The 72089-nt window shown below is 38.7% G+C and overlaps 2 protein-coding genes across 2 annotated transcripts; both read right to left on the reverse strand.

The window, feature by feature from the left end:
• Nucleotides 1–20965: 20965 nt before the first annotated feature.
• On the reverse strand, nucleotides 20966–23388 carry LOC104101851 (probable serine/threonine-protein kinase At1g01540). Its single transcript, XM_070198765.1, has 7 exons — nucleotides 22853–23388; nucleotides 22548–22649; nucleotides 22332–22454; nucleotides 22069–22242; nucleotides 21732–21861; nucleotides 21420–21629; nucleotides 20966–21197 (listed from the first exon to the last, which is right to left on the reverse strand). The coding sequence occupies exons 1-7, from the start codon at nucleotides 23386–23388 to the stop codon at nucleotides 21126–21128; spliced, it is 1347 nt and encodes a 448-aa protein (XP_070054866.1). The 3' UTR covers nucleotides 20966–21125.
• Nucleotides 23389–24487: 1099 nt separating this feature from the next.
• Nucleotides 24488–31823, reverse strand: LOC104101847 (glutaminyl-peptide cyclotransferase-like). The gene is made up of 11 exons (XM_009609375.4): nucleotides 31366–31823; nucleotides 30215–30271; nucleotides 30070–30105; nucleotides 29580–29644; nucleotides 28640–28703; nucleotides 27584–27701; nucleotides 27388–27485; nucleotides 25802–25872; nucleotides 25669–25693; nucleotides 25523–25577; nucleotides 24488–24860 (listed from the first exon to the last, which is right to left on the reverse strand). The coding sequence occupies exons 1-11, from the start codon at nucleotides 31633–31635 to the stop codon at nucleotides 24748–24750; spliced, it is 972 nt and encodes a 323-aa protein (XP_009607670.1). The 5' UTR covers nucleotides 31636–31823; the 3' UTR covers nucleotides 24488–24747.
• Nucleotides 31824–72089: the final 40266 nt, after the last annotated feature.

A 72089-nucleotide genomic window follows, 5' to 3' on the forward strand; every position in this document is an offset into this window, starting at 1 on the left:
CACTAGGTGTCACCTTTGTGTGTAAGAAATTAAATTATCCCTGGTACAGAAGGATTACTGCAAAGCAAGTAAGAGTCCGTGAAGATATGAAAAGACACCAAATATAAAGAGGTGAAACATTTATAGGTAAATCCTCATAGCAATAAATGTTAGTACTCCCCTAAAGGGGGAAGATGGTGTGATATGGTATTAAGTCGGAGTTATGTGGTGCAGGTAACTATGGAATAGTAAGGGAAGAATGTGGTAGAAAGGTGAAAGGAATGACATTGCATTTATTTAGATCATACGGATATGATACGACTCCAGAACATTATGTAAGCATGACGACGGGGAGAGGCAGTAAGGGTTCCATCACTAGATGTTATTGATAAATAAGTGCAAATGAACACTGGATACATAAGGAGCCAGTATGCGGGATAAGTTAAGACAAAGGATATAACCCAAGAGAGATTACGCAGAATATAGATATGAGAATGGACTAACGTGTAGTTAGTAGTTGATTCAGGAAGAGCCTAGCCATGGCTAAACAAGAGGATACCAACAAATCAGTAGGTTGTGCAAGATAAACATAGTGAAACCCAACATAGGAAATTCAGTCTCGCAAATATGATGACATCGTAATCCTTGAGAAATATTCATATATGAGTTGGGGTTGTTAAAGGTACCGTATAAGTGTTACGAAAAATAAAAATGGTGCCACTAAGAAGACAGTCAAAAAATTCAGTTCAGAATTAACCTTATGGGCACAAGGGCGCGGAAGTAAGTAATTAAGGATAATTATAGGTGAGTAAGAACATCAAAAATTCTTTCGGGTATACAATATAATAAGCTCGCAGCTTTACAGGAGTCAAAAGGTCTCTCTTAAGTACTACAAAGAAAGACTAGCTGAGGGAATAAGTAAGAAGGCTTCAACTTAAGCATAGTGACATAAGAAAGAAATGGTCTTGTAACAACAGTCTTACAACAACATTGTATGTACTCCATAAGAAAGTGGCACCTATCGTGGCTAATGAACGGGAAGAAAAAAAAATCAAAAGATGATATTTGAGATCATATGAGTTATAGGAAATTCCAGTATTTGTGGGCAATGAGATAAGCCGTGTATTCATGCAACAAGTGGCAGAACGACCATGAAAAGTAATTGCTTATGTTTAGAGACAACTAAGAAAGAACGAGAAGAATTATCCGACCTACAATTTAGAGTTAGCCGCGGTGATTCATGCACTAAAAATGTGGAGGCACTATTTGTATGGCATTCATGTTGATATCTATACGAACCATAAGAGCCTTCAGTATATATTCAAGAAAAAGGAATTGAATTTACGCCAGAGGTGATGGTTGGAGCTACTAAAAGACTATGATGTTGATATTTTATACCATCCAGGAAAGGCGAATGTAGTACCCGACGCCCTCAGCCGTAGATCTATGGGTAGCTTATCATATTTATAGCCAGAGAAGTGTGGGATAGCCCATGAGATTCATCAGCTAGCTAGTCTTGGAGTTCGATTACTGGACTCAAGTGATACCGGAGTTACTATTCAGGACACGACAACACCCTCTTTAGTAACTTAAGTGAAGGAACGCTAGTATGAGGATCATGTGCTAGCTCATTACAGAGATACATCCCCTCAAAAGGAGAATACACCATTCGAGATTACAGGAGATGGAGTCCTCAGATATCGAGGTCTATTATATGTTCTAATGTGGCAGGGTTGCGCCAGTAGGTTATGGGAGAAGCTCACTATTCTCGTTATTCTATTTATCCAGGATCGACGAAGATGTATCATGATATTAGGGGAACATACTGGTGTGATGAAATGAAGAAGGATATAGCAGAGTTTGTTGCTCAGTGCCCTAATTGTCAACAGGTTAAAATTGAGCATCAGAAACCCTGTGGATTGTTATAGGCTATAGAGATTCCGAAATGGAAATGGGAAGTGATTAATATATATTTCATCATAGGCTTACCTCGTACCCAGCGTAAGTTCGATTCTATATGGGTTATTATTGATAGACTTACAAAATCAGCCCATTTTCTGCATGTCAAGACTACGTATTCAGCAGAGGATTATGCAAGGATTTACATTAAGGAGATAGTACAACTTCATGGTGTCCCTATATCTATTATATCAGATAGAGGTGCTCAGTTTACAACTAATTTCTGGAGATCCTTCCAAAAAGGATTGGGGACTCAGGTAAGTCTTAGTATAACATTTCATCCCCAGACAGATGGTCAGGCTGAACGTACTATTCAGACACTGGAGGATATGCTACAGGCTTGTGTGATAGACTTCAGGGTTAACTGGGATGATCATCTTGCACTTATTGAGTTCGCATATAATAATAGTTATCATTCCAGCATTAAGATGGCTCCATAAGAAGCTCTTTACGGACGAAAGTGTAGGTCACCTATCAAATAGTTCGAGCTTGGGGAAACTAAGTTAGTAGGACCAGAGTTAGTACAACAGGCAGTTGAGAAGATTAAGCTTATACGGGAAAGGCTATTAGCATCTCAGAGTCATCAGTAGTCCTATGCAGATAATCGACGACGAGACTTGGAGTTTCAGGTAGATGACTGGGTATTCCTAAAGGTATCACCGATGAAAGGTGCTATGAGATTCGGCAAGAAAGGAAAGCTTAGCCCTCGGTGCATTGGACCTTATAAGATTATACGCAGAGTAGGCCAAGTAGCATATGAGTTAGACTTGCCTTCCAACTTAGAGTCAGTACATCCAGTTTTTCACGTGTCTATGCTCCACAAGTGTTGGATATCCTTCTAGAGTCGTTCCAGTTGATGATGTTCAGGTCACAGAGCAGCTATCATATGAGGAAGCTCCCATTGCTATACTAGATAAACAGGTTCGTAGATTGAGAACTAAAGACGTATCTTCGGTTAAAGTACTTTGGAGGAATAATAATGTGGAGGAGATGACTTGGGAAGCTGAAGAAGATATGAAGTCTAGGTATCCTCACTTGTTTCCGCTTCTGGAGAAGGATCGGACTGAGGCCATTGGTGTTATTGATGATTGTGGCCCTGTGTGGCTTTGTATTGTTAGGTTTGCTGTGTGACAGATTGGTAGTAGTACCATTACAGAGGAGATTCTGCCAAAATTTCTATAGATTTCTGGGAGTTTAACATTCGAGGATGAATGTTTCTAAGAGGAGAAGATTGTTACACTCTGTGCGTCCCAAGGTGACGTAATGCATATGAGACTTTTTAATCATGATTTAAATGATTTTAAATTCATAATATGGCTATATATGATGTTTGGATAGAAAATATGAAGCTTGGGAAAAATCGGATTAAAGTTGCGGAACATATTATATACCAAATTCAAGGTCTTGGAATATAGTTTCCAATGCACTTAACCGTTTGTTCATACAACATCCGGATAAAAGGATATAAGCGTCGGAAGATGGGTGAACGAGAGGGTGCCAAGCTAGCACCTTTTGACTTTTCAAAAGTTGATATATATATGTCTTAACTCGTCTCTCTCTTCATTTATACATAGAACCTGACCAGAGAACACCATAAAACCTGTCCTTGAGCTCTCTAATAGTGCTTCAAATAATACTAACATCCCGGGTACGAAATTGAGAAGCGATAACATCAGAACGATCCCTATGACGTAAGTATCGCTATATCGCCTCTCTTTTTCTTTGTAGTTTGAGTTTTGGAATGTATTTCATAGTTAATAAAATTCCTAATTTCTTTATTTAAGTGCTTAAATATCAAGTAAAGTTGATAAATTCATTTTCTAATTGTTAGAACTCACGGGACGGTGATCGGAAGTCGTGAGTTCGAGTTATTTGACTTGTAGTGGACTGTTTTGTGGGCTGTTTCGTGTTGCCTTTGGGCTGTCTATTTTTATACTGTTTAATGGAGTTTTGGAGGACAAATGGTGTGGAGAAACACCACACAATGACAGAATGGTGGGTTGGTCATTCGTCGTTACATATTTTAGGTTGTTTGACACTACTTTGGTTGTCGTTTTATGTATGAAGTGATTAGGGTGTGTGGGCTATTTTGTGGTATATTGTGATAGAGATAAGGTTGGAAAATAATTCTTAGATGTTGTTATTGTTGTTTTCTTGTTGTTGTTGCTACATGGTATTGGAGGAGGGCCTAGTTACAGGGGAGATGCTGCCCAAATTTATTTAAACGGGCTACTAGTTTAAGTTGCGGACTTAGGCTTTACTCAACACTGATTTTAAATCTCCTTATTCTATGGTAGATTGAGTTGAGATGTTTGAAGAATTGCTTGTAAGGTATTAAGTACTCAATGTAGTTAAGGTATGTTAAGGTTATCCCTTCTTTCTTTTTGGTATGATCCAGATGATACAAACGAAACGAGCAAAATACGCAACTTTCATAAATGACTCTATTCATAGAAATACTAGAGGTGTCTATATTCTTGATTCTCCTTGTGAATTATTATTATATCCTCTGTTCATGGATCTCAGAAAAATACGTATTTGATAAAGTTTGTCCGAAAGACATATTGATTTTATAATATTCGAGAAATCTTATTAACGTATTTCTTATGCATTTCATACATTTATACATGTACATTGACCCATGACCAGAAAGCGTTATATACGCGTATATTATATGTATATGGGATATGGAAAAAGGTTACGACGTTATATACGCACCGCCACCTGATCAGCTAGTATACGTTGATGATTTGCCCACAGTGGCCGAGATAATATGAAGGGATGCCCTCAAAGGCTTGATGATGTTATGAATACATATACGTAAGCATGGTATGATATTTATACGCATATGCATGACATTGTAAATATTAATGATTCACAGAGTTTTTCAGATTTACATGTTGAGTCTTTTACTCCATGTTTCTCTCATGTCTATTATTTACTGATTTTCATTCCTTACATACTTGGTACATTATTTGTGCTGATGTCTCTTTTACCTGGGGACGCTGCATTTTATGCCCGCAGGTCTCGATAGACAGGTCGAGAGTCCTCCAAGTAGGCTATCAGCTCAGCGGAAGATATTGGTGCGCTCCATTTGCTCCGAAGTTACTTATTTGGTCAGTATGATTCGGACGTGTATTGTTTAGTATGGTGGGGCCCTGTCCCAACCTTTATGATATTTATCTACTCTTAGAGGCGTGTAGACATGTGCCATGTACGTAAAAAATTGTATGGCCTTGTCGGCCTATGTTTAGTGTACGAGTGATCATTTTGGTCTTATAGGCCAAGTTAGTATTACATGTTTTATTCTAGTTATCCTACGGCAGCCTTTCCATCTCATTTACCCATGACAGCATGATACAAAAAGATATTTTACGTTGGTACTCGATTGTATAAGGTACCGGGTGCCTATCGCGGCCCATCGGTTTGGGTCGTGACAAGAAGTTCCGCCCGTACTTGATGGGTGCAAAGGTTATTTTTCATATGGATCATGCGGAACTTCACTATCTTATGAGAAAGAAAGATTCCTAAGCTCGGTTTATGAGAAGGGTGCTATTGTTGCAAGAGTTTGATATTGACATCCAAGATTGAAAAAGGAGTTAAAATCAAGTGGCGGACCACTTGTCTCATTTGGAGGAGGAGAGGAAGCCGCATGATGGCCTTGAAATCAATGACTCTTTCCCCGATGAGCAACTCTTGGCTATTTCAATGAAGGAGGTGCTATGGTTCGTGGACCTAGAAAAATTCCTTGTGTGTGGAATCATCCCGAATGAGTTCTCTTCAAATCAAAGGAAGAAGCTCAAACAGGATTGTCAAGATTATTATTGGGACGAGCCATCCCTTTTTTGGATTTGCACGGATGAGGTAGTTAGAAGATGCATACCGGACGAAGAATAAAGTGATATTCTTGAGGCTTTCCATTCTTCGCCTTATGGTGGTCACCATGGCAGAGTAAGAACGGACGCCAAAGTACTAAGTTGCGATTTCTATTGGCCCACTCTTTACAAAGATGCAAGCGATGTGGTGAAAAGATGTGATGAATCTCAATGTGCCGGTAGAATCTCAAAGAAGAATGAAATGCCTCTCACTACCATTTTGAAGATTGATATCTTTGATGTGTGGGGTATTGACTTCATTGGTCATTTTGTGAGTTCTTGTGAAAACACCTACATTTTGGTCGCGGTTGATTATGTATCTAAATGCATTGAGGCCATTGATCTACCCGATAATGAAGCGAGAAGTGTGGTGGCGTTCTTGAAGAAGAATATTTTCACAAGATTTGGTACTCCGCGGGTTATCATAAGCGATGAGGTGTCATATTTTTGCAACAAGGCTTTTGACAATTTGCTTAGCAAGTATGGTGTCACTCATAAAGTCACGACTCCCTATCATCCACAAGCTAGCAGTCAAGTGGAGGTCTCTAACCGGGAGATAAAGAATATCTTGTCCAAAACAGTGAATGCTAACCGGACGGATTGGTCAAAGAAGCTTGATGATGCAATATGGGATTACCATACTGCTTTCAAAACTCCTATCGAAATGTCTCCATACCGGTTGGTGTTCGGCAAAGCTTGTCATCTTCTGGAGGAACTTGAGCACAAAGCCATGTGGGCTTTGAAGAAATTGAATCTTGATTGGGATGCAACTGCTAACTTGCGGGTTACACATTTGAATGAGTTGGATGATTTACGGTACCATGCATACACAAGTTCGTCCTTATACAAAGAGAAGATAAAATATCTTCATGACAAGTACATTTGGAACAAAGAGTTCAAAAAGGGTGATCTTGTGTTGTTGTTCAACTCACGGTTAAGGATGTTTCCTAGGAAGTTAAAGTCTAAATGGAGTGACCTGTTTGAAGTCGTGGGGGTGTCCCCCTTTGGTGCATTGGACTTGAAGAACAGAAATGATGAGGTATTTCGAATCAATGGTCACCGGGTGAAGCACTATCTGGGAAAATTTGGTGATAGCCACGTTGTGGTGGTGATTCATTTCAAATGATGGTAATCTGCGTCGTGTCGCGATGTTAAATCAGGCGCTGCTTGGGAGGCAACCCATGTTTCTTTTTCTTTTCTTTTCTTCTTTTGTAGTTAGGTGTTATTTTTGTGCTAACTGGAATTAAAGTGTGTTGCAGAGTTGAGTGTGCTTTACAGGAAATATGTCTAGAAATTTGGCTAAGTGTGGAAAGAATTATGGACCGCAATTGTATTGTGCGCACCACACACTTATGGTTGCGGCAACAAAAGATCCTCTGCGGCCGTACAATTACATTGCGGACCGCACAAATTGAAGGGGAAAAATGACAACTCTCCGAAGTTGGTTGTCAGAGAAATGGCCAAATTGCGGCCGCAAGACAAAATCTGCGGTCCGCAACAAATTATGCGTCCGCACAGCAAATTTTGCGGTCCGCAACACGAAAGGGCTTTTGAGCCCCACGTAACAGAGTGCGGACCGCAATGGGAATTCTACGGCGGCACTCAACTCTCTTTCCCTCAGTCAGAACCGTACAATATAAATAGAGGGCCTAGGGCTACTGTTAATTTTTTTCCCCTCTCTGAGCATTCACAAGTCTAAAACATTGAATTCATCTGGTAAATCATCTGCCACACACACTCAACATCTGTGATCACTCATTTTCACTACTTCATATCTGGTACGCCTCAATTATTTGTAGAATTTTTATATTTTTAGTTTAATTTACAACTTGTTAATTAGTTTTAGGCCATTTGTCAGTAGAATTCAATTATACAACCATGTGGGGTTAAAACTGTAGTGGGTCAACTAGTACTTGCTCTATGGGGAATGGGTAAATAGATTTTCATGATTATACACTGCCACTACATCAAATTTGTGCAAAAATTGCAAACCCTAGAACTCTAATCGTAATTATTTTTGAAATATGCGACCGCACAAGAAATTGTACGGTCCGCAAAAGTTGAAATTAGGGTACTTTAGTCAAGCATGATTCTGCGGCCGCAATGAAAAATGTGCAAACCACAGAAATCCCATTGCGGCTGCAGAACAACTATTTATCTATTATTAGAGAGTTGTCAATTTGATGACTCATATGTGCGGCCACAATAGAAAATGTGCGGACCGCAGAAAACTGATTGCGGCAGCAAAACAACCTATACTCTGTTATCAGAGAGTTGGCATATTGGTGGTGTCTGAGTTACGGCCGCAATGGAAATTGTGCAGACCACAATCCAATTCTGCAGCCGCAATGATAAATTGTGCGGTCCGCAATGCCCATTCTGCTGCCGCAGTGACAATTCTGCGGATCGCACTCCCCTACCATGTAAGCATGTTTTATATTGTGTTGTTCATTGTATCTCTGGTGTGTTCTTGTATGTTTGCACTTGAATTACAACTGACACCTGCTTTTTTTTGGTACAGAAAATAGTTAGATCTCAAGGCAGAGGTGATACTTCAAAGGGGGGGATGAACCTTCCAAGTGTCGAGGCAAAAGTGCTTTACCCCTCCCTCATAAAGATAATCACAAAGAAGGATACAACCGGCCAAGGGATAAATGCAGAGCCCTCCGAATCCAGTTCTTATGTCCCATCTAGGGAAACATTGGAGGACAACTCGGTTCAAGAGCAGCCGGCTGTCCAATCAAAGCCACCAAAAAGGTATCAACTCCGGGACTAGCCTTCCACATCTCAGAGCACTTCTAAGGATTCGAAAAGTGCTAGTCAGGCTTCCGAGCCCTCCTCTACACATGTACCTGAGGCACCAGTGACTACAGTTGATAACATCCTCGATGATGGCAGAGGGGGAGATGCTACGGTTTCCAGCCTTGAGTGCTCGAAGAAGAAAGAGAAGTGAGAGGACAAATTCGTCAGTTTGGCTCCCTTCTCTAGTTTCCGTGAGTGGTGGCCAGTGAGATCGCTCACTCTTGAGCGTCAGTTCCAATTAAAAGATCTTGAAAAGTACAATCCGGCAGTGGTGAGGCAGTTCCGAGAGCGGAAGGGGTGGATGTGGTTAACCCAAAGCATAGTAGACGCAAAGGAATACCTTGTCCAGGAGTTCTATGCCAATGTGGCGCATATCAAGAAAGGGACCAAGGTAACTAAAGTGAGGAACCTGAAGATGCGTTTTGACCAGCACACATTGAATACCTACTTGGAGTTTGATGATATTGAGCCCACCTAGTATTTGGAGAAGTTTGCAATGGGGGATTCAACTCGCTCGTAGCTAGCTGAGATTCTAGCAGCTCCTGGGCCACCACCACCATGGATCACAACAGGAGTGTCTATTCATAGAAACACCCTGAGTTTCGAGGCAAAGGGGTGGCAGATCTTTGTATGCAGTCGACTAGACCCGTGTCAGAATGAGACATACCTTCCTATCCCGCGGGCAGTTCTAGCCGCCTCCATTATGGCCGGGTACCCGATCAACGTGGGTGTCATGATATCGGCCAATATATATGTGGTTGCCAGGCAAGCTGATACCTCCTACCTGTATCCTAACACCATTACTGAGTATCTTACGGTTTCACGGGTGGAGCCGTGAGATTTTGATACGAAGGTGCGGGCAAAGAAGCCCTTCTCATGGTATTTGTTGATGGATGCACACAACCCTAAGAAAAAAGGCCAGCCGACTACCGCCATAGGCCAGTCTGATGAGCCATTGGTGGTAGCTGCAGAGAGAGTCGACATGCCATCCACTTCAGCAGAGCCTTCACCCAGTGCACCAGCTATGCCCTCACCTCCAGCCTCAGTGCCTCCAGCAGCCCCCATTACAGGTTCCACCTCGGCTTTGAAGCCGGTGCCGATGCCCACTGCTCCACTATCTGCACTGCGAGTCTTCCAGACACTGGCGAGCCTCAACAACTAGATACAGACAGCTACTACAAAGCTGTATAACATATCTAGTAATGTTGCAGCACAGTCCTCCATTCCGGCACCTCAGATTCCCCTCACAGTTGAAGAAACTCTGAAGAAGCTCTTGGAGAATGTGAACACAATCATGGCCACTTTGGTGCAGTAAGGGTAAGTGATAAAAGAGTTAGGCAAGGAAGTGAAGAAGATGCAGAAGTACCAGGCCTCCAAGAAGTCAGTGGACAAGCTTCGGAGACAGGTTACCAAGCTTGCAGTAGCCAAAGACATTCCATTTGACATGCTGATTGACCCGCACCACCCAGGCCCAGATCCTACAGCACATACAGCACCAGCTGGCCAGTCTGAGGAGCCAGACCTTGCCGCTGACACTACCGAGATAGTACGTCAGATGTTCACCAACCCGGTTACACCCGGAGTTGATGATGATGAGATACAGTTAGATGAGACTGAGGTCGGTGATGCTATTGTGGACACAGAGATGGACAATGAGCCATAGGGAGTTTTCTTCACTCTTACCCTTTCTTTACGCTTATTTTGCTAAGTATTGGGGACAATGCTTATTTTTATTTGGGGGAGGGGGGAGGGGTGTGGAGTTTATTTGATATATTTTTATGATTTTAAGACAATTGGTTTGTAATAACTGACAGTATTTTCTTCTTTTTCCTTATTCTGTATATATTTTCTCATTTCCTCTCTCATTATGTATATATCTTCTTTCATTATGTATATTCGTTATTCTTTCAATAGTTTTTGCTTTGTAGCTTCTTTACATGTATTTTCTTATTAGTTAGTGTTTAACTAAGCAGTTTTTTTTTGAATTAGTAGCTTTTTTTTTTATTTAATAGCTTCTTTTTGTGTTTTAGTAAATAATAAGCCTTTGATTTTCTTAATGTCACGGTTCTTTCCAAAGGTAGTTTTTGTGTGAATCGGGTGACTCTTCTCAATGATGGATGGCATGACAACCTTCTTAAGGGACTGAGTCTATTTTGGTCTTTAGGTAATAATAGTAGTAGTAATGAATAAAAAGACCTAATTAAGCCATGCTTGAAGAGTCAAACATGCTTCACTTGGTATCAACACACTTAACTACATGCTTATGGTTAAAAACAAGTTTTTTGGAAAGAAATAGCTCTAGTCAGTGACTTTGTGACTCTTGTGTTGACTTAGGCAATCATCGAGTGGTCTAATTGAACCATAGCAATTTTTAATCTTGAATGTGGTCATTGTGGGCCCTCGATTCTATCCTCTTTAACAATCTAGTTGCGTGAGAGGTGAGATGTTTTTGTTACAAGTCCAAGTACCCGTATGAATGGTCTAGAACTTACCCCGAATGTGTTTCAAGGCGAAATCTTAAGTTTTGAGTGGCTTGAGAAGTAATTGTAGGCTTTCCTTGACCCGTTTGAATTTTTCCATTGCCCACCAATGTTGTTATCCATAGTCAACCCATTTGAGCCTTGAGCCTTTCTCATTTGATAACCATGTTACGAGCCTTTACCCGTTTTGTCGTGACCCTCTCTTGGCACCCGAGCTTTCCTTAACACTCTTGTGATATAATTGGATAAAAACATAAGTTTTGGGGAGAGACGAGGAGCTTGAAAGAGGTATCAAGGCACAAAAAGAAAAAATAAATGATGAGAAGGAAAGGCAAGAAAAGGAAAAAACAAAAAGAAAAATGCAAAAGAAAGTGAATAAGTGGAAGAGTTGAAGGGATGCACAGAAAAGTAATGATACAAAGCATGGAGAAATCAAGGAGGGAGAAAATGAATGTCATGATCAAGAAAGAGTGATGCTAAGTCTCTCTAGTTCCCCAAGGAAAAGAAAGTGCCTCAAAGAATTGGCAAAGCATGAGCTGAGAACAAAACAATGGAGTGCTTAAGGAAAGATGAACCCGCTCTACCATAGTATATTCAACCTTAGTCCAAAAGGCTTCATTAAAAGGAGTAATATAAACTCAAGGCAATAAAAGGCACAAAAGCTTACAAAGTGCGGACTGCAGAATTTCATCTGCGGCCGCAAATGATGAAGGAAATCCCAGCAGACTTTTGTGCAAATTACGGACCGCACATGAATTGAACGGCCGCAAAAGCTGGGCTAGGAACAAAGTTTAGAGAATGTGCAAATTCTCAAGTTCCAAGTCCCTCTGAACTGCGGACCGCACAGGAATTATGCGGCCGCAAAAGAATTGCCTTGCGACCGCAGTAGTAAAGTTGCGGACCGCAGAAGACCAAGTTGCGACCGCAGCTTTAAATTTGCGGACCACAGATAGACTGCCTCGCGGCTGCAGATTAGAATTGTGCGGCCGCAGACCTCCAGTTCCGGACAAGTTGAAGAAACCTGCGGACCGCACATGGAATTATGCGGCTGCAGAACCTCCCGAGGGGAATTTTTATCTGAAATTGTCAGCTTTGTATAAATAGAAGAGTTTCATGAAATTACGTCAACTTTTGAAATCAGCAACTACAATAGCTGTTTCTCTTTGCTTCTTTTAGTAGTTTTTCATATTTTGGGATATTTTATTATAGATTTTATCATTTATATTTTACAATATGAGTTTAATTAGCAATTCTTCTTCTATTTCTTCAATTTCAAGCATGAGTAGCTAGATTTTTACTAGGGATGCGACCCAACCCTAGTGTGTAAATCTTATGGGTGTTTAATTTAATGCTTATTTATGGTTGGGTATTTATTATTTATCCTGGTTCATGCTTTAATTTGTGGAATTAATAGTTGCAAACATTAGTTCATGCCTGTTTGACTTAGTCTCTACTTGAGAAAGAAAGACTTAGTCTAGGAAAACTTGGCTAACAAGAAATTGGGTCAATCGAGAGATTGATAATCCCAATTAAAGGGTTCAACCTAGAAATAGTAATAACCCGACTTGAGCTTTTATCAACCGTTTTATGCAATACCCATTTGGACTAGAGAGAGATAAATTGGGCAAAATCACTCTCTGACCGAGAGGTATTGAGTGGGTAATTGAGAGTTGATAGCTACAATACACCCCGATCAACAAAACAAGCATTAAGATCTATATCCCATTAGGAAAACAGCTAGGTGATGGTCATAACCCTAGGCTTTTTATAAAACTTGAAAAACAACAAAAACAATTTCTTAGTTTTATTTCTTAAATTTGCAATCTTAGTTTAAAATAGACATAGAAACAACCCCAATTTGTGGAAGTGTAAATTGAGGTAGTTCAAACTCACGTACTACAATATATACTCCTAACTCCCTGTGAAAATCGACCCCGACTCTTGTTGGGTACTATTATTGTAATCGACAGTTTCATAACCTTGATTTGAGGTGTGAAATTGGACGAGATCAATGTTTGGCGCCGTTGTCGGGGAGTTAAAATGGTGTTAACTATATATTTAGGTGTCTTTTTGGAATATCTGCTTTTCTTTCCTTGTTACTAACGTGTTGAGAAATTGTAGGTGCAATCATGGCAAACAATGAGCTCGGAAACATAGCTTTGGGGGATGTGGACGTTGAGGATGATCAAACGGATGAGGTCCCTCTTGAACCTCAAGCCAATAGACGAGGCCGAGTGCCTCATGACAATGTGCCCGCTCCACCCCCACCTCCACCACGAGCGGCTCCACACTGGGTGTTGCCGAATGAAGGGTATGAAAGTTCTATAGTCTCTCCCCATATTAGGGCGGGCAACTTTCAAATAACCAATGTGATACTCACTTTGCTCGAGGAACGAGGGTTCTTCACCGGTGCACCAGGTCAAAAATCCATACAAACACTTGAAGGGGTTCGTAGATACGTGTTGGGGAATAAACAAACAAATGTCTCTGAGGATGCTTTGAAGCTAAGGCTTTTTCCCTTTTCTCTACTGGAGAAAGATTTAGATTGGTTGGAACGTTTGACAAATCATTCCATTCATACTTGGGATGAATTGGCGGAGAAATTTTTTTCTAAGTACTTCTCTCCCGGGCATTTGGTTATACTTCGGGATGAAATTGTAGCATTCAAGCAAGAGCCCAACGAACCACTACACGAGATATGGGAACGATATAGAACAATGGTGAAAGAGTGTCCCGACAACGATATGACGGAGAACATAATTCAACAAACTTTCTATTGGGGGATTAATATAACCAACCAATGTACAGTGAATCAACTTGCCGGTGGGAACTTCATGACTACGCTTTATGCAGAGGCGTGTGATATTTTGGATGAGATGGCGGGTACTTCATCGGCGTGGCAATCCCGGGCTAATGTTCCACAAAGTGATCCCAGTGTGATTCACCTTCACAAAAAATTGCATGACCATGGTCAAGCCATAGCCGAATTGAACGCCACCATGAACCAATTGGCAAAGGCTCAACTTTAACAAGTGCAAAACCCGAGGCAAGTCAATGCAATGGAGGCAGTAAACATGATCGTGAACAAACGGAGAACAAAGGGTCCGCAAGTACAACAAAGAGTAGAAAATTTTGTGCAAGAAGATAGTGGGTTTGAGAAAGATGATTCCTACAATGACCAAGAAGAAGAGGTCCAATATGTGAACAACTTTAAAGGGAAAAGAAACAACTTCCAAGGCCCAATCCAACAACAATGGGGACCTCAAAACAATCAAGGAAATTGGAATTCTCATAACCAAGGTAATTGGAGTGGTGGAAATAATCAAAGCAATTGGAATAATAATAACAATCAAGGAAATTGGAATGGAGGCAATAATCAAGGTAATTGGCATAACAACAATAACCAAGGCAATTGGGGAGGCAACAATCAAGGTGGTTGGAGTAACAATCAAGGAAATCGGGGGTCGGGTTTTCAGAGGCCCCAGATATATCAACAACCGAGCAACCCCGTAAGGCTTAATTTATATTTTTTATGACTGACTATTTTTCTAAGTGGGTGGAAGCCCAGGCATACGAAAAGGTTAGGGAGAAAGAAGTCATCGACTTCATTTGGGATCCTATCATATGCCGATTCGGAATGCCGGCCGAGATCGTGTGCGACAACGGGAAATAATTCATCGGCAGCAAGGTAAGCAAGTTTCTCGAAGATCATCAGATCAAAAGGATCCTATCAACACCTTACCACCCTAGTGGGAACGGGCAAGAAGAATCGACCAACAAAACCATACTCCAAAATCTCAGAAAGAGGTTAACTGACGCCAAAGGAAGATGGAAGAAAATCTTGCCTGAAGTTTTATGGGCATACCGAACGACCTCAAAGTCCAGTACCGGGGCCACCCAATTCTCACTAGTCTACGGCGCCGAAGCTCTAATACCGGTTGAAGTTGGAGAGACAAATCTCAAGTTCTGATATGCAATCGAACAACGAGGCTATAAACACGAGCCTAGATTTATTGGATAAAAGGCGCAAATCAGCCCTTGTCCGGTTGGCCGCCCAAAAGCAGCGGATCGAGAGATAATACAATCAAAGAACCAACCTTCAACACTTCAATGTCGGGGACTTGGTACTAAGAAAGGTTACACTAAACACCTGAAACCCAAACGAAGGAAAGTTGGGGCCGAACTGGGAAGGCCCTTATCAAATTATCGAGATCACCGGTAAAGGATCGTACAAACTCGGAACGATGAATAGTGAGCAACTACCAAACAACTAGAACATAGCTCACTTGAAGTGATACTATTGCTAAGGTACAATCCCATTCATTTCCTTTTATTTATTTACATTTCGAACTAACACTTGCAGGGAATCATCAAAGAGCGATACAACCTTTAGGCCCGAAAGCACGCATTGCACTCTTTTTTCCTTGAACCGATTTTGTCCCAAATGGGGTTTCCGGCAAGGTTTTTAACAAGGTAACAAGTAAATCGTGCTAACTTAAAATTGAAGGACGGTTACCAACCGGTATCGAAAACCACAACAGTATTCGAGGCCTCTCTTCGATCGGCCCCAAACACTGGGGGGCATCACCCTTGGATAACAACTTTAGCAAGGAAGGAAACATTATGATTCTATGGTCTCGGCTCGATTGGTAGAATTTACTGTAAGGGTCAAACGGTCAAATAAAACGTGCCCGCATAGACTGCTCAAGCCCTAACACAAAGCTTGTACACACGTGTAACTATTACGCACAAGAATAAAGTCTCTTCCTTGCGGATAAATATCTTGTCCCTTAAAAAAATTCTTTTCATGAAGGAACTTCCTACATACGATCCCCTAAAGGTATCGAGCCCAAGGGCCGCCTTATCTGGGTTCAAATGATTACCCCAATCGGGGACTGCCGTTCGACAACAAACTCGAATGGCTCGGGCTATCGGAGCCCGATGGCACAAGACCTATTAGGTGACGCCTGAACTAAAAAGGCTACGGCCATACTAAAATGGCTAGGAGATATCCGAAACCCGTAACAAAAACAAGGCCTTCAAAAATTTCATAACCAGTTCTAAAGGCTACCCGCGGCAAACTAATCTCTAAAATGTCATAAGTACTTTTGGGAAAAAATTTCTCGATCATATCGAACCCTCATGATGCCTTAAACAAAATAATGTCGAAGGCAAGGCCTGTTCGAACCTCCGGACATGATCTAACTATTTTATGCTAAGGCATTTCGACCTTTGCAAACATAAAGAATAAAGCAAAAGAAAACAGAATATATAAACTGTTGATAGGGAAAACAAGCCTCATATATTGTATACAATCTTTACAAAGGCCAAATGGCCCTAACAAAAGTACACAAGTACAAAAAAAAAAGAAATATTTTTTACAAAGGCGTCTAAACAGCCTGGTCTTCTTCACCCCCGGTTCCCTCGGAACCCTAGGAGTCTTCTTCCTCTTCTTCTTCGGGGCAGGCCAACTTCTTGGCCTCGGCCTCGAGCCCCTTAGCAGTCTCGATCTTAGCCGATAGATCGAAACCCCGAGTATGGATCGCCTCGAGGGCCTCTCTTCGTGACTACCGTTTCTTGTATTCAACGATATCTTTTAAGCGGTCCTCAACCGTCTTGGCATAAGACTTATATTGGGCCACCATCTCGTCGGCATCGGCTTTGACCACCACCGCCACTGACTTGGCTGTTTCAAGTTCTTCGACCATAATTTTCCGCTCAAAGGCAGCCAAACTTAGCCGAGACTGAAGCTCTTCAACTTTTCTGGCCTGCACCTCGGCCTTTTCCTTTGCTGCTCGAAGTTGGACCTCAGTCGGAGTTAGTTGCGCCCGAGCAACCTCTTTTTCTGAGGCCAGACGATCCATCCTGCCCCGCTATTCATCGGTCTCTGCCTTCACAACATCCATCTCAGCTCGCAGTTGACCGATTCGATCGATTTTTTGTTGGACATGCGGATTCCGACCGTTATTCACCAAGTCTAACTCTTCATCACTAAGCTCAAATATTTTTACCTGCTTGACCAAGTTGGAATGCTCTTTTCGAGCCACCTCTAGCTCAGCTCGGAGGCTCTTAGCCTCCCCCTCACGATGCTCACTAAGATGTTTTTAGGAATATCTCTTCTCACTGAGCCCTCGGACCTCAGCCTCAAGCTGTTTCAACTCATCCCGGTATCGGAGAAAAGTCTCGTGGTGAAGCACCGAGGCTTACAAACACAAAGAGAAAATGTTAGGGTTATCTGCAAAATCGACTAAGTACAAATTGAGAACCATTGATGAATATATAAATTTACCAGGTTTAACGCCTATTGAGATTCGTTGAATAGAAAAGATGCATCCACCTCATTCATCTTGGCCTGATCATCCTCGATCACCAGACATCGAAGATAACTAGCCACCCTTACAGGGGCGGACAGGACCCGGCAGTCCCTCATTGGGACGTTCTTTCATAGTCTGAGCCTCATTGTACATGGACTCAGTGAATGAAGGTGACTCGGTGATCTCTATCGCACCGAGAGCTTCCTTCGGCGCACTACCCATGTCCCGGGAAGCTTCGGTCTCGGCCTTCTCCTCGACCTTCCTAGCTCGATGAAGATCGGCATCATCTCCCACTGGTTTGGATGCCCCTTGTCCTTCGAGTCATGTCGACACTCAGGTCACCAGATTGAAGGTTTCTTCCTCTTGTTCTTCTTCGGATTCATTCCTCAGCTGATAGAGAGAACCCGAAGGTAGTGCTAGAGCGTTGGTGCTTTCCTTGGACTTATGCACCAACCTTTTCTTTGGCTTTTTCTTCTCCAAGCTCGGAGAACTCAGGGCCCTTTTTCTTTTCTTCTCTTCACCCTGTTTCGGAGCAAGGGACTCAGTAGGGAGATCGTCACTATCGAATGGAGGTCTCATTTGGACATCCTTGGGTAAACCTGCAAAAAGAAATAAAACAAGTAAGGAATCAATCATGCAAAGAGGAAACCAAATATCACTTATGAAAGAGATCTCACCATGCGAACGGGCCTCCCATCGGCCCTTTGAAAGCTCGCGCCACGAGCGCTCGGAATACGGCCTTTGCGATACAATGCCCTCGACCCACTCCTTGAGCCGAGGAACCACGTTCGGGATTCGAGTAACAGCTGCACCGTCACAGAACACCGATAAGAAGGAAGGAAAATGACGATAAATAAAACCTTGAAAGCAAAATTATATACTTACGTTTTATGTTCCACTTCTTAGGAAACAGCATGTGCTCGGCCAGGATCAAGTACGAGGTCCTCACTCGGACGAAACAACCTAGCCATTCTCGATCCCTATCTTCATCGATACTCGAGAACGCGACCTTACTAGCCTGACGGGCAAGCTTGATCAATCCTTCCCAGAATAGTCGGGGACTGTATAAACACATAAGGTGGTCGATCGTGAAAGGGCACCCCTCGATCTTGCTCACAAAGAAGCGGAGGAGGATTACGATCGTCCAGAAATAGGGGTGAACCTTACAGAGGGTTACCTCATATCTCTTGAAGAAGTCGATGATAACCGGGTCCAAGGGACCCAACGTGAAGGGATTAGTGTAAACACTTAAAAATCCCTTGACGTGGGTAGTGATGGCTTCGTCAGGTTCGGGAACCACCACATGTTTGTCAGCCCAGTCGCAATCCTTTTTGACTTTAGAGAGAATGTCCTCGGTGATCGAGAAGATATACCTCGAGACCGCCTCACATCGGCCTGGTACGGAAGAAGGTTTTTCAAACTTGAAATCGGTATTGACCGGGCACCCCCCGGGAATAAATATTTTTAGAGGAGGCTCCGGAACTCTGCACAAGAAATGCAGAGTGTAGTATCAGTACAACCGCCCTCATGTACTGGTAAGTGCCGAGCCTAACCTCGATTAAGTAGTGACGAGGCTAAAGCAGGTCACATATATTAACCTGTACACAATAATAATAATAACAACAATAATAGAAATAAAACAGGTATCTTTTTTCAACAGTTGAAGCCCACTCGGCAGTTATAATCAATTATTATTTCAATCAGTTTCCGTTGCGGCGTGCAACCCGATCCCACAATATATTCATTTCAATCAATTATATTGTGGCTTACAACCCGCTCCCCCAATATAAACTTTAAATAAATCTGTTGCGGCGTGCAACCCGATCCCCCATATAAACTCTAAATAAATATGTTGCGTCGTGCAACCCGATCTCCCATATAAACTCTAAATAAATTTATTGCGTCGTGTAACCCGATCCCCCATATAAACTTTAACAACTCTTAAATGTATTAGAAATACTCCAATAAATACCACGTTCCCTAAATAGCAAAGAAGAGAAGAAAGTTCGCCGGAGATGGCGTTTTCTGGCCAAGCAAAATATTATATACATTGTATTAAATCTAAAAATAGAAACGAACAAAAATCCGGCCCTCAATCTTCCCCAGCGTAGCCATGGCCAGATCTGAAATTTTTGGCGGCGATACACAACAGCAATATTTGGTTCTAGAGGTTGATTTGGAGGGACAATCAAATTGGTGTTTTTCAGCAGCTATGAGTTCTGCCCACAAATCAGTTGCATTTCAAAATCCACCATGTTAATACTACCCTAAGCATATGAACCGAGATGGAAAATTAATCGGAGGATGGAAGAGTTTTTACCCGCTTGAGAAGTCATGGTTTTGCTCGAGGATGGAAAATTAATTGACGTATTTCATGCCTCAATGATAGGTATAAATAAATACCTATTTCGCTATAAAATAGAAAATATAGCTAAGTAATAATATTTTAAAATTATTTTGATTTATAATAAATAGAGTGTAATAGTTTGTTAGGAAGTAAAATTTCCATTTTTTAACTATCAAATTTCTTGGGGAGTAGTAAGCATGTTCAGAAAAGAGGTAACTAACGTACAACACCCGGTAAAACTAAATTTGTAGTGTAAAATTTCTGTATAACGGTGTTAGTATGTATAGGTTAACTCCAAAAATTTTAAACACTAATCAATAATTGTTACCTAAGCCATAAGATTTTGTTGAAAAATGAAAACAAAATACCCTATATTTCAGGAGGGAGAGAATAGTATAACTTCCCGATTAAGGGTGTGTATGGTATGAAGAAAAATATTTTCCATGAAAAATATATTTTCCTAGAAAATATTTTCTTAGTATTTGGTTAGAGGGTAGAAAATATTTTTTAAGAAAATAATCTTTTATACTACTCTCCTGACCCCCTTCCCCCAAATCCTCATATTTCTTGTGCTCCCAAATTCACACAAACCTAAAAGAACTATTTTTCACGCAAAAATAACGTTGAAATTTGTGCTCCATAACTAAAAAGGAAATTACTCTTTCTACAACATGAAAATAAAGTACGCATTTTGTTGAAATGAAAGACAATATTTTTTATACATCGCGAAAAGAAAATACTTAGTTTGTTGTAATAAAAAAAATATTTTTTCTACATCATGAAAAGAAAATACTCATTTTGTTGAAATGAAAGAAAAAATATTTTTTACTACATTATTTTTTTGAAATGAAAGAAAATACTTTTTCTACATCATGAAAAGAAAGTATTTTTTTGTTGAAATGAAAGAAAATACTTTTTCTACGTCATGAAAAAAAAATACTCATTTTGTTGAAATGAAAAAAAAAATTACTCTATCTACAACACGAAAAGAAAGTACTCTTAATAATATTTCTATTTAGGGTGAGAGTGGGGTAAGGTGGGGGATGGGGTAGGTAGAGGAGGGTAGGGTGGTGTGGGCGGGGATAGGGGTGGGTGACGTAGGGGTGGGGTGGGATAGTAGGGGAAAAATTGAAAAATATTTTCCTTCGTATCCTTCTGGAAATAGCAGCCACAATTAAAATGATAACCAGGTAATAATTGACTCAATTTGCCATCAAATGCAACAAAAAAACTAATGATATGCATTGATTACACATTCTTGAACGCCAATTAATAAATCTGACAATTATGTTGATGAACCAATTACAACTGCTTCAGCAACAGAAGATAAGACATTATCAAGTTTCATCAAATTGGCATGTGAGCAAGACTAACTATTTGACAGCAGCTGATCTTCGCTCACAGAACTGCGACGGGATGTCTGTTTCTTGATCACATGTCCCTGTATTAGCAAAAGTCATACAAATTATGAAAAAATGTACCATAAAATAATGTTTTAGGATCTTGTTTTCCAGAATGATATAGCTTGAATTAGTGTCTCGGACTTATTTTATATACACTAATGTAAAAGAATTCAGTGTAACTCAACCTATAATAACAGGTTAGCTGACTTGTTTCCTTGTTACCAATTACACATTATGATGAAGGAGAGGAATGACATTACATCGCTGAGAAGTAAATCGCGCGGCTCAAGCATGTGAATCACTTCTCCCATTTTAGGCCTGTTGCTAACATCTGGATCAACACATCTAAGAGCAATGAGCAGAATTCGTTTCAGTTCTTTCATACAAGGCATTTCTGGTAGCTTTGGATCCACTATTTGATCATATTGTTGGCTTTCCACCTTTGACTTTATCCAGTCAATTAAATATTCCTGCAAATTGATTATAACCCCATTTTAGACCACCCTTTTTCCTTGTTTTATCTGGGAAAATCAGAATAAATGAGTATGCCAAAAAAGAAAGAAAATGGAGACCTCTATTTCTGTGATAGTATACTCAATGGAAGTCTTTCCAGATACAATCTCCATGATAAGTATGCCAAAGCTGTAAACATCACACTTATCATCTAAAATTCCAGTGGATAAGTATTCTGGTGCAAGATAGCTGAAACAAGCCATAGAAAAGAAAGTTACAAATCAACCAAAAAATAATGGGGTTTGTAGTTTTTTTATAAGTTTAAGAAACTACGAGATATATACTGCCTTTCCTGGTTACTAAGACAATTATGTGTGACCTTTTAGGTGACCTGATAGTGTAAAATTATTTTATATTGTTAGCGTATAGAAGCTAAAATCTGTATCAAGAACTCACCCTGACATTCCAGTAGGGGGTGTAATTGGGTAACTCCATTCATCAGAACCTAAGAGCTTAGTGATACCAAAATCAGATATCTTTGGATTCCATTGCTTATCAAGCAATATGCTACTTGACTTTAGGTGTTGATGGATTGTTGCTGGTTCAGTATCCTCGTGAAGGTAAGCCAAGCTGCATAAACCAAATTTGTGTCAAGTTTTAATTTGGTCTCTCCTTTTGAAATGTGAATTCAGAGTAGAAGAATTTAAGTAAAAACACACCCTTTTGCAATTCCTAGAACAATGTTCATCCGTATATTCCATGTTAAGGGGCTAACTTCAGTGATACAATCATGAAGCCACTGCCCTAAATTGCCATTGTCTACATACTCGTCCACGATTATCCTAATCCAATTATAAATAAAAAATGGTCATTCAATGTATTAATATGATCAATAAAATGGCTGTTTGATCGAGCAGAGAGAGGATTTGTAGTACCTGTAATATCCTTCAAAACAATAACCAAGCAATTTCACCAAGTTTCTATGTTTGAGACCCAATAAAGCTTCTACCTCCCTCGTAAAGTCCTTTGCTTTAGCCCTGCCATCCAGTGTTTGAAGCAAATAATAAGATAATTGATGTTGTTTCTATTATTGATGTCGTATTTAATGAATCCGCTTGTACAAAATCCTGGGTCCACCACTAATTGACAGTATAATAATACAATCAGGTCCTTATAAGGTAATTACAGGTAAATTTCTATAATAAGTATCAGATTCGTAGTAACTTGTGCACGAACTAACCTGCTACTAAGCAACTGCTTTATTGTAACTCTAGTATTGCCAAACAAGATACCATAATAAACAATGGCATAATCTCCACAAACAACTAGATTTTCATCAGCAAAGTCATCTGTTGCTGCTTCAATCTCAGACAATGTAAACTGGTAACTAGGCCTAACATCAAAAGCAACAGGAGGATGAAGATATCTAGCCGCTGACTCTAAATCCATCGCACTACTCAGTGGTCCACTGGCTTGACTAGAGAATATCACTTGTTTTTCTGGGGTTCCAATGCCCATTTCAATCTCCCATCCGTTATGCGGCAATAGCCTTCTACTCATTGAATAACTATTGTGTAAATCTTTTGAAATCGTTGGCTTCAATGCATTACGTGCTTTACGACGTCGCCTAGTTGAGATAACATAAAGAGTGATGCCGAGAGCAAAGCAGAGGAAGAAAAGAATTATGCAAATGAGAATGGCAACCCATAATTCGACCCCAAAGAATGAAGTTGGCTTTGAGAGTTTTCGAGTGATGGATGAAACGTTAAAAAGCATTGTTAAGGAGATTACAGGATGAGATTACAGCAGAAAGGGTTTAACTGAGAAGCGAGCTTAGAGAAAAAGTCGAGTAGATTTAGAGTGAGAAAGAGTTTGCGTTCAATTAAAACTCTGCTTTGTAATTCAAATGTTTGATAATTAAGGATTTAAGGTAACGAAACTGAGAGATCCTTAATACACCATCTCTTGAACAATTTGTTGCCATTTGTAATTGTATCATTTTTCCAAGTAAAGCTTGAAGCTGGCATTTCTTATGCTTATTTAAGTGCATCATTTGAAGTTTCTCTTATATTTGAGGGCAGTTAACCCGGCTCCTGGGCTCAGTTGGCACAACTTTTTTTTTTCCTTCTTAGATATTTTCTAGGTCGAGACAGGCCCTGTGTTGGGGAATGCAAAGGAACAGTGAGAATCGAACCTTACATTTATTTATATGTGAAAATCAAACTTTGCATTAATAGGATATAAAATAAAAGGTAGCAGTTTTATCATAAATAATCAAAAGAAAAGATGAGCAGGAGAGTACGGCAATAAGGTCAATTTTCTCTTCTACATGAGCTGCATTTTACTCTAGCCCATATAATAATTGATTTGAGCAGGCAGCAGATAGTCAGCTACAAATTTGCTTCTGTTCACTTCTAGGCACGGGACAAGTTAATATACCAACAGCAAGTACATACACAAAATCTGCATGTAAACAAGTACATTCCAAAATCTTAATATGATTGTTTCTCCTCTGTGAATAAGAGGCCTTAAATTTGTTTAATAATTTTAGATATTTTTGTTTAATGTTTATTTATTTATTTTTTACTTTTTGAGATGCAATTTAATTTGACGATATAACCAACCCATTTAATCTTTGTTGAAACATTACTAACTTTTGATAAGTTTTTATTAAATTTAATGTTGATTTTTTTTACTTGACCATCAATATAACTTGCTATATATCATTTCCTTCCAAAGTAATAATCATGCAGGAATTTGTATTTATAAAGATGATAAACAAATCGACTATAGTTTTTTACGATCTAATTAGCTTGAAGCATACCTACAGAAACCTTGAAAGAAAATATCTTACAAAGGAAAGTTCAAGTTGGAATTTGAAGAATTAGAAAGTAAGTGTAGATTTAATTGCCTTTCACTTTCATTAGATTTTTCTCAACCAACTACCACCAAAAAGAAAAAGACAACATAATAAGTACAATAAATATTTAAATTACATATAAGAAGAATAGCTTTTGGGGCCTCTAATTTTGTGAGGCCTAAAGGGACCGCTTTAGTGGCTCGGGGGTTAAGCCGCCTCTGGTCATGTACTAACACAATAATTCAGAATCTGCAGAAGAATATCCACAGTGGAGACTATGAAAAAGGAAATGCCGGGGGCATGCAGATCTGCTTAATGTCTCCGTTGAATGGTGTCTTCAACGGATGCAACTTAATCTCATAAAGCTTCGGCCACCATTTGCCTGTGACTGAATAAAGTAATAATTCGGCTTAATGATGTTTCCTTGTTATGGTACACTTGTTACTATAGAACAACAGAATTTATATGAAACTGATGAACATTTTTGGCACAATAACGGCAAAAAGTTGATCTGTCCAAACTTCACCATTATAATCGTGCTTGATTCATAATACATGTAAATACTTATAAAAACTATGACTTCATATTAATCTCATTGAATTTTTCTATCATTTACAGAAAAAATGTCGGAAGAAAATAGTGGCAGTAGGCAGGTCAGTCTACACTTTTTTTGAATACACGAGTGTTGCCATTCTTTCACATGTACATACTTTTCTCCATAGATATGCTTTACTGATGTGACAAGAATCTCATTTCCAATCTTTCCCCTAACCCGACCCTAACAAATTGAGAAACTAGGATTGCTGGGAATGGCACACGTCACATACATTAAATATCTATTGCTTGCTCTTAACGTGTGGAAACTTGATTCAACTACTATGGCTAATCAGGTATTTAACCAATTAAGTCACGGGAGGCATGCTCCGTAAATATGCATTTTTAACTGACTTTCAGGTATCCATCAAGTGAGAAATTTTCTCAAATATTTTGTGAATAATCATAACCAAACCCTAAGCACTAAAGGAAAAGCAACAAGATGATGGAGCTCACCAAAAAGACGGTCGCCATCCCTATCCCATGCTATGCCATTTAAGACATCAATTTGCTGCAGCAAAGGTAAGTATTGAAGAAGATGTTCAAAAGGTCAAAGTAAACATTATACACAGAACCAAAAGCAGTTGCTAAAATACACTGACCTTCAAATTGTGTAGCAATCCTTCTCTGCATAAGAAACAGAAGACGCATCATTTCACTCTACCTCCAATTTTTTAGGAGTAATAATTTCCTAATACTGAAGTAATGCTACTAGGAAAGAGCCGTTAGAAGAACCTCAAATTGTGGAGGAGAATCCATCCAAGCACTGAGCCATCTTTATGTGATATTCTAGCTATACAGTCAGTCTGCAGAGATAGGCGGACATAAGTCAGAGTTAACCCTACGCCACACTTGAGTTGTAAACGAAACTATTCAAACGTTTGGGCTTCAGAATCAAACAGAAGCATTGTATACTTTACTAGAACTGGTATTGTTGTCAAAGGCAAAAAGCCAAAAAATCCAAAGTTTGCTAGGACTTGAGCAAAAAGCACAGTTACTGCACGTACTTTAGGTAAGAAAAGAATAAATGCAGAAATAACTATACAACAACAACATAAACCCAGTATAATCCCACTAGTGGGGTCTGGGGAGGGTAGTTTGTACGCAGACCTTACCTCTACCCCGGGGTAGAGGGTAGAGAGGTCGTTTCCGATAGACCCTCCGCCCTCGGCTCCCTCCCTCCAAGAACTCCCCATCTTGCTCTTGGGGTGACTCGAACTCACAACCTCTTAGTTGGAAGTGGAGGGTGCTCACCACTAGAGCAACCCACTCTTGTCGTAGAAATAACTATATATACAAATATTAATTACACATATAAAGGAGTTGGAAGCAATTAAGTGAACTTATGAAATACAAAGCCATGTTAATCAAGCTCAAAAACCAATTTTTTAACTCAATCAATTCAAATACCATTTAAAATACCTGATACAGTTGCGACCATGCAGCTTTGAGTCTCCAATTCAAATTTACTGACTAGTTTTTCATAAACTAAGCTTCTATTTTTCTATTCCTAATCACTAAATATTTGCTATTAACAGGAAAGATATCATTTTTCCAACTAATGCTTAATGTCTTGTGCCATCTTCAAGAGAGAACCTATGGACACTGAGGCAAATGCTTAGGTGCCTTGGTGTCTAAACTGTAAGCGTCACCTAAGTGAGTTCAGTGCTACATTTTTCAAGACAGTTCAAGCCATGATCGATGAGGCTCACACATTAGCGCTTTGTTGCACAGACTGAAGCTCTGTTTAAGTGAAGAGCTTTACCTATAAGACACCTAACTTCAAAGGTTTAAGGATGTCTCAAGTGATTATTTTTAATAAGGATCTCAAGTGATTCTTTAAAAACACCGAGAACTGGTATACTCAGAAAATATCCTCCATCATTTTGGTTGCTCATGTAATGAGATAAAAGTTCTCCATCGGACTTGGAAATTGAGGAAGCCACTACATGGCAAATCAAAGAGAACCCATTGATCTGTACTTCAAGCTCAGTGATAACATACAACATCCAGAACTTCACATATTGGGTTCAGATAAAGCAGTTAATGTTATTTTTAAGTTTTAACAATGATGCCTGGTATCCTTGTTAGTATAACTACAAGGTACCAGAAAAGGACTTGCCCGCAAGCACTCACTAGCAGAACAAGTAAAACACAGTTTAAGTTTCAAGAAGAATCTCAAGATGCTGCCGTCTGTAGTTAGAGAAATAGCTTAGTAGCCACATTAGTAGCCCTTGGGATGATTTTAAGGGAAAATAATTGCAATGTGTAATAGAAAATCAATCTTTCTGAAGAGGGAGTTGGGGTGAGCAAGTCCATACCATCCAAACATTTGCCCAAACTTCATCATAAACATACTCTAGTTCATTCAATCTGTGCACTTCATCACCTTGATAGTTTACAAATTTTTTTTTAACTACTGCAAGAACGGGAAAAAAAAGCATAAGAACAAAACGAAACATTCTTATATGAAGAACAAAACAACTGAATCATAATTTGACCTTCAGATGACAAAACCTTTCATAGTTTGAGGGTCAATTTGATACAGGGTAGAAGATCCATCACTTCCAAAAAGGACTTTCCCATCAGTTGCCAATCCCCAACCATCGGGCATACCATGGCTGAACTTCTCAAACTGAAGAGGAATATCAACTGTAAGAATTACTGAGGTGGAAGGGGAAAGAAGCAATATAGAGGAGTGCATGTCACTATAAAAGCTTGCAACCACAAAAATACTAGCATTTCTCGCTCCACAATCCCAAATGAGAAAGGATTAATACACAGCATATTTCTGCATCGCAAATGGCAGTTTATGTTGTATATTAAACTTCGGACGAAAAACCGAGATTCACGTTCTGGAAATGGCAATCTTTCTGTTCAAGTAGTTGAATACAGAAGGCAACTGAAATCAAAATAAAACCAGCTTAAAGCTTCATCGAGCAGAGAAATTTAAGTTAGGTTAATGGAATTCTTTTTCCAGTTTGAAATATACACTTGAAGAATAGTCAATATCTTGAAGATAAAGATGTAGTTGTCTATTATCATGTCATTGTTAAGCATTTATCAGCAATATCAAAATAAATGTAGAACAATTGATTATAGATTAACTGTATATAGATGTTCATCAAAGAAACTGTATTGAGATGCTTAGCTAGTGACAACTCAGGAAAAGTCTCAACTGACAGGTAGACCTGTCGAACAATATATCCAGAGCAGCCAAAGATAGAAATTTTTCCGATTTCATACTATCAGCCAAAAAGTATAAGTTCCAGACACATACTATTATAGTTAATGCCATCATGACACCACTTTCTATGTTTTTTTCATCACTTTCCGCCATGACCTCAGCGTCAGAAAGTTGGGATTTGCAAACGAGATCAAAACAAAATGATCAGCACAGGGAAAATCTCTCTTTTCCAGCCAGAGAGTTCGCAGTAAACATCATAAAATTCTTTACTAGATTACATCCATGATCCAACAGGACTTCATCTGAGCAAGTCTAGCCACTATTAACATCAATAGCACAAAACTGCAAAAAAATACTGAACAAATATTAAAGCATAAACGACATACTTTGCTCAGATTATGCCGATCATATATGTAACCAGTACTCTGCCGCCAAGTTACTTGAATCAACCTATAAAATAAGTTAAGATTATTATATCAGATTTGAGGTCCATCTTTTTCATCATAAAAGGAAAAACAACAATCACTGTACAAGGAAATACAGAAATTGAGAATATACCATGCAGTCAAAACTCTTTTATTTAATTTTAAGTCAGAGAACTATTCGAAAGCACAGTGGGTACTTCCGCAATCAAGGGAGTTTTCAGAAGCCCTTCAAATTTTAGGAGATATCAACTTATTTAGCAGAATAAGACATAATCATGCAGAAGTACCGAGAGGAGGATAGATAAACTCTTCCTTACAGAGAGGGAGAGAGAGAAAGGGAGAGAGAGAGAGAGAGAGAGAGAGAGAGAGAGAGAGAGAGAGAGAGAGAGGAACCACAAAAGCCTGGTTTCACTAGTCGGATTCCGGGTTCCATGAATCATGAGCGGATATTAAAAGATTTCCGATTAGAGGACTACTACGACTACAACATCATTGACGCAAGCCTGTTTAGTTCCATCTCCTTGAGTTTCAACTGGAACACTAGGAGTTGGAGTCGGGTTCAGGCATCAAGTCATAAAAGATCATAGTAGTCAAAAACCTAAAAGGGACTATATCCATGTGGGCAACAAAAACATGTTTTCCTTTATTAGTCAAAAACAACATATTGATTAGCATCGTATTCTCCCAGAAAGTAAGTTCCCCAGAAGCATCATTATCACACTATATAGCTTATAACTAATGGGAAACAATATTTTCTTTTGGAAAAGAACGAGTTACTTATCACATGAATTTCTTCACTAGTTGAATCAAGAAGAGTAAAAACATTCTTTTTTTTAAGATAAAAAAGAAAACCTATCATCGGCTGAATGAAAAGCAAAACCATTCAGTTTAGATCACAAACCTATCACCAAGAAGAGTTAAGCCCTCCCCAAAGTCAGAGTACTGCATTTTCTGGATAGCCTTAACCTGTGAATGCCAGAAGGAAAAAGGTTCAATGATATATCAACTCGGCATCTCCAACTGAGCTTGAACGTAAATAACTATCTATTGCACTTGTCATTGGTCAATGTTAATATCATGGGAACACATTTTCTTTTTTTGATAATGTATATCATGGGAACAGCTGCTGCATAAAAAGAAACATCAGCACTTTACAAAGTTACCGTATGGCAGGATGTTTCCTTAATAGGGAATAAGCTTCCACATTCATTGCATCTTCTTGGGCAATTATGTTTCTCATCCTTTGTTTCCTGTTTTCTAACTTTCATAATTTTTACATCATTTTGTTTTTAAAATTCTCATTTTGAACATAATAACTGAAATGATAAAAGAACTTATCTAAACTATTTTATTTCACACCATCTTTCATTCAGCGCATCTAAGCCAATTACCTCGCCAGTCTGCAGAGTGACCTTCCGAACAGATGACTGTAGTCAAATATCATAAACACTATCAGTTACGAAAATATTCTGGTAAACCAAATCTTCCTAAGAAATAATCAGTTGAAGTCAACTTTAGAACCAGAGGGAAACTCACAGCCCCATTCATTCCAGTAGACTCAAATAGGGTATCATTTTCTGCATACAGCAGTCCCTGTAAAAAAAAAAAAGTGTTCACTGTTCAGTATTATTAGATGGAAAAAGTGCTATCTGATTACTTATCAAAAGAAAAAACCATATGATCAATAGTTTAATACTATAGCTGGCCCCTACTTTGGGACTTCTAAATAGAATTGAATAGGATAAATGTAGCCAACCCATAATATTTCAGGTTTATTACCAAGCAAAACATCTTAAAACTAAAAAGCAAGCAAAGAGAGGGGAGAACATCGATATCAAATAGCAACATCCATAGATTTCAACCATTTTACAACAATGGTTGAGATCTTACCATTTGTAAGCTGATAGTGCGAAGAAAAATGTATTTTGTCTTTGCTCATTTAGGTTTTGGCCCGGTAAATGTTAAGCATGTTTAAAGTAGTTAAATAGAACAGTTTCACCTAAGATTACATATAACTCCATCATCATAGTTGATCGAGGTGAATGGGGAACAGTCTCCGCATCTATTGACAGGAATGAGATTAAAGAGAATATTGGGCCGTTAGTCATTTCATTTACAAATGTTCAGGAAAGAGAACCATCAAAGGTGAATGACGCAAACTAAGCCATGGAGAAAGACTCCAGTACAGTCATCAAATAACGCCTTAAAGTTGATTCTTATTGTCGGTTTGCTGAAACTTTCTATCAATTGGTGATGTTTATTGTAAATGCAGTAAAGGAACTATAATTATTTCGATTAGATGTATGATCTGATATGAAGATACCAGATACTTGTACTAGCTCTAATTTCATACCTAAGAGAAATGAGAATTGAGAACTCAGCCTGTCCTGCAACATGTGTTTGATAAGGAATTAGGTCTCTCTTTTTTAGGTACATTACATGCCAGCAGCAAAGCCAACTAAACAATTCGAAAATATTTGAAAGAAAATTTGAAACACATAGTATAGAGTCCATTTTATCCTACTAGCTCAATAAGAAAATACTCTAATTAGACATCATTTTTTCATATGCGAACTGAATTTCTAATCCCTATTTCTGATGACACAAATTAAATGAAAGAGGCGCTAGAACTCAACATAAGTCTAGATGATCAACTAAAATTAAAAGAAATGAAAGAAAAAATGAACCTGAGTGAAAGCGCCAGGATCGTGAGGGAACTCATTGACCACTTCGACAGTGTAAAGCTGATTAGACGGGACATCGTATTGAAACCCGCCTTCCTTTGTCGATGAAGTATTTAAAAAAACTACTAAACAAACAACTAGGATTAAAAAGACAAGGACGGAGATCTTTCTGTAATGGAGAAGAAAAGGAGAGGAAGAAGCCATTGAAGGTTGTTGAGGTAGGGAGTTAATTCTTCTAGTATTAGATTTCTTTCTCATTCTTCCGCCTGGCATGTGGTTGACACCTCAGCAACGACGGTCATGGATTCCTCCGGGGTAAGGGCACGCCGGAGCGACGACGGGAATGGGCGAGGGGGTGGCAGATTTACGTGGGTAGTCTAGATGAAAGGCGTGGTCGTCGAATGCCAATTGCCAATTTTGACTTTCAATTCTTAACAGCATCAAATTTTCGACTGTAGCACATAAGTCCCTAATGGCTCGTTCGGTTACAATCACTAGAGATGACAATTTCGAAAAAAATAAAGATAATTTTTTTTATTAAATTCTAATTTAACCAATTCCAAAATTATTTATATCATATTAATTACATTATTTTATACCATATTAAATGTTGGATCAAAATTTTAAAAATTATTAATCTCGAGATAAATAATAAGATAATAAAGACGTTCTTCTCCAATACTCGTTCTCTCAAAGTCCTTTAAGAAAATTAAGGTCAAACAAAAATACATTATTCCAGTTTATTTAGTGTATAAAATTAAACACGTATTTTATATTATACCTCGTATATTTATTTTTTTAGTCTAATATATCAAACATTTACTAATAAAAGTATATCAACAAAATACTTTATTTATTATTTAATTTTGGTATCATAATCTTTGAATTATAATTCCAGTATAACTTGTTGGCAAATCAAATGAACCCTAATTTTAACCATGGGAAATTTAAGAATACCCATGTACTACTATAAGGTTGATCGAACAATAACCATAAAATAGAACGAAAAAAGTAGTCTATCCTTTTGGAACGACAGGGGCGGCTCAATACTATTGGAGATCTAAAGCCAAACTCCAATTGGAGGCCTTAATTTTTTTCCAAAAAAGAAAAGAAAAAGAAAATAAGCTTTCATATATATATTTTATTTGAAGTCTATTTTCCTTGCCTTTTGAGATGCAAAGTTTTGAATAACTGTTTTATAATCAATTTTTTCTAACAGTTCCTTTTCAACTGATAATATAGCTAATATATTCAATCTCTCTTGAGACATTGTTGATCTTAAATAAGATTTTATCAATTTTAATTTTTCAACCTCTCTTGAGACATTGTTGATCTTAAATAAGATTTTATCAATTTTAATTTTGAAAAACTTCTCTCCGCTGAGGCAACTGTAACATGAACTGTTAACACTATTCTGTAAGCAATATATGCATTTGAAAAAGAATCAAGTCTTTTTATCTGATTGAGGATATCTACTAGAGTATTATTATCTACCTGTACAATTTCTCGTAACACTTTCAACTCAGAAAATAAGTCTAAACCATCAATATCAGATTGATTATTATGTTTTAAAGAATATTCAAGGTTAAGGCAATATTTTTTTAAATTCTCATCATCGTGATCGTATTTACCACTAAATAGAAAATCCAAAATATTTTCATGGGCTTCGAATTGTTCAAATCTATTTTGGAAAGAAAAAAGAGCTTGGTCTATATGTATAAAAAGTAATCAACTATAAAGATTCTTCAAGAGACCTTATGATTTCGTTGTCAATATTCTCATCAAATTATTTCTTTCTATATATTACCCGTTTACTACGAAACTCAGGTTCTATATTCATCTCAGATGCAATTTTCTTAGAAGAAACTATAGCAGTACAAATCCTTTTTCTCTATATTTTTGAAAAAAGAAAATCAAACCTCTTAGTTGATCTATGGCAATATCAATATGCATATCTTTTGATTGTAAAGTTTTGCTAACTGAATTAACCTCAAATAATATATCATGCCAAATAGTCATACCCAATAAAAATTCAAAAATTTTAAGCTCATATGTTGCTAAACAACTAGCTTCACTTTTGATTTTCGGATCTTCACTAACTCCAAAGAATGAGTTAGTGTGTCTATTTGTTTCACTAACTCCAAACAACTAGCTTCACTTTTGATCTTCTTCTACTATCTTTGAAATTTAAAAGATAGTGTGCCTATTCGTTGAACCACTCCAAAGAATAATATAGCTTTTTTGTAAGAATTAGCCATGTCACAAAGTACTAAATTTAAATTATGACAACCACATAGCGTATAAAATAATTTAGAATTTATATCTAGAAGTGTCCTTGGTATTTTTCTTTCATATTGGATCCGTTATCATATCGTTGTACTCTTAGATTATCAATATCAAGTCCAGTATTTTTTATCTCATCTATAATAACTTCAAAAAGGCCTTTTCCACTTGTATCATCCATTTTTTAATTTTTTTTAAAAATATTCAGTAATTTTTATTTGAGTTGCTGAAATGTCCACACTTCGCAATATAAAAGACATTTGTTCTTGATGACTAGTATAAGGAGTGTAATCAAGTATGATTGAGAAATACTTTGTTTCTATAATTTTTAAAATAATTTTATTCTTACTTTTACTTGCCAACAAATTTATCAATTTATTTTATATATTATGTCCAAGATAATGATTATGAATTTCATCATGTTTAATTCGCCGAATATGCTCTTGCATAATCGGATCAAATTCTGCAATCATTTCAATTAGACTTAAAAAAATCTGTTGCTTTCTTGATAGATCTTCTTATTTCCCCCCCTAAATACCAAATTATTTTTTTCAAGAGTTTTTATCACTGCAATAATTCTTGACAATACATTTTTCCATTGCTCACTATCTCTATTGATTTGATCTTGAACATCTTTATCAATTGTTTTATTTTCCTGCAATCTTAATTCTAAATCAAGCCAAGCACCCTTATTAATAATATAGTCGTTTGATGTTTCATGAGCTTTAAGCTTAGCACTAAGGTTTTTCCAATCTCTACTACCTTCATTCGCTAGTTTACTATTACTAATACTAGAAGTTGTATAAACAATTTGCGACAAAAACAAAATACTTTATCCAAGTCTTTAGAATAAACTAACCATCTCCTTTCATGTTTTTCAGCATTTGCCAATTTTTTAAAATAATGGGTATTAGAAAAACTAGTGTTATATCTGTAACGACCCGACCGGTCGTTTTGAGAGTTGTAACTCCGTTCCCCTATTTACTGCTCATTTTATACTTTATAGTTGTTATATGACTTGCCGGGGTAGTCAGTTCGGGTCCGGAGGAATTTCAGAATGAAATGAGGCACTTAGTCTCAAGGTTGAAAGCTTAAGTTGAAATAGTTGACTGGATGTTGATCTATGAGTAAACGCCTCCAGAATGGAGTTTTGATGGTTCCGTTAGCTCCATTGGGTGATTTTGGACTTAGGAGTGTGTCCGGATTTTAGTTTGGAGGTCCGTATTAGAATTAGGCTTGAAATGGCAAAAGTTGAATTTTTGGAAAGTTTGACAGGGAGTGGACTTTTTGATATCGGGGTCGAATTCCGATTCTGGAAGTTGAGTAGGTCTGTAATGTCATTGTGACTTGTGCGCAAAATTTGGGATCAATCGAACGTGATTTGATAGGTTTCGGCGTCATTTGTAGAAGTTGACTTTCCTTAGTTTTATTAGGCTTAGTTGGTGTGTATTTAAGGTGTAAATTGGGAGTTTGAGGCTAGGGATTCAGAGAGTTTGATTTGGGGATTTTGGGTGACGATTTGATGTCGGATTTTGATATATTTGGTATGGTTAGACTCGTGGATGAATGAGCTTTCGGGTTTTGTGACGTTTATCGAATTTCAAGACGTGGTCCCGGGGGCCGGCTTTTGAGTCAAGTTTTGACTTTTGATTTAAGTATTTTCTTATGGAGTTGATTCCTTTAGACCGTGTTGATTATATCGAATTGTTTGTGGCTAGATTCGAGGCATTCAGAGGCCGTTTTGCGAGGCAAGGGTGTGTTGGAGTAGAGATTTGCTCGGATTGAGATAAGTAACAGTTTTAAATTTGGTTATGAGGGTATTAAACCCCGTATTTTGTGCCATGTATTTGGTTTTGAGGTGACGCACATGCTAGGTGACGGGCGTGTGGGCGTGAACCGTAAGAATTGTGACTTGGTCAATTCCATGGAACTGGTTAGTTGAATAATCTGCTGTTATCCGTACATTTCCACGTATTAGAGGAATTGAACTGCAAATCATGTTAGAAATTATGTTTAGACCATGTGTTGACACTGTAGGGACCTGTAGAGGTCGTGTACATGTTGAATTATCTGCTAAATTGCTATTTTATACTCAGTCACAGTTTTACTTGCATATTACATCACACTCTGTATTGTTCATTATTGATGCATTATATCATTGTTGTTTGAGCTACTTATCATGATTTCTGAGAGCCTGAGAGACTGGGGAAGTTGATGACTGAGTGAGGCGGAGGGCCTGGTTGTGAGGATATCTATGGGATCGGGCTGCACACCGCAACATGTTTCATTGATATATGCCATGATTGGCTTGTTATAGCGCTTGGGCTGAAGGAGCCCCTCCGGAGTCTGTACACACCCCTAGTGAGCGCATGTACCAACTAAGTGTGAGTGCCGGGTGCTAAGTGATTGAGAGGAATGAGTGACTGTGAGGAAAGAGTGATTGTGAGGTTGAAGTGAATGGGAGGACTGAGTGACTGTTGCTCTGAGAGGATGCATTGACTTCATTATTGTTGCACTTCCGCTGTCATATATCACCGTCTTCTGTTTCAGTAGAACTTGACATGAATTAACTGTTTTGGCCTTAATTGTCGAACTTAAAAGCATGCCTACTGTGATGACCCAATATGTCATCTTTAATATTAAATATTTATTTCTGTATTCTGAGACCTCAAAAAGCACTATTCAGCATTCCTCGACTTGCGTGCGCAGTCCGTAAATTTTTTCGAAAAGTTTTTATATGAAAAATTGATTAAAATGTGAAATAGAGTTATAAAACTCAACTGAGTTGACATCGGTCAACGTTTTGAGCCAACAGACCCGGATCAGTATTTTGACAGTTCCAGTAGGTCCGTATCATGATTCGGGACTTGGAAATATGCCCGGAATCGAAATTGAAGGTCCCTAGCTCAAATTATCGGCATTTTAACAGAAACTAGAAATTTAAAGGTTTAAGAATTCCTAAATCTTGTCATAATTGGGTTTTTGTTGATACCGGGTTCCGATTTAGATTCCGAGAGTTCGATCAGTTTCGTAACAATATTTATGACTTAAGTACAAAATTTAAAGTTATTCCGAGGTACGTAGGCACATTTTCTGTTAGTTTTTGAAAAAAATAAAAGGTTTGATTTTATAAAGTTTGAATTTCTAAAGTTTGACCTGAGATTTGACTTTTGAGCAAACGACCCCGGAATAGAATTTTAATAATTCCAATAGCTTCGTATGGTGATTTCGGACTTAGGCGCATGTTCGGATTTGGATTTGGAAGTCCGTAGGATAATTCGGCGCATTTTGGCAAAAGTTGAAAAATAGAAGATTTTTGGAAAGTTTGACCGGGAGTTGACTTTATTGATATCGGGGACGAAATTCAATTCTGGAAATTGAAACAGCTCTATTATGTCATTTATGACTTGCATGCGAAATTTGAGTTCATTCCGAATTGATTTGGCATGTTTTGGCGCGAATTATAGAATTAAAAATTTCATAAACTCATAAATTCGAATCGACGCGCGATTTGTAGTTTCGTCGTTGTTATGTGTGATTTGAGACCTCGAGTAGGTCCATAATATGTTTTGAGACTTGTTGGTGTGTTCGGACGGGGTATCGAGGGGCTCGGGTGAGTTTCGGAGTAGTTTCGAACCATTTTTAGGTCATTTTTAACTGTTGGTTTTTTACAACAGGGTGCGAAATTTATGATGCACAGAGCTGACTTTGGAAGCTTATATCTCACAATCTATAAGGAATTTGGAAATTATCAAAACATAAAAGTTGTAGCTCTTTGATTCTAGATTCCATAAAAATAAACCATTCATCATTTGGACATTTGTACAGAAAGTTGTGATTGATTAACTGAATACTAGTAATGCAGTTATTTTTTGCCTGGTAGTGTGCATCGCCAGAAATTTTTGATGCACATGGCTAATTTTGGAAGCTTATATCTCGCAATTTATAAGGAATCTAGAAATTATCAAAACATGAAAGTTGTAGCCCTTTGATTCTAGTTTCTAGAAAGATAAACCATTCATCATTTGGACATTTGTACAGAAAGTTATGATTGATTGACTGAAGGTTGGTACCGTAATTTTTGGCTTGAAAAGTTTGAGACAAGTCGCATCTCACAGATGTGACTTGCTTGGACAGAATATATATGTCCGGAGTCCGACATTTTTGTTCATTTTTAGAGTTTTAGACCTTGGTTTTGGGCGATTTCAGAGGCATTTTTCACGAGTTTGAGTTGGGCAAGTATTCTTTATCCGAAATTAATTATATTTCATGATTTCATACTCATTTACATCATGAATCCGTGAATTTATGGAAGAAAAATCATATTTTTATAAAATCTTCCATAAACGAAAATTTAAGATTTGAAAGCCAATCTGATGTCGGAATTCGATAATTTTTGTATGGTTGAACTCGTATCGGCACGATTGTTCGGATTTCGTGAGTCTTTTGAGATTCGAGACGTGGGTCCCACTGTCGGATTTTGAAATGCATTTCGGATTTTAATCCGAAAAATTAGTAATATCATATAAAATTAATTCCTATGATTCGTGTTGAGAATATTGAATTGTTTGTGACTAGATTTGAAACTTTCGGACATCAATTCGCGAGGCAAAGGTTTATTGGAATCTTGAATTTGGTTACGAAGCGAGGTAAGTGTCGTGGTTAACCTTGACTTGAGGGAATAGAACCCTTGAATTATTGTTACGCGAATTTCATGTGTAATATGAAGTATAGGCGAGGTGACGAATGCCTATACGTTGTCAAATTGATTGTTTGCACATTTATCTGGAAATTATAAATTATTTTAAATCATGAATTAATTATTATATTAATTATTTTTCTCATATTCATTGCTCAATATTATGCCTTGAATCCATGCTATATTTGCTACATGCTTATTTGATTTATGTGACTTAATTATTACTTGACATTTAGCATACTAAATATTAAATTGCTTATTTCATCCTTAATTTTCACAATTAATTGCTACTTGTCATCACTTATTTCTAAATAAATCATAATTATTATATGCTTGTTGTCTTACAATTTCATATTAATTGTTGCATTTATTGGAATAATTTCTTTTATAAGAATTGATAAATTTTATTATTGAGGAGCGGGTTGCACGCCGCAACAGAAATAAAAGTGAATATATTGGAGGAGCGGGTTGCACGCCGTAACAGAATTGATTGAAAGTGAATATATTGGAGGAGCGGGTTGCACGCCACAACAGAATTGATTGAAAAGATATATTGAGGATCGGGTTTCACGCCGCAACGGAATTAAATAAAAATAAATATATTGTGGGATCGGGTTGCACGCAGCAACAGAATTGAATATGAATATATTGTGGGATCGGGTTGCACACCGCAACGGAAAGTGATTTAAGTAATAATTGGTTATGACTGCCGAGTTGGCTTGATTATTGATATGATTTACCGGTTTAATATATGTGATGACCTGATAGGTCATCTTATGTTTTAGAACCTAATTTTGCACTTTGAAGCCTTAAATATATTATTTTATCCTTTCTCGATTTATGTGTACAGTGCGGGTGTTTTTCCGAAAAGCTTTTATGTTAAAAATTGAGAAAATATGAAAATTTTGCCTTAAAATCTATTTGAATTGACTTCGATTAACGTTTTAAGAAAACAAACATGGATTCGCATTTTGACGGTCCCGGTGGGTCCGTATCGTGATTTTAGACTTGGGCATATACCCAAAATCGAATTTGGAAGTCCCTAGCACGAGTTATCGGACTTTGTTGAAATTTGAAAGTTGAAAGCTTAATGACTTTAAAAGTTTTACCAATGTTTGACTTTATTGATATCGGGTCCATAATGTGATTCCGAAATCCGGTATAGGTCCAATACTATATTTATGACTTGTCTGTCAAATTTGGTTAGAAATGGAGTTGGTTTGACGTGATTCGGATGTCCGGTTGTGAAATTAGAAGTTCATGATTTTTCTTGAAAATTTTCTTTGATTTGATGCTAAATTTATAGTTCTAGTTGTTATTTTGGCGATTTGATCGTGCGAGCAAGTTCGTATGATGTTTTTTGACTTGTGTGCATATTTGGTTTAGAGTCCCGAGGGCTCGGGTGAGTTTCGGATAGGCTACGGAGTGGTTTAGACTTAGAACTCAGCTGGTGTTCTGCAATTTCTGGTACTGGTCTCTGATCTCGCAATTGCGAGATCAATGTTCGCATTTGCAAACATCCCAAATCCTACCAGGCTCGCATTTGCGAGCAATTTCTTCGCATTTGAGAAGAGTACGTGGGTCAGCATAAGTTCACATTTGCGATCAAGAGGTCGCAATTGTGAGGAGGCCAGAGTTCGCATTTGCGAACAATACTTCGCATTTGCGAACAATACTTCGCATTTGCGAAGTGGGGATGGGGCAGGCTTGGTCGCATTTGCTATCAATTTGGTCGCAAATGTGGAAGATCAATGTTTGCAATTGCGAACAAATCATCGCATTTGCGATGAAAGCAGAGATGGGAAGGACTTCGCATTTGCGATGGCTTCTTCCCATTTGCGGGGTTTGCAAATAGGTTCATTCTCTCAAATTTTCAAAACAAGAAACCCTAGAGGCGATTTTTCAAAGAACCCTTCTTCTCCAAATCATTGGTAAGTGATTCTAAACTAATTTATTTCAAACTTTCACTACATTTCCTAAGATTTCAACCTAAAATCTTGTGTTTGCATGGTGAAAATTGGGGGGTTTGGGTAGAATTAGGGATTTTTGTAAAATGTGGATTTAGACCTCAAATTGAGATCGGATTCCAAAACAAATTACATAACCGGGCTTGTGAGTGAATAGGTATTCATATTTTGTGACTTTTATCTGATTCCGAGAAGTGGGCCCGGGGAGGCGTTTTGGGGAGATTTTCTAATTTTTTGCTTTAGCTTTGATTTAATTAATTACATTAGTTTTTTATAGTTGTATTTATGGTATCTAATTGATTTTGGCTAGGCTTGGGCCATTCGGAGTCGGATATTCGTGAAAAAGGCATTGTTGCCGATTGATTGAGCTTGGTTCGAGATAAGTGGCTTGCCTAACCTTGTGGGGGGAAATTCCCTTAGGAATTCGTACTGTTGTGATATGTGAGCATCGTGTACGTGAGGTGACGAGTACGTACACATGCTATATTGTTGTAAAACCCAATTTTTACTGAGTATCAATCTGTTTTCCTCTTAATTTGAGTTTTACCGTTTTAATGAGTATTAGTGTGTTTCCATTCTTACTTGAGCTATTCCAATATGTGTAGTTATCCTGTTTAGTCTAATATCGCATGTCTACGTTCTTTAACTTCTTATTTGAACTCTGTGAAGCATGCCTAGTTGATTTTCGGTTTTCCTTGTTCTTTATCAGTATTAACTGTAGAAATCTTGTTGTTAACTGTTGTATTTATCGGTTTGAGCTGTGTGTTTACTTTTGAGACTACGAGGCGGTTCCTTGGGAGTTCTCTCTCACATTTACTTTTGAGATTACGAGGCGGTACCTCGGGAGTTTTTCCTGCATGTTTACTTTTGGGACTACGAGGCGGTACCTCGGGAGATCCCCCTGCACATTTACTTTTGAGACTACGAAGCAGTTCCTCGAGAGATCTCCTCGCATATTTACTTTTAGGACTACGAGACGGTATCTCGGGAGATCCCCTGTTGAGTATTTATTTATTTTTGACTACGAGATGGTATCTCGGGAGTGCCCCTGTTGTTATCACATTGTGATGTGTTATTGTTTCTCTGTGAATTCTTTCTGTTAAATTTCTCGTTTTACTTCATTTTTTATATCATCTATCTTATTATTATATCCCCAATAGGGCCCGGACCTGACCTCGTCACTACTCTACCGAGGTTAGGCTTGGCACTTACTGGGTACATGGGATTGGTTGCACTCATACTATACTCTGCACTTCTTGTGCAGATACCAGAGTTGGTCCTAGCGGCGTACAGTAGATTTTCTCGGATTCAGATATCCACAAGAGACTTGAGGTATAGTTGCACGTCGTTTGCAGCTCTGAAGTCCCCATCTACTTTATTTTAGCTGTGTATTTCTGTCAGACAACTTTATTTTCATTCAGACCCTTATTTGTATTATTCTAGTAACTCATGCACTTGTAACACCAGTTCTGGGATGGTATTTAGACATCACTATTATTATGGTTTACTCACTTTATTTCAGTTATTAGTTTCTTTATTATTAATTAAATTAAATTATTAAAAACAAATGGTTAAAATTATTCTAACATTGGCTTGCTTAGCAAGTGAAATGTTAGGTGCCATCACGTGTCCGAAGGTGGAAATTTTGGGTTGTGACAAGTTGGTATCAGAGCACTAGGTTACATAGGTCTCACGAGTCACGAGCAAGCTTAGTAGAGTCTGAAGGATCAGTACAGAGACGTATGTACTTATCTTCGAGAGGCTATGGAGTTTAGGAACAATTTCACTTCTATTCTACTCTGTCGTGCGATTTTATTCTATCATTGACGATTGAACTCTTCTATTCTTGTCCTCTCGCAGATGGAGAGAACACGCACTGCATCTACAGCCGGACATGAGCCAGAGCCCCCAGTGACAGCTACGACTAGGGGCAGAGGCCAAAGTAGAGGCAGAGGCAGAGCTCAATCTAGAGCTCGAGCAGCAACACCTGTTGTAGAACCTCAAGTGGATTTAGAAGCAGAGGTCCCAGGTTAGACGGTACCTGTTGGACCAGTTCAGGTTCCGAAAGGATTCATAGCTACTCCAGTACTTCAGGACGCTCTAGTCCGTTTGGTGAGTCTTATGGAGGGTGTGGCCCAAAATGGTACATTTTTAGTGGCACCAGCCATCTCATAGGCTGGGGGAGGAACACAAACTCCCACTACTCCCGCTCCAGGGCAGACAACTCCCCAGTATCAGGCTCCAGTAGCCATCCAGTTGGGGTAGTTCAACCAGCTGTTGCAACACAGGCCGGTGATATACCTGCTTTGTCCTCTGAGGCTTTGTTGAGGTTGGACAAGTTTACCAAGCTATTTCCAATCCATTTCAGTGGTACACCTTCTGAGGACCCATAGGATTTTCTTGACCGCTGCTATAAAGTATTGCAGAATATAGGGATAGTCGAAAGCAATGGGGTTGATTTTGTTGTGTTTCAGATGACTGGTTACGCCAAGAGGTGGTGGAAAGATTATGTATTTACTAGGCCAGTTGGTTCGCCTGCACTTACCTGGGACCAGTTCTCGCAGCTATTTCTGGAGAAGTTCCTTCCTATCACACTGAGGGAGAATTACCGCAAGTAGTTTAAGCGTCTCCAGCAGGGCAGTATATCAGTCACTCAGTATGAGACCCGTTTTGTGGATCTAGCCCGTCATGCTCTTCTTTTGCTTCCTACCGAGAGAGAGAGGGTGAGGAGGTTCATTGATGGACTCGTTCAACCTATCAAGCTACATATGGCCAAGGAGACCGGGAGTGAGAATTCTTTTTAGACGGCTGCTAATGTCACCGGGCGGATCGAGATGGTTCTTTCACAGGAGAGAGTGACAGTGTCAGATAAGATGCCTCGTCATTTCGGTAATTTCAGAGGTGCCTCATCTGGAGGCAGGAGTACTTATGGTAGGGGTCATCATTCTAGGCCATTTTATTCAGCACTTCAGACTTCTCACGGTGCTTCAGGGAGTCAAGGTCCTTATCTTCCTTACCCTGGACAGCCATCATTCTTCACATTCAGATCCTATTAGTGCACTACCACTCCAGTGTAACTATGGAGGCTATCTAACTCGTTCGGGGTCAGCTTCAGTTCAGCAGCCACTACAGCAGGATGGGTGTTATGAGTGTGGGAACATTGTTCACATCAGGAGGCATTGCCCTAGGTTGTTGAGCAACAGATCTCAGTAGAATTCTCGTGCCATCATACCAGCACCGGTTACTTCATCGCCTGCCCGACCACCTAGGAGCATGGGTCAGACTGTTAGAGGTGGAGGTCAGACTGCTAGAGGTGGAGGTCAGATTGTTAGAGGTGGAGGCCATTTAGCTATGGCCTATCCCAGAGATGTAGTTCAGACTGGTGGGGTCCAGCCCTGATTATATGCTTTCCTAGCTAGGCCTGAAGCCGAGTCATCCGACGTTGTGATCACAAGTATTGTTCTAGTTTGCCATAGAGATACCTCAATTCTATTTGATCCAAAATCTACTTACTCATATGTGTCCTCCTACTTTGCTTCATATATGGTTGTGCCTCATGATTCTCTGAGTGCGTCTGTATATGTGTCCACGCTGGTAGAAGATTCTGTCGTGGTAGATCATGTCTATCGTTCGTGCGTGGTTACTATTGGGAGGCTTGGGACTAGTGTGGATCTTCTACTTCTCGACATGGTAGATTTTGACGTCATACTGGGTATGGATTGGCTGTCACCTTATCATGCTATATTGGATTTTCATGCCAAAACGGTGACCTTAGACATGCCGGGGTCTCGAGTAGAGTGGAAAGGAACTCTTGGTCATTCTACCAGCAGGGTTATTTCTTATATGAAGGCTCGGCGTATGGTCGAGAAGAGGTGTCTAGCCTATTTGGCTTATATTCGCGATCCCAGTACGAATGTTCCTTCTATGGACTCAGTACCAGCTGTTCGTGAATTTCTAGAAGTATTTCCTGCAGATTTGTCGGGGATGCCACCCGACAGAAATATTGACTTCTGTATTGATTTGGCTCCGGTCACTCAGCCCATTTCTATTCCACCATACCGTATGGCCCCGCCGGAGTTGAAAGAATTGAAGGAGAAGTTACAAGACTTGCTTGATTAGGGATTCATTAGACCTAGTGTCTTGCCCTGGGGTGCACCAGTGTTGTTTGTGAAGAAGAAAGATGGTTCAATGCGGATAGTGTATAGATTATCGGCAGTTGAACAAGGCTACTATCAAGAACAAGTATCCATTTCCAAGAATTGATGGCTTATTCGATCATCTTCACGGTGCCAAGCTATTTTCGAAGATTGACTTGAGGTATGGCTATCATCAGTTGAAGATTAGGGCATCTGATGTCCCTAAGACAGCTTTTCGGACTCGGTATAGGCATTATGAATTTCTAGTGATGTTATTTGGCCTGACAAATGCCCAAGAAACATTTATATATTTGATGAACCAGGTGTTCAAACCTTAGCTGGATTCCTTTGTGGTTGTATTCATTGATGACATCTTGATTTACTCCAGCAGTCGAGAGGAGCATGAGGAATATCTTCGGATTGTGCTTCAGACTTTGAGGGATAATCAATTATATGCCAAATTTTCAAAATGCGAGTTTTGGTTTAGACTCAGTTGCCTTTTTTGTGCATGTTGTATCGCCAGAAGGCATAAAAGTGGACCCTAAGAAGATTGAGGCAGTTCAGAACTGGCCTAGACCTACTTCAGTTACAGAGATTCGGAGTTTTCTAGGTCTGGTAGGTTATTATCGCCGGTTCGTGAAAGGGTTTTCATCTATAGCAAACCCATTGACCAGACTGACCCAGAAGGGTGCTCCATTCAGATGGCCAGATGAGTGTGAGTTGAGCTTTCAGAAGCTCAAGACTGCTTTGACTACGGTGCTAGTGTTGGTGCTGCCCACAAGTTCAGGATCGTACACGGTGTATTGTGATGCATCTCGTATCGGACTCGGTGCAGTATTGATGCAAGATGGCAGGATGATTGCATATGTGTCGCGACAGTTGAAAGTTCACAAGAAGAATTATCCTATTCATGACTTAGAATTGGCAGCCATTGTTCATGCGTTGAAGCTTTGGAGGCACAACCTTTACGGCGTGTCATGTGAAGTATTCACAGAACATCGTAGTCTACAGTATCTATTCAAACAAAAAAATCTCAATTTGAGGCAGAGAAGATGGTTGGAGCTGTTGAAAGACTATGATATCACCATTTTGTATCACTCGGGAAAGGCAAATATGGTGGCCGATACTTTGAGTAGAAAGTCTGTGAGTATGGGCTACTTTGCGTATATTCTAGTTAGTGAGAGTCCGCTAGCTGCAGATTTTCAGACTTTGGCCAATCAGTTTGTGAGCTTAGATGTTTCGGAACCCAGTCGGGTTCTAGCTTGCACAATCGCTCGGTCTCTTTTATATGAGCGCATCAGAGAGCGATAATATGATGATCCTCATTTGCTTGTCCTTAAGGACACGGTACGACACGGTGGTGCCAAGCAGGATGTTGTGGGTGATGATGGAGTTTTGCGGATGTAGGGTCGTATTTGTATTCCTAATGTGGATGGGCTTCGTGAATTAATTCTTGAAGAGGCCCACAGTTCCCGGTATTCTATTCATCCAGGTGCCGCCAAAATGTATCAAGATTTGTGGCAACATTATTGGTGGAGAAGAATGAAAAAGGATATAGTTGCATATGTAGCTCGGCGTTTGAATTGTCAGCAAGTTAAGTACGAGCATCAGAGACCTGGTGGTGTTCTTCAGAAGTTAGAAATTCCCGAGTAGAAGTGGGAGCGTATCAATATGGATTTTGTTGTTGGACTCCCACAGACTCAGAAGAAGTTCGACCCAATATGGGTCATTGTGGACAGGTTGACCAAGTCAGCACATTTCATTCCAGTGGTAATTACCTATTCTTCAGAGCGGTTAGCTGAAATTTACATTCGTGAGATTATCCGCCTTCACGATGTGCCCGTGTCTATTATTTCAGATCTAGATAGGCAGTTCACCTCACAATTCTAGAGGGTTATACATCGTGAGTTAGGCATGCGGGTTGAGTTGAGTACATCATTTCATCCACAGAAAGATGGACAATCAAAGCGCACTATTCAGATATTGGAATATATGCTTCGCTTGTATTATAGATTTTGGAGGTTATTGGGATCAGGTCTTGCCACTTGCAGAGTTTACCTTTAATAACAGCTACCAGTCGAGTATTCAGATGACTTTGTATGAAGCATTATACGGGAGGCGATGCCGTTCGCCAGTTAGCTGGTTTGAACCGGGAGAGGCTCGGTTGTTGGGTACTGATTTGGTACAGGATGCCTTGGATAAAGTCAAGGTTATCCAGAATTGACTTCGCACATCTCAGTCTAGGAAAAAGAGTTATGCCGACCGTAAGGTTCATGTTGTTGCATTCATGACTAGAGAAAGAGTATTGCTCCGGGTTTCACCTATGAAAGGTGTAATAAGATTCAGAAAGAAGGGAAAGTTAAGCCCTAGGTATATCGGACCCTTTAAAATTCTTGAAAGGGTGGGTGAAGTAGCCTACAAGCTTGCACTACCACCTAGTTTATCAGCAGTTCATCTGGTGTTCCATGTATCTATGCTCCGGAAATATCATGGTGATCTGTCCCATGTGTTAAATTTCAGCTCAGTCCAATTGGACAAAGATTTGACTTATGAGGAGGAGCCGGTAGCTATCCTAGCCCGGCAGGTCCGACAGTTGATATATAAAAGTTATCCATCAGTTCATGTGCAATGGAGATGTCAGCCAATTGAGGCAGCTACCTGGGAGTCTGAGTCGGATATGCGGAGTAGATATCCCCACCTTTTCACTAGCTCAGGTATTTCTCTAACTCCGTTCGAGGACGAACGTTTGTTTTAGAGGTGGAGAATGTGATGACCCATATGTCATCTTTAATTTTAAATTTTTATTTATATGTTCTAAGACCTCGAAAAGTACTATTCAATATTTCTCGACTTACGTGCGCAGTCCGTAAATTTTTCCGAAAAGTTTTTATGTGAAAAATTGATTAAAATATGAAATAGAGCTATAAAACTCAACTGAGTTGACATCGGTCAAAGTTTTGAGCCAATAGACCCATATCAGTATTTTGATAGTTCCAGTAGGTCCGTATCGTGATTTGGGTCTTGGGCGTATGCCCGGAATCAAATTCGAAGGTCCCCAGCTCAAATTATCGGCATTTTAACGGAAACTAGAAATTTAAAGGTTAAGAATTCCTAAATTTGGTCATAATTGGGTTTTTGTTGATACCGGTCCCGATTTAGATTTTGAGAGTTTGATCAGTTTCGTAACAATATTTATGACTTATGTACAAAATTTGAAGATATTCTTAGGTACGTAGGCACGTTTTCCGTTAGTTTTTGAAAAAAATAAAAGGTTTGATTTTCTAAAGTTTGACCGGAGATTTGACTTTGGAGCAAACGACCCCGGAATGGAATTTTGATGATTCCAATAGCTTCGTATGGTAATTTCGTACTTAGGCACATGTTCGGATTTGGATTTGGAAGTCCGTAGGATAATTCGGCGCATTTTGGCGAAAGTTGGAAAATAGAAAAGTTCTGAAAAGTTTGACCGGGAGTTGACTTTAGTGATATTGGGGTCGGAATTCGATTCTGGAAATTGGAACAAATCCATTATGTCATTTATGACTTGCATGCAAAATTTGTGTTCATTCCGAATTGATTTTGCATGTTTCGGCGCGAATTATAGAATTGAAAATTTCATAAACTCATAAGTTCGAATCGACGCGCGATTTGTAGTTTCGCCATTGTTTTGTGTGATTTGAGACCTCGAGTAGGTCCATAATATGTTTTAAGACTTGTTTGTGTGTTCGGACGGGGTCCCGAGAGGCTCGGGTGAGTTTCGAAGTGGTTTCGGACCATTTTTAGGTCATTTTTAACTGCTAGTTTTGACAGCAGTGTGCGAAATTTCTGATGCGCAAAGCAGACTTTTAAAGTTTATATCTCGCAATCTATAAGGAATCTGGATATTATCAAAATATAAAAGTTGTAGCTCTTTGATTCTAGTTTCAGAAAGACAAACCATTCATCATTTGGACATTTGTACAGAAAGTTATGATCAACTAACTGAAGGCTAGTAATGCAGTTTTTGTTTGCCTAGCAGTGTGCATCGCCGGAAATTTCTGATGCACAGGGCTGACTTTGGAAGCTTATATCTCGCAATCTATAAGAAATATGGAAATTATAAAAACATAAAACTTGTAGTCCTTTGATTCTAGTTTCTAGAAAGACAAACCATTAATTATTTGGACATTTGTATAGATAGTTATGGTTGATTGACTGAAGGATGGTAATGCAGTTTTTGTTTGCCTGGCAGTGTGCATTATTAGAAATTTCTGATGCACATGGCTAAATTTTGAAACTTATATCTTGCAATCTATAAGGAATCTGGAAATTATGAAAACATGAAAGTTGTAGCCCTTTGATTCTAGTTTCTAAAAACATAAACTATTTATTATTTGGACATTTGTACAGAAAATTATAATCGATTGATTGAAGGTTGGTACCACAATTTTTGGCTTGAAACTTTTGAGACAAGTCGCATCTCACAGATGCGACTTGCCTGGACGGAATATATATGTCCGGAGTCCGATATTTTTATTCATTTTTAGAGTTTTAGACCTCGGTTTTGGGCGATTTCAGAGGCATTTTTCACGAGTTTGAATTGGGTAAGTATTCTTTATCCGAAATTAGTTATATTTCATGATTCTATACTCATTTACATCATGAATCCGTAAATTTATGGAAGAAAAATCACATTTTTATAAAATCTTCTAAAAACAAAAATTTAAGATTTGAAAACCAATCCGATGTCGGAATTCGATAATTTTTGTATGGTTGAACTCGTATCCGAACGGGTGTTCAGATTTTGTGAGTTTTTTTGGGATTCGAGACGTGGGTCCCACTATCGGTTTTTAAAATAAATTTCGGATTTTAATCCGAAAAATTAGTAATTTCATGTGAAACTAATTTCTACGATTCGTGTTGAGAATATTGAATTATTTGTGACTAGATTAGAAACTTTCGGACATCAATTCGCGAGGCAAAGGTTTATTGGCATTTTGAATTTGGTTGCGAAGCGAGGTAAGTGTCGGGGTTAACCTTGACTTGAGGGAATAGAACCCTTGAATTATTGTTACGTGAATTTCATGTGTAACGACGTATATGCAAGGTGACGAGTGCCGATATGTCGTCAAATTGATTGTTTGCACATTTATCTGGAAATCATAAATTATTTTAAATCATGAATTAATTATTATATTAATTATTTCTCTCATATTCCTTGCTCAATATTATGCCTTGGATCCATGCTATATTTTTTACATGCTTATTTGATTTATGTGACTTAATTGTTACTTGACATTTAGCATACTAAATATTAAATTGCCTATTTCCTCCTTAGTTTCCATAATTAATTGCTACTTTTCATTGCTTGTTTCTAAATAATCATAATTATTATATGCTTGTTGTCTTGCAATTTCATATTAATTGTTGAATTTAGTGGAATAATTTCTTTTATAAGAATTAGTAAATTATATTATTGAGGAACGGGTTGCACGCCGCAACAAAAATGAAAGTGAATATATTGGAGGAGCGGGTTGCACGCCGTAGAAGAATTGATTGAAAGTGAATATATTAGAGGAGCGGGTTGCACGCCTCAACGAAATTAAATAAAAATGAATATATTGTGGGATCGGGTTGCACGCAACAATATAATTGAATATGAATATATTGTGGGATCGGGTTGCACGCCGCAACGAAAAGTGATTTAAGTAATAATTGGTTATGACTGCCGAGTTGGCTTGATTGTTGATATGATTTACCGGTGTAATTTCTATTCCTATTCTCCTATATTGTTGTTGTTATTATTATTATTATTATTATTATTATTATTATTATTATTATTATTATTATTATTATTATTATTATTATTATTATTATTATTATTATTATTATTATTATTATTATTGCATACAGGTTAATGTAAGTGACCTGCCTTAGCCTCGTCACTACTTCGTCGAGGTTAGGCTTGGCACTTACTGGGTATATGGGATCGGTTGTACTCATACTACACTCTGCACTTCTTGTGTAGATACCGGAGTTGGTCCCAGTGGCGTACAGTAGATTTGCTCGGATTCAGCTATCCACAGGAGACTTGAGGTATAGCTGCACGACGCTCGCAACTCTGAAGTCTCCATCTACTTTATTTTAGTTGTGAATTTCTGTCAGACAACTTTATTTTCATTCAGATCCTTATTTATATTATTTTAGTAGCACGTGCACTTGTGGAACCAGTTTTGGGATGGTATTTAGACATCGCTATTATTATGATTTACTCACTTTATTTCAAATTTTATTCCAGTTATTAGTTTCTTTATTATTAATTAAATTATATTGTTAAAAAAAATGGTTAAATGTATTCTAGCGTTGGCTTGTCTAGCAAGTGAAATGTTAGGCGCCATCACGGTCTCGAGGGTGGGAGTTTCGGGTCGTGACACCTACATTCCTATGTTGAAATCACTTTAATTGAACTTTAACTGTGAAGCTCGTCACTACTTTCAGTTCTTTATTTAGTCTTGTTACTTACTGAGTTGGTTGTACTCATGCTAGACCCTGCACTTCGTGTGCAGATCCAGGTGTTTTCGAACACGGTGGGTGTTGATTCCATCACACAGTTGATCTTTTGGAGGTTTCAAGGTACTGCCCGGTGTTTCGCAGACCTTGTCTCTCCTTCCCTATCTTTCCGCTTATTATATTTAGTTTCAGACTATCAGAGACAATATTTTCCAGACTTGTGATGTATAAATGCTCATGTACTCTGTGACACCTCGATAGTTGGGAACTTCCGCGTTGAGTTTTGGGTTTCTATCCCTGTTTATGAGAACTTTTATTATTTAAACTGCTTTAATTCACTTTCTGTTAAAAGTATTGGAATTATTTCGTAATGTCGCTTGCCTAGTACCACGTTAGGCTCCATCATGACAGGTTAGGATTTTGGGTCGTGACAAGTTGGTATCAGAGCCTAGGTTACATAGATCTCACGAGTCATGAGCAGGTTTAGTAGAGTCTTGCGGATCGGTACGGAGATGTCTGTACTTATCTTCGAGAGGCTGCCGAACCCTTAAGAAACTTCACATTCTTGTATTCTTGTCATGCGGATTTGTTGATTCTGGTTACTAAACTTCTGTATTCTATTCTCTCATAGATGGTGAGGACAGATGCTACCGGACAGGATGGACAACCACCAGTACCACCAGCTAGAGCCAAGAGAGGCTGAGGTTACTGTAGGGGCCGCGGTAGGGGCAGAGGTGCAGCTCGTACGACAGCTAGGGCAGCACTTGCAGATCCACCAGTCGCTCCAGCTCAGGAGAAGGTACCAGATACGGTTGAGCTAGTGGGGCCAGCTCAGGCACCAGCTGTGCCTATTTTGATTCAAGGCCTTCAGGAGGCTTTGGCCCAGATTCTGACTGTGTGCACAAGCCTTGCATATGCGGTCTCAGTTCCGGCCATAGCAGCCACATCTCAGGCCGGGGAGGTACTCAGACTCCCACCGCCCGTACTCCAGAGTAGGTGATGGAGGAACTTCAGACACCGGGGGCAATACCAGCCTAGCCGATTGCAGCTGCTCAGGCCCAGGTGGTCCCTGTTATGACTGATGATGAGGAAAGGAGACTTGAGAGATTTGGGAGGCTTCAGCCTCCATCATTTAGCGGTGCCGAGTCATAAGATGCTCAGGGCTTCTTGGATAAGTGTCAGCGGATTCTTCGCACGACTGGTATTCTAGAGACCAGTGGGGTCTCGTTCACTACTTTTCAGTTCACTGAGGCTGCCTTCGGATGGTGGGAGGCTTATGAGAGGCGTAGGCCGGTCGGTGCAGCACCATTTACATGGCAGGAGTTCTCCGTTCTCTTCTTGGAGAAGCTCGTGTCGCAGTCTCGCAAGGAGGAGCTGCGCAGACAGTTTGAGTAGTTACGTCAGGAGGGCATGTCTATGACACAGTACGAGATAAAATTTTCTGAGTTAGCTCGTCACGCAGTTTGGTTGGTTCCCACTGATTGTGATAGGATTAGAAGGTTCATTGATGGCCTCACATATCAGCTGTGGTTGCTTATGACTTGGGGGAGGGTGTCTGGTGCTACTTTCGACGAGGTGGTTGACATTGCTCGGAAGATACAGATAGTCCGTAGCCAGGAGCGTGGAGAGAGGGAGGCCAAGAGGCCTCGTGGATCGGGTGGTTTCAGCGGTGTTCCTTCAGGGGGTCAGTTCTACCACAACAGGGGTCGTCCTTATATGCACGCTCAGACGGCTCGTCCAGTTCACTATGGTGCATCATCCACCCATGGTTTATACGGTTCTCATCAGGGTCAGTCATCTCTCAGTGCCCTTCCAGCTCAGAGTTCGTCCTGTGCTCCATCGGTTCAGGGTTCATCTATGCCAGGTACTTCTAGCAGTTATCCCAGTTCTCGGGGCTCCCTTCAGTCCCCACCACCAGCACCGGGGAGTTGCGTTGAGTGCGGGGAGTTTGGGCATATGTGAAAGCAGTGTTCTCGTCGCTCGGGAGGTTCACTGCAGCAGAGGAGTCAGGCTGTGACTTCAGCACTAGTTACTTTACCACCCACCCAACCAGCTCGGGGTGGGGCTCAGTCAGCTAAGGGTCGCCCAAGAGGGGGATGTCGATCAGGTGGAGGCCAGGCCCGATTCTCCTCTATTCCTGCCAGGCCAGATGATGTTGCTTCAGATGTTGTTGCCCGATTATTTTAATAAATTTTAGCTGTTATTTTATTTATTAACTTGTAAATTGGCTTAATATTTTGTCGCTATTTTTCTATAATATAACATATATATATATATATATATATATATATATATTCTTACTCTGAAAATATTTTATTATTTTTACTGTTTAAAATTCTTTATTGTCTAAATTTATCAATATATTTTTTGAGTATTATTTACTTACCTCTCATTTTTATTAATTAATTTAAATAATAAATATTCTAATGTTATCTTTATCCCTCTCCTTTTATACTTTCTTTTCTACTGTAATATTTGATTAGTTTTCTCATTTTGCATTCTACTAATAATTAAAATTATTTAATATTTTTTTTGTTAAAGTATAATTTTAAATTCGTCAAAAATATAAAAAATAAGCCTTTTATTTTTTTTTAAAAATATACTAATATTTTTAATAATATTTATTTTGTGTTATTTATATAATATTCTTATCTTATGTATAAATATTCTAATATTATATTATTTTTAAATTATTTTTCACTGTGGAATTATGAGTTATATTCTTCTATTTGATAACTAAAATTTCCTTTAGAAACAAATTAATTAATATATATATTTTACGTCTTTAAGACTAGGTAAGCCTAACACTTACTGAATTAAATAGAAGAAATCAACCATCAAACGAAGAATATGAGATAAAAATCTTATACACAATTTCAATTCCCAAGAACCGGTAGTACAAGTCATAAGCTCTATTGAATTGCTACAAAAACCTCTAAATACAATTGTTTCGAAATAGAGATAAACAGTGCAAGTATAATAACAGAAGGTGACTCCAAGGCCTGTGAACGCAACAATAGGTTTACTTGAGTCTCCACAGCAAGATCCGTACATCTAGCTATCGATCGACTAACTCCGAATTACCTGGATCTGCACAAAAATATGCAGAAGTGTAGTATGAGTACACTACATCGGTACCCAGTAAGTATCAAGACTAGCCTCAGTGGAGTGATGACGAGGGACAGTCAAGACATCTACTAGACTAGATAGCTTGAACAAGTATAGGTATAGAACTAACAGAGTATGATATCTCTATAGAACTACGCATAATGACAACAATAATACAGTGCTTGCAGTAGAATATAGAAGCAATAATTTGCAGCGGGACACCACAAGTAATAACACAGTAGAGTAAGTTGGACACAGTTTAAATCCGGTGAAAAACAAATAAAAGGAAAGACAAGTAGCAACTTGATAAGAATAACCGTTTTCGCACCGGGTTTATTTAATATTCCCCACGAGGTACCAAACATCAAACTCACATAATTCACGAGTCTCAATTCATGAACCCTAATCACTTGGCATCTTGTGCACTCATTACAACTAATAACTGTACGGACGACTCGCGTGCCAATTGAACCAATCTCACATATAAGACAAGTAGACGGAGTACATACAAATGATCGGTAGCATCAGTGTTCATCTTCTTAAACCGATAGGGTGATAAAGTACGTGTATGCTTGTGCAAGTGTTCTATCACAGTTTGGGCCAACGAATAAGAGTAGAGAAAATGAACGGCACATAAGGAACGATCCCCACAATTTGCACCAAGTAAAACTAACACATGTTAGGCATGTCACTACACAAATATCAACAACAACAATGCCCCCAGGCCATCACAAGTCATCATCAATCAATCCCTAACATAGCCCACCTTGTCTCTCCATGTGCGCAATAATAAAGTAAATGTCCGCCTTGTCTCGTCGCACGCGCATAATAATATTCTCACCTTGTCTCGCCACATGCACAAACCCACATATATAAGCCGCCTTGTCACGTGCATGTGCATATATCTAGTAATAACAGCACGGTAGAAACCTCGTGCAAACACCCGAACAAAACCTGCCAACAATATCACGTGCCAAAAACACAATATCACAATAGAATGATTTTCACAACATGTGCCCATATTCCACAATATTTCATATAAACAATGTCAATACCACAACTGCGCATAGCCCTCAGCTCAACAAACTGAGTACAGCAGCAACAATAATAATAATAACACGAGAATACGACAAATGAATCAACTCAAGAGCTTTGGATCACAAAGAAGCGGTAGAACGAGCTCACAAGAATAAACATAATAGGAAATACTAGTTTCAATAAGAATAGCTCAACAAGGGAGAGATGATATGTAACAAATGATTCCACAAAAGTACAATCCGACATCAAGGGAGATAACATGAGTCAATAATTTCAAATAAGGATGAGGCCACTATGATCAAGGATAACTAGCTTTATTTAGGGTTGAGCAATTATGAAAGAGGTACAAAAAATTCAATTAAGGATAAGCAACGAAAAAGATAATCATAACCTCAGTTAAGAATAGACAATTACAGAAGAGATAATAATAATTTCAATTAAGGATAAGCAATTAGAAAAGGATAGCATGGCAATCGAAGAGGCAACAACTTTAGTTAAGGCACACAAGAGTCAAATAGGCAATAAGAGTGGAACATGAAAGCAATTAATTCCAATTAAGACACGTAGAGGTGAAATTAGTAAATGGGGAACTTAACATAACAAAACAACTTCATATCTAATGAGCATAAGAACCAAGAGCCCTAAAAGGTCAATTTTTCACAAATAAGCCCGAGAACATACCCGTCACCTCGCGTATACGGACTTCACATGACACAATTAGCACCAAAGACTCAATACCTAAGGGGTAGTTTCCCCTACACAAAGTTAGGCAAGATACTTACCTCAAACCACGCTCAATCAATCAATCAATTAGACGACCTTATCCCTCGATTTCCAACTCCGAACGACTTGAATCTAGCCAAAATAATTTCATACTATAATCATGACTATAGAAAACTAATAAAATAATAAAATAATGATCTTAGCTAAGAATTGAAAAATCACTCCAAAAGGTCGACCCGGGCCCGCGTCTCGAAACCCGACCAAAATTACAAAAACCGAACACCCATTCGATATCAAGTTAAACCATATCAAAATTATCAATTTCCAACCTCAATTCGTCCTTCAAATCATCATTTTATATTTTGAAAGGTTTTACAATTTTTTCCCAAGAGGGGGTTGCTCTGATGGTAAGCAACTTCCACTTCCAACAAAGAGGTTGTGAGTTCGAGTCACCCCAAGAGCAAGGTGGGAGTTCTTGGAGGGAAGGATGCCAAGGGTCTATTGGAAATAACCTCTCTACCTCATGGTAGGAGTAAGGTCTGCGTACACACTACCCTCCCCAGACCCCACTAGTGGGATTATACTAGGTTGTTGTTATTACAATTGTTTCCCAAATTTCCAACTTAATTCTCTAATTAAATGATGAAAATAGCAATGGATTCATAAAATATAATAAGATTCGGGTAGAGAACACTTACCCCAATGAGTTTCTTGAAAAACCCACAAAGAATCTCCCAAAACCGATGTATAGAACTCAAAATATGTTAAAAATATCAAACCCTCGACATATATGCAATTCTGCCCAGAACATCCGCATTTGCGGACATACACGCGCACCTGCACTTTCGCTGGTGCTAGACAACTCTCCGCATCTGCAGTCTTCACTTGCCTATACAGGGATCACACCTACGACCATAGTTGCGCATCTGCGATTGTGCAGCAGCATCTCAAACTCCTCAGAAGCGGACATCACCTGGAGCCTCCAACGCGCATCTGCGATCCATCTTCCGCAGATGCGTCCTCGCACATGCGGTCCTCCAGTCGCAGAAGCAATTCAATAGGGTGGCACCAATGTCACATAAGTGACCAAACTCTCGCAAAAGTGATCACGCACCTGCACACCAAAACTCGCAGGTGCGACGCACTAGAACCAACTGCCCAAAAATTCCTAAGTCCAATATCCAAACTGTTAACCATCCAAAATCCACCCGAGGCTCCGGGGACCTTAATCAAATATACCAACACATCCTAAAATATGATACGAACTTAGTCGAGGCCTCAAATCACATCAAACAATGTCGAAATTAGGAATCGCGCCTCGAATCGAACTTATGAACTTTCAAATCTTTCAACTTCCAAACTCGTGCCGAAACATATCAAATCAACCCGGAACAATGTCAAATTTTTCATGCAAGTTCCAAATGAAAAAACAAAGCTAATCCAACTCTCGGAATCGCATTCCGAATTCGATATCACTAAAGTCAACTCTCGATCAAACCCCTCAACCTTCCAAAAACTTCAACTTTTCAATTTCGCCGAAATGCTTCAAATTACCCTACGGACCACCAAATCCAAATCTGGACGCACGCCTAAGTCCAAAATCACCATACGAAACTATTGAAACTATAAAAATTCTATTTCAGAGTCGTCTACACAGAAGTTAAATTCCGGTCAACTCTTATCGCTTAAGTTTCTAAAATACGAATTCTTCTTCCACATCAATCCTGAATCATCCGAAGTCCGAACTCGACTACGCACGCACGTCATAATACATGATACAGAGTTGTTCGAGACCTTAAGCCACTGAACGGAGCGCTAATACTCAAAAGGACCGGCCAGGTCATTACAATATTATCAAATTATGACATGAAACTATTAGTAACTTACCATATTAATATAATAAAATGGATATAGTTTTGTATTACTCATAAAATTTAACTTGACTTTATCAAGTATGACTATTTCTCAAAATTCTCTCGTTGTTCAAATTTTTCAATAATATTTTTGAGTATTATTTACCTACTTATATTTGTCAAATAAATTTAAAGTATGGATAAAATCATATTATCTCCATTTTCTCTTTATACATTAGTTTTTGTTCTATAATATTTTAACTTTTTTTATTTAGCGTTTATCTATAATATGAATATTTTCATATTATTTTTCTAAATGCATGGTGTAGAATTAGTTCAAAGTTTAAATAGAGAAGTTCGTTTGTTATATATCATAAATCTTCTAATAACCGTAATAATTATATTTTAGTATCACTTCCAATAAGCAATTAAATTACTCAAAGTATAAATTATATTTACATTACTCAAAGTATAAATTTTCTCACACTATCTCCACCTCCTCTTTCTATATTATTTCCCTTACTATAAAACTTGATATAATTATTTCATCTAGTATTTAATTTAATAATAAATAAAAAATAGAAGTGCATATGCCCATACTTATACTTTACCAAAATCTCAAGGTATTTTTTCGTCTTTGGAGTTTGTTTTTTCAATTCAAAAGCTTGGATAAGTTTTTGTTTGATTTTGTTTCACAAAATAAATAGATAGAAGAATATAAACTATTATTATTAATATTATTATTATTATTATTATTTTTTTTTTTTACTATTACACATAACAAAAAAATACATAAATCTTAAACATATAGCTTAACGCATTGGAGTTATTTCAAGCGTAAATTTATGTTCTCCTTTATTTTCAATATAGAATATTGAGTTTTAATTTTATTTTAAATTTTCATTATTTACTGTGTGGAAAAGTAATTTACTCTTTTTTTAATAGTTCATATAGCTTTATTTATTTCGTCTTCCTTTTTGTTATAATTCTTATATCTTTCATATCCATGAATGTTTTAATGGATTTGTCTTCTCTCTTCTTCTTTTTTTGCCGTAATTATAGTATTCTATATGACATCTGCATCTTTATAGAAAATTGATACATCTTTTTATTATCTTAATAAATTCATACTTTTCCTTTTTTGCATATTTGTGGGGACAAAAGAAACTTGTCACGATCCAAACTAACCCTGTCGTGATGGCGCCTATCGTGGAACTAGGCAAGCCGACTCATTTCCAAAACAAATCGATATTTTCATTTCAAAGATAATTTCAATGCTATTTAACATAAAAACCTTCGTAAAAGAGTTCAAATCAAAACAAAAACGTGGAAAAGAAAAGCCTGGCATCGGGGTGTCACTAGTCATGAGCATCTACTACAATTTGTCTGACAATATCGAGACTAACATAATCTAAAAAATAGCTAAATACAACTAAAGAAAGATAAGAGGGAGAAGAGCAGGGCTGCGATCGCCAAGCAGCTACCTTGCTATCCCCGAGAAAATCTGCAACCGGAATAGTCAACAGCCGCTACCGTGTCCAGATACACCTGGATCTTCACACAAAGTGCAGGAAGTAACGTGAGTATGCCAACTCAGTAAGTAACAACAGTAAATAAAGACCAAGTAGTAGTGACGAGCAATAAAGCATATCAAGTTCATATCACAAAAATTCAGTAAAGTACAACATGCTTTAAAAATCAGTGTTTGAATCAAATCATCTCGTTTAAACCCGGTTCCAGTAAAAATCATTTAAAGATATTTTTCAATAATTTTTCAAACAACGGCTCAATGCAAAGGTGAGAAAAAATGATGAAATCATAAACAGCCCTCAGGCAAAACATCACTCATATACAGCCCCTCGAGCAAACCTCACAGTCACTCGTGCCTCTCGGGAATACCTCACAGTCACTCATGCCACTCGGGCATACCTCACAATCACTTATGCCACTCGGGCATACCTCACAATCACTCATGCCTCCCAGTCACTCAGCACTCGGCACTCGACAATCGCACTCAATAGGTACCTGCGCTCACTGGGGGTGTGCACAGACTCCGGAGGGGCTCCTTCAGCCCAAGCGCTATATCAAGCCAAATCATGGCATAAATCAATCAGGCCCTCGGCCTATATCAAACATGCTGCGGCGTGCAATCCGATCCCATAAATATCCTCACAAATCTGGCCCTTGGCCTCACTCAGTCATAAACCTCTCAGGCCACTCGGGATCTCAGTAAAACAGGGTATTCAGTCCAAAACAACATTTATATGCATCAAAATAGAGTAATAAAAACTGAGTTATGCAGTAAACAGGTATAACCATGACTGAGTATAGATTTTTAATCGAAAATAGTGAGAGGATAGTAAGAAAAGGCCCCTAAGGGTCCAAACAGCACTGGCACAAGGCCCAAACATGGCATTCAACCCAATTTACAGAAAACTCTTTCTAAAACACATAAGTATCATATAGTTTCAACAAATATGCAACTTTACAGTTGCTACGGGACGGACCAAGTCACAATCCCCAACGGTGCATGCCCACACGCCCGTCACCTAGCATGTGCGTCACCTCAAAATAGAAAAATGATACGAAATCCGGGGTTTCATACCCTCAGGACTAGATTTACAATCGTTACTTACCTCAAACCGGTCAAATCTCTACCCTGCGATGCTCTTGCCTCTCGACTCGGCCTCCAAATGCTCCGAATCTATTCATAATTAGTACAATACCATCAATATACACTAATGGAATAAATTCCACAAGAAAAACTATCAAATTAGACCAAAATCCCGAAATCGACTCAAACCCAGCCCCCGGGCCCATATCTCAAAATCCGACAAAATTTACAAAATTAGAAGGCCCATTCACTCACAAGTCTAACCATACCAAATTTATCAAAATCCGACCTCATTTGGTCCCTCAAATTCCCAAACCAAACTCTCCAAAAATCCCAAGCCCTAACCCCTCTTTTTCACCCCTAATTTCCACTAATTACATGATTAAACAACAAAAAATTACCATAAATATGAGTATTAGGGATCAAGAAACTTACCTCACTGATAACCCCTTGAATTTCTCTTCAAAATCACTTCCAAAAGCTTCAAAACCGACTAAAAATGGTGAGAAATGGACCAAAATTCGCGAAGTCTCCTTTTTATACTTTCTGCCCAGGCCTTTCGCACCTGCAGACCAATTCTCGCTTCTGCGCCACCCCACCTGTAGAAAATACATCGCAGGTGTGGAACTCACTTAGGATCCCAGGTTCCGCATCTGCGGACAAACCTCGCACCTGCGCACTCACACTCCGCTTCTGCGAAAACTGACCAACTCTGCCCTTCCGCATATGCGCCCCAGGTCTCGCACCTGCGGGCTCGCAGATGCGACCACTATCTCACACCTGCGCATCCTGCCTAGCCCAGCACTGCCCGCACTTACGACTTCCCAAGCGCACCTGCGGCCTCGCACCTGCGGCTCCACTTCCGTCGGTGCGGAAACACCAACAGAATTCACACCAGCAGCTCTAAAACACCAAAAACCAATCCGTCGACCATCCGAAACACACCCGAGGCCCTCGGGACCTCAACGAAAAATACCAACAAGTCATATATCAATATACAAACTTAGTCGAACCTTCGAATCACTCAAAACAACATCAAAATACCAAATTACCCTCATATTCAAGCCTAAGAACTTCTAATCTTTCAAATTCCACAAACAACGCCGAAACCTACCAAACCACGTGCGAATGACCTCAAATTTTACACACACGTCACAAATGACACCACGAACCTACTCCCGATATCATATTTTTCCACTGCCGACCGAAAATTACCAAATTTTCAATTTCGCCAATTCAAGCCTAATTCTACCACGGACCTCCAAATCATATTCCGGACGCACTCCTAAGTCCAAAATCATCTAACGGAGCTAACAGAACCATAAAAATTTAAATCCGAGATCGTTTACACATAAGTCAACATCCAGTTAACTTTTCCAACTTAAGCTTCTACTTTAGAGATTAAGTGTCTTATTCCACTCCGAAACCACTTCGGACCTGAACCAACCAACCATATACAACACAATACAGCTATAATATATAAAGAAGCTGAAATAGGGAAAACAGGGCTATAACTCTCGAAACGACCGGTCGGGTCATTACAAAACTACTTGGCTGGACATGAAATAATTAAAGATCCATAACAAAATTGAATTGAAGATTTCCATATAAGATCAAAAATCAATTAAAAAAAACTAAGATTTTTATTAAATTGGATTCCATATAAGTTATATTTTCTTATTTAAAAATCTCCCCCTAAACTCACTTTAAAAATGCCAAGTGGCTTTTTAATAACTTGCCACTTGGCTTAACCATAGTGCTAATTATATATGGTAACTTTATTCCTTTAATAAATATAAGATTTGTAGGAACAAAATAAACTATTTAGCCAGATATGAAACAATTAAAGTGTAACGATCCGACTTGTCATTTTAAGAATTAACGTTTTGTTCAGCGACTTAAGGTCCCGAGCAACTTCGTAATATGTGTTATGACTTGCGTGTGCAGTTGAGTTTGGTTTTTCGGATGGTTTGGAATTAAATTGAAAGAGCAATTCTCATTTTTGAAGCATAAATGAAAAGAGTTGACCGAAATTTGACTTTTGAGCAAACGACTCTAGATCGAGATTTGATGGTGTCAATAGTTTCGTATGGTAATTTCGGACTTAGGCGCATATCCAGATTTGGATTTGGAAGTCCGTAGGACAATTCGACGCATTTTGGCGGAAGTTGAAAAATGGAAGATTTTTAGAAAGTTTGACCGGAGGTTGACTTTTTTGATATCAGGGTCGGATTCAGATTCCGGAAGTTGGAGTAGGTCCGTAATGTCAATTATGACTTGTGTGCAAAATTTGAGGTCAATCGAATTTGATTTGATAGATTTCAGCATCGGGGGAGAAGAAAAAAATCTAGCAGCAATGAAAGAATAGAAGTTGCACAATAGTCCCTTTCCCCCAGAAAATTACAGCAGTTGTCACCATTTTTATAGGGCAGAATAGCCTGGTAGATACTTATACTTGTTCACGTTTGTCATCCCGGTCCCTCTACTTAATAAAATTTCATCCAGACACTTATAAGTGTTCAAAGTCAATATTTTAAACCCCTATGACCGTTGACCAAGTCTATGTGGTAACTTAACAACTGAATTTGACAAAATACGTGTATTGCACGCGTATATGGAGCGTGAATATAAATATTTAAACCAAAAATGTTTAAAATAAAGAAAAAAGAAAAAAAAATACAAACATTAAATTAAAAAGTGAAAGAAGAGTGCTTCTTCTCTTTCACGTTTTGCCCCCCCCCCCCCCTCATGTTATTCCTCCTTCTCCATCTTAACCCAAAACCTATTGCAATACAGTCCTCCTCTACCACCTCTTCATCAACCAATAATCCAAAATCACCCGCCAGATTGGAAGCATTTTTTGGAAAAATTTCTTTCCCACATTCCCATTCCATAACTTTTTAAGACAGGTTTTTGCAAAGAAAATAAATAAAAATTGTGGAAGAAGATCGCCGATGAAACATGTTCCCGGCAAGTTCATCTGTAACGAAATTTCAAAAGTTTTGGGTGAAGTTTTCGGTGATGATAGTCTTTTGGGTGGTTATTTTTAATGGCATGTTCTTTTGGTGGTTAGGCAATTTTTACGATTTGGGGCTAAATACAGAAAATTTCATCAGTTTTTTCTCTTGATTATTTGTAACATAAAATTATTACTTGTCGGCCGTTTTGAAGGTGTTGGTAAAGATAAAGGAAATGGTGGGAATAAAGACGGTAAGGGAGGAGGAAGGTGGTAAAAGAGATGGTGGAAGGGATTTTTTTTTTAAATTTATGAAAAATAAATTAATGATGATGTGTCAAAAAAAATCTGACATGGACACTAATGTGTCATTCATGTCAGGGATTATTTGAAGAACACGCAAGATGAGAGGGGTTTAAAACACTGATTTTGAACAACTATAAGTGTCTGGATGAAACTTCGTTGAGTACAGGGACCGGGATGACAAACGCGAATAAGTACAAGTGTCTATCGTGCTATTCTGCCTTTTTATAGCTATGTAAAGCTCCTCTTTCTTCACCCGAACCCAGCTGCAAAAAAAAACCCACCTAAAACTATCATTGTCCAGCCCTCAAACCCAGCAAAGAATAGTCCAAAAACGACCTCAAACTCCACCCCAAAATTGCAGCAAAAACAGCTGCGAACAGGTGCTAAAATGACCTCGAATCTAATCCCAAAACCAGCACCAAACTACTCAAAAACAGTCCCAAAAAATCAGATCTAGGACACCTCAAAATCCAGCTCTGTTCTACCATGAAAACGCAGCCAAAAGCTTCACAAAAAAATGACATAAACACTGCCCCAAAGTCACTCCAAAAACGTAGCTAGAACAGTCCTGAAATTAAGCTCAAAACTGACCCCAAACCAGCCACAAAAACAGTTGTGTTACTTCTGGAAAATTAGTCACAAAACAGCCTTGCAATACCTCCATAAGGTCATCAAAATACCCTCAAACTCCCAGCCCAAAACAGCCCCGAACAGTCCTTAAAAATCAGTCATTTTGCCATTTTCGATTGGGATTTTGGAGCTCGGTTTTGGAGGAATTCTTCACGACATCGATTTGGGTAAGTGTCCATATCCGAAAGTGATTATATTTCATAAATCCATAGTTATATTCCTCATTTATTTCGGATTTAAATGAAAGAAATTAATATTTTTGCAAAACTTTTCAAGAACTAAAATTTAAGATTTAGAGTCGAGTTATTATTGAAATTTGATAAAATAGGTATGATTGAACTCATATCGGAATGGGTGTTCGAATTTCATAAAAATTCTATCGGGTTCCGAGAGGCGAGCCCCGCGTTGACTTTTGATTGACTTTTTAATGTGAATTTTTAAGTCGACGTTTTATTATCCGGAATTATTTTTGATAAATTTTAATGAAGTTTTATAATTAATTTGGATAGATTTGAGCTGTCCGGAGGTCAATTCAAGCAAGAATATTATTTTAGAATATCGGCCTAACTTTAAAAAGATAAGTATCTTGCCTAACCTTGTGTGCAGGAATTTCCCCTTAGGTATTGAGTCTTATGTGGAAAGTGTGTGATTGAAAACCATGTACGCGAGGTGAATAGTAATTGGTTTATATGTGCAGTTTATACCTGTTAAAATTCGTAGACGCCCTTATGTATTAAATTGGAAAAATTGTTGGAGCTTATTAAATCCTTTATTTGTCATGCCTCATTCCTTGTTTGCCGATGTTGTTTTTGTATAATAATTTGGTATGATTATCACTTTGATTTTTATATGAAATTCCGTGGTTAGTTGAGTTGACATTTCTTGGAAAAAATTTCATTATGGATTCCTTATCTGCAAATAATTATTTAAATATGTTTAAATTGAGGCATTAATATATTTATCAAAAATTTGGATTAAAGAAAGCGTTGTCCTATGCTGAGTTACTTTTTCATCCTTGTTGTTTTTGAGGTTTTATATACGTTGTGTGGAGGTTTGGGCTATTTGCTGTGAAATTAATTAGTTTTGTTTTATCTTTGGAGTTGGTTGTAGGCTATGGGCAAATTGTAATATGAAATGTTGTATTGTGTTATCGTGATAATATTCCGTATAAATTATTGTGTGATTTAAGTTATTATTATGAGGACATAAGGGTGGCATTCCACTATTGATATTATGTGGGTATAAGGGTGACATTTCACTGTGGTTATGTGTGTTGGGATATTGTCTGGGTGGAGTGATAAGGTGGCTATTATACGGAGAGATAAGGGTGGCTATTAAAATTTTCAGGGCGGAGGGATAAGGGTGGCTATTATTATGGAGTGATACGGGTGGCTATAGGAGAGATAAGGGTGACTATTGTCAGGGATGATACATGATGATGTGATATTATTGTGTTGGTAATTTTTATATGATGCTGTGATTTTCCTGGTGTTTATTTTTATCTCTTGTGCTACTTGTCTTGTTGTTTCGGTAAACTTGATAATAGTCTGATACATGTTGAAATTGTAAGCCAGTGGCTGTTACCGGGCGATTTATATTATTGGCACGTGAGTTGTCCGTGCGGTTAGGAAAGAAATATGGGCATGAGATGCCGGGAAAATATGATGATTTTATTATTGGCACATGAGTTGTCTGTGCAGTTATAAAAGAAATATGGTCACGAGGTGCCGGAAAAATATGATAATTTTATTATTGGCACGTGAGTAGTCCGTGCGGTTGTGACAGAAATATGGGCACGAGGTGCGATAGAAATATGAAAGTGGGCTGAGACCCGTAATTTTTATGATTATGAAATGATGCGTCACATGGTGACTTTTATTTGAAAAAAAATTATTCGAAAGATTTTCCTTAAAAGGAATTATATTTGAAAGATATTTATTCGAAAGAATTATAATTGAAATATATTCATTTGAAAGAATTATATTCGTAAGATATTTATTTGAAGGAAGTATATTCGAGATATATTTAATTGAAAGGATTATATTCTAAAGATTTTTATTCGAAAACTTTATAGATAAAAGAGGTATATTTTGAAAGACTTGATTAATTGATTGTGTTTGTGTTCATTATTCGTTTGAGTAATATTTATGGTGTTCTTGCTGCCTTGCTGTTTATATCACTAGTTGATTATTGTTGCTATCACTACTATTTATCTTTCTATTATTTTTGTATGCTGTATTGCACAGGTTATTTGACTAGTGAGTGTCTTGACTGTACCTCGTCACTACTCCACCTAGATTAGTCTTGATACTTACTGGGTACTGACTGTGATGTATTCATACTATATTTCTGCATATTTTTGTGTAGAGCCAAGCATTGGAGATATTGAATTCAGCCAGAGATTAGAGTGTGATCGCAAGGATTCAAGGTAGGGCTGTTGGTCGTCGCAGTCCCTTGGAGTCTTTCCATTTTATTGTACTGTCAACTCTTATTCGAACAATATTGTATATTTGATCCTTGAGATCACTGCATGTATTCAGTTAGAGTTCGTGACTCAGTATTACCAATCTTGGGAGGTTGTTATATTTGAATATTTCCTATGATAGTTTTGACACGTATATTGAATTCAAAAAACAAATGGCTCGAAATGTAATTGTAATTGGCTTACCTAGTCTTAGAGACTAAGTGCCATCCCGATGCCTGTGGAGGGATTTTGGGTCGTTACAAGTTGGTATCAGAGCTCTAGGTTCATAGGTTCTACGAGTCACGAACGAGTTTAGTAGTGTCTTGCGGATCAGTACGGAGACGTCTGTACTTATCTTCGAGAGGCTACAAAACTGTTAGAAAATTTCCACTTATTTCATTCCTGTTGTGCGAAATTTATTGATTTTGTAGTTTCAGCCTTTGTATCTCTATTCTCTCACAAATGGTGAGGACACGTGTTACCAGGTTAGTTGAGCAGACACCCACGCATTCTGCTAGGGCCGCAAGAGGTCGGGGCCAAGGTAGAGGCCGAGGAAGGGCACGTGCAGCAGCTAGAGCACCTGTCAGAGCAGCAGTCGTGGAGCCGCCAGTAGCTCCGGTTGGGGGACAAGCACCAAATACACCTGTTGTTACCTCCGGACTTCATGTGACTGTAGCACAGTTCATGAACATGTTTGGTACATTGACTCAGGCGGGATTGATCTCCGTTTTACCAAATATTTCACAGATTGGGGGAGGAGTTGAGACTCCTACCGCCCGTACTCCAGAGTAACAGGTTCACATTGGTCAGGTTTCAGATATAATGTCGGTACAACCTATTATTCTGGTTCAGCCTTAGGTCAGACCAGAGGCATCAGAAGAAGGACAAAAGAGACTTGAAAGATTTAAGAGGTATAGTCCACCTACCTTCAGTGACACAGCTACCGAGGATGCCCAGGGATTTCTAGAAAAGTGTCACCGTATACTCCGCACCATGGGTATTGTGGAAGTGAGCGGAGTTTCCTTTACTACCTTTCAGCTATCAGGAGCAGCGTATCAATGGTGGCAAGCTTATGAAGAGAGAAGACCAGCCGATGCAACACCACTAACTTGGGCTAAATTTTCGAAAATATTTTTGAAAGAGTTTGTTGCCCAGACTCTCCAGGATGCATGGCGCACAGAGTTTGAATGGTTGCGTCAGGGCACCATGGTAGTGTCAGAATATGTTATCAGGTTCAATGAGTTAGCCCGTCATACACCTATCTTGGTTCCTACAATTAGAGAGGGAGTCCGCAGATTCATTGAAGGGCTCGATTATGATTTTAAAATATGTATGGCTCGAGAGTTGTAGACTGACATTACATTTCAGCAAGTAGTAGAGATTACCAGAATGTTAGAATATGTTTGAAGGAGGAAAATGAGTCTAAGGAGGCCAAAAGGTCTCGGAACTCTGGAGGATTTAGTGGATTTTACTCTGCATCTATGACTCATCATGGCGGAGGCTTGGGCAGTTAGTCAGCCCAGTCCGCAATTCAGAGTACTCATAGTGCTCCAGTTAATACCTTTAGTGCACCACCGACACAAGGTTCTTACAGTGATTATTCCAATTTTTTGGCACAGACTCAGTGCGAGCAGTCGTGACCTCAGAGGGGTTATTATGAGTGTGGTGATACTAGGCATATCATGAGAGATTGTCCCAAACTTGGGAGGGGTGGATTTCATCAGAATACTCAAGCTACATGCTTTATTCCCGTTAATACTCCACGTGCACATCTAGATAGGGGTGGAGGACAGGCGGGTAGGGGGCGCCCAAGAAGGAGAGGCCCGACCCATTGATATAATTGCTATGAAGTGGCTGAGGCCGATACACCAGATGGTGTCATTACAGGTATGATTTAATTTATAATAAAAAGAGCACTATTCTTATTTTGATTCGATTCCGATTATCAAGGTGATAACTCCTTTCATGCCCAGTAACAACCCGATTGATCGTTTTAAGCTCTAACACATCGTTCGGCGATTTGAGGCCATGAGCAACTTCACTTAAGTTATTATGACTTATACGTGTGGTCGGAATTGAATTTCGGGGAGTTCAGAGTTAATTTGAAAAGAAAATTCTCATTTCGGAAGCTTTAAGTTGGAAAGATTGACTAAGGTGTGATTTTCGAGTAAACGACCTCGGAATCGGGATTTGAAGGTTCCACCAGGTTTGTATGATGATTTTGGACTTGGGCGTATGTTTGGATCGGGTTTTGGATGAACCAGGAGCGTTTCGGCGCTTGTTGTGGAAAGTTGGCATTTTGGAAGGATTTCATAAATTTGGGTTGAAGAGCATTTCAATGTTATCGATGTCCATTTGGGATTTCGAGCCTGGGAATCTCCGTATGGTGATTCTGGACTTAGGGGCGCGTCCAGAAGTGGATTTGGAGGTCCGTAGGTCATTTCGGGGTCATTTGGCAAAATATGAAAATTTGAAGTTTTTGGAAAGTTTGACCGAGTGATGGACTTTTTGATATCGGGTTCGGATTCTGGTTCCAGAAGTTGGAGTAGGTCCGTAATGTCATTTAAGACTTGCACGCAAAATTTTGTGTCATTCCGAGTTGATTTGATAAATATCGGACGCGCGAGGGTATTTTTAGAAGTTTTTGAGTTCATGAGTTAATCCATGCGTTTTGGCGTCCGATTCGTGGGTTTTGATGTTATTTCAGTGTTTCGATCACTCGATCAAGTTCGTATGATATTGTTAGACTTTTGTGTGTTTTTGGTGTGGAGCCCCGAGGGTTCGGGTGAGTTTCGGACGTTCGGGAGTATGTGAAATTTTTTAGTTTTTCTGGTGTTTCTTGGCAGCTGTTGCAGGTCTCGCAAATGCGAGAATTTGTTCGCATTTGCGAGAAAGGCTTTGCAATTGCGAAGAAGCATGACCTGGGCAGTGTACGCATTTGCGAACGAGGTGTCGCAAATGCGACATCTGAGACCTGTGCACAACTTTATTAAATGAGGGACTTAGGCCATTTAGCTCATTTCTTTCATCTCCTGGGCGATTTTCGAAGCTCTTGGAAGAGGGTTTTCGCCTAGCACTTTGACGTAAGTAATTTCTATACGACATGAGTTAAATACATAGATTAGGGGTAGATTAACATGTAAATATTTGTGAAATAGATGAAAAAGCTAGGTTTTGAGTAAAAATGGGATTTGACCACAGAAATGGTTATGGAATTTGGTGAAAAACATATATTTGAGTTCATGAGATTATGGGTAACACTTTTTTTCAAATATTACGGGAATCCGGGCACGTGGGCCTGGGGTGAATTTTGGGAATTCTTCAATTTGGGTTGGAAAATCACTTTAATAGTTAGGAAATGAACTCTTAAACATGTATTGACTATTTCATATAACATTTGACTAGCTTCGGGTAGTTTGGCACCGAGTTGAGGATTTAAAGCACAATTTTGGACTGGAAAGTAATCTTTGAGATGAGGTAAGTCTCCTGTCTAACTCTGTCAGGGGGAACTACCCCTAGGTGATATATTTAATATGTGAAACTTGTTGCGGGGACTATGTACGCACGAGGTGACGAGAGTCCGTACGTAGTTAGATCTATGTTATTGTCTGGGTAGATTTAGGTTCACCTGCTGTACCTGTACTATAGGGATTATCTTCGCTCGTTTAATTCTTTTATTTCACATTATGACTTGAGACTAGACATGCGTAGAGTGATAGACTCGTTATTGTAGAGACTTCACGAGTTTCATGATTAGTCACGAAACAATTGTACTCCTCTTGTGAAATTGTGTCCGCGATATATATATGTATGTTTCATTGAAAGTTTTTTCGTTAAATAAATTATAACTCACACGTTTATTCGTGAGTGGGGTCAAGGACCCGTTAACACTTCTTACTCTAATGGGATCGAGTCGTTCGCCTCGGCAGGATTTATGTACCATACTCTCATGGGAGCGGACCGTTCGCCTCGGCAGGTTAATAGATGCATCTATGGTTCGTGACGTTCGACCCTCGGCAGTGCACAGATTATGATGGGATCAGGCCATACGCCTCGGCATTTCTATAAAATATCCTCATGAAATCGTGCGTAACATTTGGCAAGAAGCCAGTGTATCTGTGAGTTCTTCCTGATTTGAAGTATAACGACCCATTTTGGTGAGGTTCTCTATATATTTATATATATGCTCCGATTGAGGAGGAAATTTTCTAATTGAGAGCTTGAGCCTATTGTAAAGAGGAGAATTGTACCACGTATTTATACTTGTTTATTTTATTTATTTACTCTGCCTCATATTTGTTCACCTCTTTACTGTACCTGATATTATTGGACCACTAGTGAGTGTCGATGTCGACCCCTCGTCACTACTCCTCCGGGGTTAGACTAGATATTTACTGGATACACGTTGATTTACGTACTCATACTACACTTGCTGCATATTTTTGTGCAGATGCTTTTATATCTGATGGTCCTTTGGGCGCGGATGATGCAGGGACTTACCGTGAGCTGCATTTCATGTTACGATCCGCAGCCAGTAGAGTCTCATTTAGAGTTATTTATATTCTCCTGTCCAATTTCTATTCCGGACAGATGATGTATTTTATTTTACTTCCTAGTAAATGCTCAAGCACTTGTGACACTAGATTTTGGGGATGATTATGGGTTATTCCGTATTGTTGTTGTGAAGATATTATCATTTACTTTGTAAAATTTTATCTCTTACTATTTAATTGAAGAAATGTACGATTTCAAAAATACTAAAATGGGTAATTAAGTTAAACTTTTGTTGTTGACTTGCCTGACAGTGGTGTTAGGCGCCATCACGACCTTTAATGGATTTTGGGTTGTGACAACATGGTATGAGAGCAATAGGTTCATTTAGGTCTCACGAGTCATGATCGAGTCTAGTAGAGTCTTGCAGATCGATATGGAGACGTCTGTACTTATCTTCGAGAGGCTACATAGCTGATAGGAGCACTTCTCTTCTTGATTCCTCATCGCGCGATTTGATTCCTTTGAGGCTTGTGCCTTTATTTCTTTCCTACTCAATCTTATGCGAAGTGAAGCGCTTTTTACTAATTGGGAATCAAGGAATTTTAATGGTACTACAGATATGGTGTAGGATGTTTCTCCCTGCATAATTGCTTGGGCTATGGTCGTCACCTTGCGGAAGGCTGTCCTGTCGTTTCAGCTCAGTATCAGTAATTCTTATGGTTTTGAAGTTGGGCACTAGTTGTTATGATGATTCATGAGTTGTAATCGCATAGTAATGATGTAATGGTAAAATGCTTGTCTATGTGTCGAGGCAGTGAATGACCTGAAATGATATTTTTCTCATTGCATGATTCAGAGGTTCAATATTTTATTTCCAGCGGAGGAAAGGCAATCAAACTATGAGTGTTCACGTTAGGGTTGATGGAGTAACGAGGCTTGGTATTTTCGAGCGTGGTGGAATTTTCAT

This window comes from Nicotiana tomentosiformis, chromosome 3 (genome assembly GCF_000390325.3).
Source record: "Nicotiana tomentosiformis chromosome 3, ASM39032v3, whole genome shotgun sequence".
In the NCBI taxonomy this organism is placed as follows: domain Eukaryota; kingdom Viridiplantae; phylum Streptophyta; class Magnoliopsida; order Solanales; family Solanaceae; genus Nicotiana; species Nicotiana tomentosiformis.

What these genes read in the sequence shown, in the direction of transcription:
- LOC104101851 (XM_070198765.1), bottom strand. Translation starts at nt 23,388, where the DNA reads ATGCTTTTTAACGTTTCATCCATCACTCGAAAACTCTCAAAGCCAACT. An exon ending in AAGCAGTTGCTTAGTAGCAG is followed by an intron (nt 22,650 to 22,852) that starts GTTAGTTCGTGC and finishes ACTGGATGGCAG; the next exon opens with GGCTAAAGCAAAGGACTTTA. An exon ending in TGTTTTGAAGGATATTACAG is followed by an intron (nt 22,455 to 22,547) that starts GTACTACAAATC and finishes TAATTGGATTAG; the next exon opens with GATAATCGTGGACGAGTATG.
- LOC104101847 (XM_009609375.4), bottom strand. Translation starts at nt 31,635, where the DNA reads ATGCCAGGCGGAAGAATGAGAAAGAAATCTAATACTAGAAGAATTAAC. An exon ending in TGACCCTCAAACTATGAAAG is followed by an intron (nt 27,486 to 27,583) that starts GTTTTGTCATCT and finishes CCGTTCTTGCAG; the next exon opens with TAGTTAAAAAAAAATTTGTA. An exon ending in GATTGCTACACAATTTGAAG is followed by an intron (nt 25,578 to 25,668) that starts GTCAGTGTATTT and finishes CCTTTGCTGCAG; the next exon opens with CAAATTGATGTCTTAAATGG.